We start from the raw sequence: 72089 nt of genomic DNA, 5'->3' as shown, positions 1-72089 counted from the left end.
TTTTAAAAAAAATTATAGGCAAGGACAATGTCCTGGGCTACAGACAGCTATTGCCTTTAGTTTTGAACAATGTCTGTAATCTCCAAAGAGTGTTCTAAATTCAGAGGGTGCCAAAGGTTAGTACTTTCCTTTGCAATGTGTCAATTGCCCATTTAAAAAAAAAACACTAATCAATTGATGTGAAACAGGACAGGAAACCTGGAGGGTGCAGAGAACTGCTCTTTAGCCACACTTGGTCACACCGTTAGGTATCCATGCTGTCTTTCACTTATTATCTAAAGATGATCACACATCTATTTTTTTTTTTCTTCTACTGCATGTATGTGAATGGATGGAAAGATGATACCATGAAGCAGTCTGCTCAGTCTGTGCCTTTCAGATTACGTTAGGCTATGACTCAGAGCCTTCCCAGCCACTGTGGATACTGATGTTTATAGTCCAAGACAGCTGGCAGGTAAAAGGTTGAACATGCTATTGCATAGCACAGGTGGAAGAGAAAAGATTCAAAGTCTAAGTGATATGAGCAGTGAAGAACCACCTGAAATGAATTCTTTGCCCTGCTTTCCCCCCCCTAATTTACACATTTGTACATGCAATTACTATATGCCCTTATTTCTGTTAAAAGTTAGAATTCATGACTTTACAATAAGAGGCACATCCTAATCAACCTGTTTTTTTTAAACCTCAAGATCTTTAATCAATTTCTTAGGCAACTACTCATGTATTTATTTATTTAGAAAATGTATATTGCCGCCTACTCGCACATGGTGACTCAAGGCGGCTTAAAGGACATAAAAACACTTGTCCCAAAGTTGAGCTAAAATGGATTCCTAGACAGCAAAAGTTTTCAGCACCTCGACCATCAGGTAACTGGGAAGTTTTCAACTTGGCATCTTACACAAGACTTGAAACAAATTTGGTAGCCATCTACAGGCCTCTCATGTCAGTTTTATTTATCCTTTTTCCCAGATGGTAACTATGGACTCCAGTGAGGCCAATTCAGATACAATGGTGTTGTGGAAGTACCAACATCAATATTTATCTATCAGGAGGAAATCAAAGCTTTTGTATCTTCAATTATCTACAGTTCCTCTGATACCAATGCAAGTACACTTAGTGGAAAGAAACCAGCAATCCTACAGGTAGGTTAGTTATATGAATTTGCTGCAGCATAATCACAAAGATACTAAGGGATTAAAAATTATTTGATTTGTCAATTACCTCCACTTCATCAGATGCATACAATATTCATTTGATATGGGCCTCTGATTGCAATGCTGCAATTTAGGCAACATGATTAATCAAAATATGGTTTGTTAAACACCTCTTAACATGGCTTATTAAACAAGTCCCAATGGCCTAATTCATACAAAACTCTTAACCCAAATGTCTGGTCATGTATGATACGAAGTCTAAAATAAACAAAACTACATTGCAACAGAAGAAAATCGGTATAGTGGTAAAAGAAATATGGAAGATAACGGATGACAAATTGCTAACCTGATATTCATAAGAGTTGTTCAGGGTGATGCAGAAATTCTTGCTGGAGTGCAGTCACATGATCTAGGATCTATAATCCTGGTTTAGTTTTGGTTATCTCTCAGGCATCTGATATGAGGTAGCCATCATATTACTTTTGCATGATACAGGTGATGCAAAATAAATTACTGGTGGTTTGTAGAAGGGAGAGAAGTCAATGACCCATTTGATCAGTGCTAAGCTATGGTTAGCACCAGCCACGGTGTGCTAATGATCCTGTAGTGTGGTGTTGTTTTTTTTAAGACAAAAATCTATTCCAACATGTTTTATTCCCGGCATTTAAAAAATCTGCTTTTAAAAATTAGAATTCCCATTCAGATGTTATAGTGAAATGTAGTTAGTTTATAAACAAAAGTTAATAATTGGGTTATTTTATCCTAGCACATGAATGTATCTATCTATATAAAAAAGAGAGCCATGTGGAAAAAGAATACTTGAAATCAAGGCTCATCCAGGAATGATAAAGAATTATTTCTTAAGGTCAAACATAGGTTGATCATACTTTAAATGCAAAGGGCTACATCAAAAGCAAGGGAGAAAAATTAGACAGAAAAAACAAGCTACTAAAGTAGCCCAATTATAGTTTAAATTAATCTCTGTATTGCATTACTTAATTAGAACAGGAATCCCCAAAACAGATGTGCAATTACATAATAAATCTACAACAGTTCAGATGCAGTTTAGTTTAATCTATTGCAAGGAAAGGCTGTCTTGGTTTTGTTTTTCTTCGCATGGTCCTAAAGTCACCCAAGCCACCAAAATAAGTGGCATTTAGCCAAAGTTCAGTTTGTTCAAATATGGAAGACCAAATAAAACTTGTACAAAAGCATGTCCTCCAAGTAGTTATGAGCACTGGTAAATCAGTGTTTGCCATCATTTATTGCTACATGAACATTGCCCGTAAAAGATTTGGCATCTTTTGAAGGAAAGTCATTTCCCAACAACTACGCACATTTACTCAGAGTAAATTTCCTGACTTAAAAAAAAATAGACTTTCTGGAATTTTGAACAGATAATAAGTTTTTTTTTCCATTCCAGTTTATCTTACATGAGCAAATATTGTTTCAATGACACAGCTTTGTGATACCTGACTCAGCAAAGAAGAAAATTAGTTGAGATTATCTTATGGCAAAAAGTTTCCATGTGAATTTAAACAAGATTTCCTCAAATTAGAACCTTTCATGTTATAGATTACAACTGACCAATGGTAAGTCAGACTAGCCCTGATTTGCACCGTATTTCTGCAGATACTGATACCTCTTTGAATAAACTGTCATATATCCTCTATAAATAGAAAAGAAGCCCATTGCTATTCAAAATATGATTTCTTCTTTTTTCCAAGCCAACAAGCATGCACATTTCATGGTGTAAAAGGGATCTGTCAGTCAGGGTATACAAGAAAGATACAATTTTGCACAGCTGCTCTATTTGTTATGACATCCCCACACTGTGCATGAAGTAGGCATATCGTTTTTAAGAAAAATATATCAGATTCACGTGCAGTTTCTGCTAATTTAGCTGCACCATGTACATTTCAGAAACGGGCTGAAGCCTACAAGATTAAAAATGCAGGCAGGGAAATTCTCTGTTTTGAGCCAAATGTCCTAAGAGGCACAGTTTTAGACATCCACTTGGAAAACAATAATTTGACTAGGTGGTAGTTCCTCACACTCGTTGTGCAGACGTCTTAGGAGAACCCTTCCTACACCTGTATACAGTGAATTCATGGTTCAACTTTCAGTTCCAAAGTGTAGGCCCAGCGGTCCTCAACAAAGAAACTACCACTAGTGGGAAAACCCTCAGTTTGGTCAACCTCAGCTTCTCAGCTCACGCTCTTCTCCATCTCCTTTGGAAAGAGATAATTTTAGCAGCATGTTTAGGGGTAGATCTTCACTGTGCACTCTGGAATAGAGAGAGATTCTCAGCCAAAGTCACCTCAAACCGCCCTCAGTGATTAAACCACCATTTCCAAGGCCTTTGTAAAACAAAAACAAAAAAAACCCTCCACCCTATACAAAACAACAATATTTTTTCCACCAGGACTTGGAGAGGTTTTTCATCTTGTCTGGAGTCCTGTTTTTGGATTTCTTTGGCTGTTGCTGAGTATCCGAGTAGTGAATGCCAGCCACAATGGCTGCATCAAAGACTTCTTTGAGGTTTTTCTGAGTCAGAGCGGAGCACTCGATGTAAGAGGCGGCTTTTATTTCCTCGGCACACAGCCTTGCGGCTTCCTCTGCCACAGGCTTCTCTTTGCATTTGTCAAGCTCAATGAGTACTTTGACGTCTTCTCGGAGGTCCGATTGGGTCCCGACGAGAATAATAGGGGCCTTGGGGCAGTGACATCGGATTTCAGGGACCCATTTCTCGGTCACATTCTGGAAAGATGAAGGGCTCACTACACTGAAGCACAGCAAAAAGATGTCTGTGTTGGTGTAGCACAGTGGGCGGAGCTTGTCAAATTCATCCTGTGTGAAAATAAAAGTAAGGTGAATAGTAACTTTAGAGTAAAAAAGGGGTCTTTCTATGCTCCCTAAAAGCAAAGTGCAGGATACAAAGTGGGGGTTTTCCTCACTGATATATAGCAAAATCATTCTTATCAGCTACTAAATGAGCACAAAACATGTTCTATAAAAATAACAACCATAATTGTTTTGCAAGGGAGAGCCATTCCCATCCACTGTACCAAGGTGGCATGTAGCAAGTTGTCTGAATGCTGGCTCAGAGAGAAGGAAAGAGGACATGGAAGGCAAAAATCCCTGAACAGAGAAAACTAACAACTGTAGAGGAAATTAGAACTCCATGACACAATTTTATTTTTGTTGTTTCATATGGAAAATTATTTAGTTGTGCACTGTGACACAACTACTGGGCAAAACCTCAAAGAGACTGTCCCATGTGGTTCCATAATAGAGAAGTGAGCGCACAACCAGGTACAGCATTCAGCATCACCATTAGCTGGCAACCATATTTGGAAAATAGAATTGATTCAAGGGATTGGCTTTGCTGTGATGCAACCTTTGTTCATTCATTTCAAAGAGGCAGCCTTTTAACAGAAGGCAGGAACTATTGTTGACGTTGGGAGAACAGAAATTACAGGTGGTTCTCATGATCTGTGGGGCCATATACCCATGGTGCATATGTACGGTTGTTGAGTGTACATTTCACCTATTGTGGTTGTTAGGTGTACGTTTCACCTATTGTGGGCTTTGCCTTGCTTTTTGCTACTTTATGCACATGCAAAAAGGGTGTGTGTGTGTCAGTCAGGGTTTGACATACACATAAAGTATTTATTAATGTCTTGTTATCCATGATCATGAGGTGAGAATGGAGCTCCCCTCCAAGACCGCAAGGGTAACCTCTGTACAACATGGATTGAATACCTCTATGAATTAGAGAAAATGGAAGAACTAGAGACCTTCATGAACTGAAGAATCATAAAGTATTAAAAGTATTTAAAAATATTTGAATTGAAAAGAAACACTGCCATATATAATCATATTCAATTGAAGAAGACTTGCCTAACGTATCTCAGGGATCAAAATCATAAAATGGCCATAAACTGCCAATGCAAAAGATATTTAATGCCGTGGCACAAAATTTGTGAATGGGTCATATCTATGCTACTGTTTGTTGTCTTTTTAATAGTTGCTTTGGTGAAGTTAATTATTAATGGACTATTTTAGCTTTTTACACCACTCCAGAGCCACTTTGATAAGGGATGGTGGGGACAGAGAATGAATAAATACACAGACACTAGACAAATTTTGTTTCAGCTTAAATCTGTTACCTTAAACTATATCATAACATTTATAAATTAATTAATTAATACTTATTAATACTTATTATTTTAATTTATTATTTAATCTATAGAGAATAGCATGTTATTATGATCCATGGGCATGAGATTTATCAATAGTGTCCTTTCCACCCTCCTTCCTTTAATGCTTTGGAGGTAGCAAACTGAATGTCTGCACAACCAATGCCTGCATATATAGATCAAATAAATTGAATAAATCAGAATTCTGGAATTTAAGTTGACTCAAAACATATTCCTTGAAATACAACTGCTAGGATTGCATTTCACATTGAGCCATTTTTTTTTTTTTTTTTGGACAAACCACAAGGGACTGCTTCTTTCATCCAATAAATGCTAAAATAAGCTCTGGTTTAAAACCATGGGATTTACCCACACTCTGATAAAATTATAGTTTAACCTAAATTTTGAAACCAGCCAAAATGAATTTTGTATCTGGTGAAGTATTGGCTCAAAATTAGTGCTCAAACCTTGGATGACTTTAATTGTTACTATCACAATGTGCACTTATTGCCACTGTAACTGGGTCTGTCCCTCTTGTTGCTGATCATCAACTTCTCCTTAGAGCCAGCTGACTGAGGAATTCTGGGAACTGAAGTCCATAAGTCTTAAAAGTTGCCACTGTTGGAGACCCCGGCCTTAGACCAAATGTTTCTCTACCCCCACCCCAGATCATGTGGCTCCTTAAAGAGACAGCCACAGACAAACCATGTATGCCCAAACTTAATCTGAAGCATCTTTTTGCATCCCAAGAACAACACTCTTCTACTAGTCCATATTTACTTATCTTTCACTTCTCTGCACAGGGGAAATTTGTTTGTTTGTTTGTTCATCCATCCATCCATCCATTTTTACTGAATAACAAAGAAGTTTTGCTACTGAAGACAAAGTTGCTGGAAATATTGAAACTAATTTCTCGCAAATTTGACACACCAAGGGAAGAATACAGCATCCAAAAATCATGTTGATAATACAAACACCTGCTTTAGATGAATATTTACTATTGCCTTGTATTGCAATGATCTGCACTAAAAATAACCCCTTATACTTTCCTTCCCCAACTTCCTGCTTCAATACAATGAACGTTGTCTTATGCTCCATTTTGGAACTCTTTACATAATACGCTTTTGAAAAAGCTTGGCTTTTCTTGTTAGATCTGAACTCAACTTTCTTCTTGGAAAAAGAGAGTTCTCAAAACTAAAAAGGGAACAGCCTGATAATTATACAAGTTCCAAGAGCTTAAAGTCGAGGAAAGTAAACAGAGGAAAATATTAACATGGCAACAATGGCCTCCTGAAGAGGTAGGATTTGTCTCTTGTGCTGGTATTTTAATTAAAACCCAGCAATGTTTGTCAGAGGGCCTTAAATTAACACGTGCAAAGAGCAAACAAACACGCTCTGAAATATCCCTCCTGTGCCAACATTTTGCTGCCAAGGTGGAACTTGTTTATCAATTTACAAAGGTTTTTTGGGGTGGTTTGAGGTTCATATTTGAAATTTTTTTTTTACAGATGTGCGCCCCCCTTTTCACTTGAATTAATCTGCAGGAAAATTGAGATCTAGGAGGCAAGGTTTCATTAGCTCACTTATTTGACAGATGTAACTCCAAGAAAACAAAGAATAAAACAAAGCACTCATCCCTTGGCTAAGGAATCATGCATGTGGGGGTGCCATATGGCAGCCATGTGTACCCACAAGGTTTGCCGTTTTAAATAATTGCATAATTAGAAATCATGTTATGCGTCTTGCAGTTCAGGGGAACAATTGTAAATTTACACAACCGAGGAATAAATGGAGAGGTCAGAGCAAGGTAGAAATGTGAAAGCCCCTAGATAATCAAAGGCTCTTGTCTCATCCCTTATCATCACCAAACACACTCCAGAAACAGTCTTGCTTGACAAAAAAAATGGCATTAACATCCATAGTTCCAAGAGGCTTTCTAAAATCCAGGGGGGAAAGGTTACCAGGGCCTACAGCTGATGCTTCCTCTGACTTGATTATCTGACGTCAATCAGAAATAGTAAAATAAGACATGCATTTCTTACAATGCATGTCCCACCATGCTCATCATAAAATTCCAGGTGATTTTTAGTCATTAAAAGGCAGTGAAACCTACAATCTGAATCACCCCTGAAAATTTCATAAAAACCATGCTTAAAAAAATCCAGTCTCCACTACTTAAAAATCAAGACAACGACTAGCACTAGACCCCAAACCTTACAGAATAACAGCATTGTAACTACCGTTCTTTATAACTAGGGGTGGGGGGATAGTCTCAAGGGAAGGTGTTGCCCCAGGCAGGGACAGTAACTGAGAAAACCTGCTAGTAATCCTGAAAGGGAGTTCTGGGTAAAGCACTTTGCATTAATCCAGAGGTCCCCAAACTTGGCCACTTTTAAGACTTGTGGACTTCAACTCCCAGAATCCTCCCTGGGAGTTGAAGTCCACAAGTCTTAAAAGTGGCCAAGTTTGGGGACCCCTGCACTAATCTGATCTTGGAATAAGGGTATTGAGCCCCTGATCCTGCAAACGTCTTCCATTAAAAAGCACAGGAGTATTTTGATAAGAAAATAGGAAGCACAGACGGCAGGCAAGGTTTAAGGACAAAACCCAAGGTTCTACTCTTTGAAGGACTTGAAGTCATATATGAGAGTCAGTTTGATGTAGTGGTTAGGGCACTAGGCTAGATATTGGGAGAGTGCTTTTTGGCCCTCTAGCAGGGTGACTCTGGGTCAGTCACTCTCTTTCAGCTCAAGAAAGAAAACAGTGACAACCCAATTCTGAAAACATTGCCAAGAAAACCGCAGGAACTTGTTGAGGCAGTTGCCAGGAATTAAACCTTCCTCTAAGAATGGATGGAGAAAGACAGAGAGACAGAAAGATCTCCATTACTGTTGATGGACATAAGTTTCCAAGACAGAGGAGCACAATGTAGCCCTCAAGGCTTGACTGGACCTAAGAGACCTCCAAAGTTTGTTACTGAACTCTAATATGTCATGTACCCGAAGAGGAAAATGTTTTAATGCATGACCAGAGGGATATCACAATCACTTTTAATTCTAACTGGATATAATTGAAATGACCCCAGCTTAAGGTTTCTGTCCTGTTCCTATCCACTTTTTGGGTTTGAAAGCGAATGTAGCCTTCAGCCTAGAAAATGTTATGCAATCCTGCTATAATTCCAGCACACCAATAGCCAGCAAGGAACAAAAAAGCTTTTTCTCTGGATTCTGAATGGTAAATAGTGTCAGCCCCGGATCCATCAGACAAACAGGCTGCCAGATACAAATATATATATGTGCCCACAGGTACAAGTTCATTCTCTGCACTCTTTCTCTACCGCACTAATACATCTCCACATACCGCATGCTTTCTTTCACACATGACGCTCTTGCAAACCAACGAAGCAACTCTTTTCCTCTTCCATAGGATATGTTGCCAGCATATCCCGTTCAGGGAATGTCACTGTCTGGTGACAAAGAAGCCGTTATTACTTTGGGCCCCCGGGGAAACAAAAGAGCCACTTCCCAGCCGTGGCTCAAGGAGGGAATGTGGGCTCCTGGGCTCCTCATGTCACCCTGGGAAACTGTCTGGGACACAGCGGCACTGCTCCCAGGCTATCACCACGGCAACCCAAGTGCCCAGCCAAAGGCTGCAGGTGAAGGTTCAGAAAAGCAGGCCAGGAGGTGGGCAAAAGCAAGACAGTTCCTCAATGGCAGCTGCGAGAAGGTAGCAAAGGGTCTTAGGGCAAGTCTGACCTGGGAAACCAATGTGCCCCAGGGAAGCCCCTTCCCCCAAGGTTAAGGACTTCTGAGAATCTAGGAAGGTGGGATCTTTTAAAAGGAATCCAAGATTGATTTTTTTTTTCCATCACAGATTTGCAGATGTGTGCTGATAGATCAGGCTTCTGTATTGTGTCCGTCTGTGAGTCAGACTTTTACAGTGGTTTCAGATTTGAATTTGGGGCAGCCTATTGCTGTGTCAGAATGGTTTTTCTTCATCCTGATTGGTTGGGAGTCTTGGTCTGCGTTTATTGGTCTCGGAGTTTGCTGTGTTCTGCTTGATTGGTGTCTCTAATATCTTCTGTCTGTTTTTTGGCTCTTTTGTATCTTGATTGGCTGGCAGCATTGTGTTGCTTTAATGGAGGCCTTTAGTGCAGCTTGGCTTCGGGTAAATGGAAAACATATATATATGTTTTCTTAAGTTTTCGCGGGTACTTACATGTATGGTGTTCGGCTTGGTTCGGGTATTTTCCCACGTCATTGTAGTTCTTTTAAAGTTGTAGAACGTTTCAGCAGAATCTCATCTGCCATCATCAGGCTTCTGTATTGTGTCCGTCTGTGGGTCGGACAACCACTATCAACCACTGTAAAAGTCTGACCCACAGACGGACACAATACAGAAGCCTGATGATGGCAGATGAGATTCTGCTGAAACGTGCTACAACTTTAAAAGAACTACAATGACGTGGGAAAATACTCAACAAGCCGAACACATATATATATATATATATATATATATATATATATATATATATATATATATATATATATATATATATATATATATGTGTGTGTGTGTGTGTGTGTGTGTGTGTGTGTGTGTGTGTGACACACATACTCACATACACAGCAGGAAAACCACTGTATCAACTATGTAAGCAGCTTTACTGACCTGCCCGGCTGTGTCACAGAGTTGGAGTCTCACTGGTCGGCCATCTACAGACACTACAGCTGAAATGGGAAGGAAGTGGAGAGTCAGAAAAACTTTTTACCCGTGAAGGAAGAATTACATCTGTCCTCCCTTTAATCATTTACCTTTGGACCAGTTTGAGTCCACTTTAACAGCTTGCAGAGCCCCAAGTCAGCTTCTTCTCCCCATCCTCCCCCACTATTCCCAACAATTCCTGGGTTTACACAAGCCCTTCAGGGCTTCCGGTTTTGGTTACAAAGCAGAAAATTGTGACCGAAAGACATTTGCCCCATACAAAAAGAGAGTTGTCCTAAACACAAAGGAGGATTTTGCTCTGCAAACACTCTCTAAACATGCTTGAAGATTGATTTTTTTTGGGGGGGGTGGTCAGGTTCTGTTTTAAAAGCTTACAGACTGGGGAACTCCTTCCCCAATGCTTTAAATCACAAAGGAGACAATACAAATATTTACATATTTCCCCTGTGGAGAAATCTTTTATTCTGCTGTTGTTCTTTGTGGGTTAGGTTGAAGTCTGCCCCTCTCCCCACACCCACTCCTTATTCAAGGCTAAAGCTCCTCTCTGGGCACTTAAGAAATGTGATTGATAATAAATAAATAGATGTTGCTTTTGGTTACTCTATCAATCTGCAACACTGATAGCAAAATTGTGCCCTTCAGGTATTTAGAACAGCAGTATACTATACTATAAAAATAAGGCAATAAATGTAAACTCTCAAAAACTGTACAAAATTGTACAAGTCAAATATTTCATTGGGAGTTTTTAACTGGTGAATTATAACAAACCACAACAATAGAAAAATATATACACTGGTGATTATACAATGTTTTTCAAAAAAAAAACTAAATACGGTGATTAAAATAAACACGAAAAACAATGAATACAAAAGGTAAATCTTCCATTGTACAACCACAAGTTTACAAAGCTTATTATTTGGGAGTTAATTTCGCTAAATTCAAAGGAACGTATTGTCCAGTAAACTTAAAAGTGGCTTACAGGAAACAGGGCAATTTAGAGTACAGATAACGAACTCCTATTTTATATTACCACAAAATTCCTTGTATTTTCACATCAGGTCAGTATAAGAGTGCACGTCCTCCAATGCTGGCTGGAAAAACATGTTCCTGCACTGAAAGAAATACACACGAAACTCCCACAGTTGGAGCCCTCTGTTTACTGTTCAGTGTTTGCTTTCAAGCACATAAAAGCTCTCCAAACCTTACAGAAAAGATTCAACTTAACACAGATACCGCCCTGGGGGAACTACCTTTTCAGAAGAAAAGTCAAGTAACAATGAAAGATCTTTTTCCAAAGACAAGCATGGTGAGCTGGTGTTTTCTCTCGCTTCAGAGCACCACCTTTTTTAAAATTAAATAATTAGGGAAGTTGTCAGGGGCAATGTAATTACAAAAATTCACAAAGCAGGCAGCAGAAAGCTTCCCCCACAATGGTTTTCAAGAAAAAACAAAAGGAAGTCTAAAGTAACCTGATGGGAAGAAGGGCAAGTAGGAGTTACCCTGTGTCTTAAAGGATAAGGATTATTATGAGTTAGCCCAAAGGATTTCCAAAGGAAGAAAGAAGTGCAATACTCTAGAAAATAAAGGAATAAGAAACCCAAGGCTAGAGAACAGAGTGTAACTTCCCTGACCCCGAGATAACAGAGTAACACAGTTGAAAGGTCTAATCCAACTCCCTGCTATAGAAATAGATAAATCTGAACTATGCCAACACCCCAAAATTATTCAGTTTTATATGCTGTATCACACCTGCACTCCCTCTAGCAAGGATTAACAACATTCCTAAAGATTCCGATTTTAATGCAGTTAACAAGTTACTAGTCCTCATCACCGGGACTAGTGGAAAAATACAGATTAGGAGCGCATATTCCAAAATTAACTACACAAAAAGAACACTATTTTTTTAATGTTGGGAGGCAATAAATTCCCCTAAATGGACTGAAACTTCCCAATAAATGAGGGAAACATCATGCTACCCTCATAGTTTTAACAAGTGGCATATATATATATAATGTGTGTGTGTGTGTCCATTTCTGACCTTTACTCTCGTTGATCCAGGAGTTAAGAGGCGAACAGATACGGCTGGTTTGCACACGCGATTGTGTTGCGAGTCCTTGTTACCGAATTTAACACCGGCAACAAGAAGAACTCGCAACACAATCGCGTGTGCAAAACCAGCCGCATCTGTTCGCCTCTTACCTACTGGATCAACGAGAGTAAAGGTCAGAAATGGGCTTGCCCGCCTTAAGGGAGAGAAGGAAGGCATCGTCTGCACTTCCAAAGGTTGGATAAACGACTCTCGCAGCTGCTTTGCACGCCGGCGTCTTCTCTAGGCAGAGAAATTGGGGTTGTGTGTGTGTGTTTCTTCCTTTTCCCCCCGGGCAGGGATTTACGAGGTAATGAACCCCGCCCCACTCGCAATTGGGGATCGATCCATTGCGTTGGCCTGTGCGAGCTTTTCTTCCCAGCACTCTCCCTCCCTTCTCCCCGACGTGAAAGAGCGATCAGGCCAGGCCAACCTTCACTTCCACGCGGACTTTTCCCTTCAGTCCGCGCGGGCACCGCCCCTTCCCCCGAGCTGGAAGATTCAAAATCAAACCAGAGGAGACGCCGCCGAGCAAAAGCGGGTCGAGGGATAGCCGGACCGTCGGCTCGATCCCAGGCAGAGCTGAGATCGGGAGCGAGCGGAGGATGGGTGTGTGTGTGTGTGTGTGTGTGTGTGAGCTCTCCCAGAAGAAGAACCGGAGAGCCGAGAAAACGCATGAAATGCTTTCTTGGAAAACCCCACCGGGAACCGTCCCATCCCAACCGACTGATTTACTTACCTGAGAAATTGTCGAAGGCGGTAGGGATGTATTCCGTAGGGTAGCCGTTGGTGGTGTAACTCACCACCAGGCTGGTTTTCCCCACCGCGCCGTCTCCCACCAGCACACACTTGATGCTCCGCCGGGGCTCCGCTCCGATGGCTCCGGCCCCACCGCTCGCTCCAGCCCGGCAGCGGCTCCCCAAGGCAGCCCCCAGCGCCGCCGCTCGGCTGCTGCGGACCCGACGCGGAGGCACCGGAGGCACCACTTCGCAGCCGCCCGGCAGCGGCTTGCTGATGTAGCCGCTTTCGCCTTCTTGCTGCGGCGGCATCCGCCCGGCTCCGGTGCGGGAGAGCCCCAAAGACAAGGAGATCCGCCGAGCCACAGCCGCGGAAGGCAGCGGCGAGAAGCGCCGGGAGAAGCGATCGGGTCGACGGGGTGGTGTGAGGGGCGTGGAGAGGAGACGCGCCTGCTGGAGAAGAGAGCTTTTCCCAGACTCCCAGCCGCCGAGCCTGCCTTCTTCCCGATCTCTGCAAGCTCCGGCACCTCAGACGTGCGATCTCTCGCTCCTTCAGCAGCAACAGCGAGCACAGCAGCCTTCGCTCGCGGGAAGACGACACGAGCAGCCAAAGGGATCGATCGGCCGCCAGATGACATAATCCCGAGAAAAACGAGCCAAAGAGGGCGGGCCAGGCCGGGACGGGCGGGGCTTGTCATGAAGAAAGGACTTGGCCGGAAGGCGGCGCTCCAAACCACAGCGCCGCTAGACCGCGCGGGGTTAAGTTAAAGCGCGAAGAGGAGGCGAGGTCGCGGCGTGGACGCCCTCAATCCGGGCTGCGAATCTGGCCTCTGCCCATTGGCCCATTGGCTTCTTTTCGAACGTTGACGACAAAATGGCTTATCTCTTTTGGCTGGACATTCCGCCAAGGCCACGTAAGCCACGCCGCCTGCGCTGCTGGCCTTCGCGCCATCTCTCTTCGTTCCAGGCTTTAGAAACGAGCAAAACAAACGAACTGCTCTTTCCGACGTTTCTTAAAACTTCGATTGTTCTTTCCGCAGTCGTTTCTTCGATCTCGGTTCCTTTTTTTTTTTTTTTTTTTTGGGGGGGTGTTGTTTCTTTTCCATTTTCGCCGTAGGTCTTTTTTTTTTTTTGCACGTGGCTTCTCTTTCTTCTTCCAGAACAATTATTGCATTCTTTTCGAAGAGGTAATCGATTTAAGATCGTTGCTACTCTAGGAAGTTAGCACCCACCCCTCTCCTAGAAAATCGAAATATTCTAGGAAATATTACAAAGGCAGAATATTTCCTCTAAAAAGAGTAGAAACTCAGAAGCAGAAACTCACCTCAGAAGCAGGAGCTCACCCCCACCTTTGTTAATGGTGGGCCATTAAGGCCTGGGCCAGAATACTTTACATAACAAATATCTCCAGGTAAAGCTATAGCAATTGCTAAAAAGCCCTTTCAGCCATCATGCAGCAAAGCTCAACCAAGCCTGGAATTCAGGACAGCCTACAGAGTTGCCCCTGGGAGTCTGACAACCGATCAGAATACAAGCTCCAATTCAAATTCCAACAGAGGGTATAAAACCCAGGCACTCTCAGCACCTCAGTCCTTTCTTGATCTCTTCCTTCAGCTTGAAGCATGTGATCATCCTTCCTTTTCACTCTGGAGCTCCAGGCTATGTGGTCCTAATATTAAACCTTCCAAACAGCCTCCATGTTTCCAGTGTCTTTTTCCCCACTTGGAACTGAACCCAGAAGGATATTTCTTCCAACACTACAAAAAATATATATATTAAAACTTACAACACATTAAGGTGTAACGCTTTAGAGTACAGATAACAACTCCTATTTTATATTACCACAAAATTCTTTGAAACAACACGTTAAGGTGTAATGCTTATTTACGGAATTAGGACTCAAACACCCTAAACTTTCTAACATAATAAAATGTATTTTGGAGATTTTTCGGCCTGATGCTAGTAGCTCAAGCATATTTTCTAAGAACTAATATAAATCTCATTTAGGTTACCCTTCTGGCGACAGGATTCAGAATACCTGCTATATAGTGGTGTTGAGAACTCTGATATTCCAGGATAGACACACTGTAGTAGTATAAAGAAGTGTAATATGTGTGGGTGGGTGTGTCTTAGAGCAGGGTCTCCAACCTTGGCAACTTTAAGCCTGGCGGACTTCAACTCCCAGAATTCCCCAGCTGGGGAATTCTGGGAGTTGAAGTCCGCCAGGCTTAAAGTTGCCAAGGTTGGAGACCCTTGTCTTAGAGTAATAGGTAACCCTAACTATTCTAATGTATGTTAAATAATCGAGGAGCAAATGTGTCTGAATATCAGTGCTTCTTTCTCAACTGTTTCCAGTTCTTTTAAGACTTTGCATTTTTTAAATTGATTGCAGGTCAACTTCTAGTATGCAGGTTTTTTGGCAATAATGCCAAATTCATTTGCCATTCCCTTCTTTCAGTATATTGTCCATGTTTTCAGTCTGGCCTAAATCTTTGCTGTTCTTTGCTTGTAAAAGTCTTCCATCAAAACGCTGATTTTACCATCCAAGTCCCATGCTGACTTATCCATGCTGACTTAACCAATCCTGACTTATGTCCATTCCAAAAGTTAAGCAAAGCCAATCTTGGTTAATAGTAGAAGGGAGACCATTTGGGAAATCCAGGGTGGTAGGCTAGACTGTAGAAAAGTTAGGGGGATATCTGAAAAGGCAATGGAAAACCACTTTGCTTGGGGTTTAATTTTCTGTTTCAAGAAAACTAAATGGTTGTGTACAGGTATTGACTAGAGTTCAAGTTCCCTCTCTCATCTGTGTACACACAAATGGGTGTGCAAGTATATATACTTTTTAATGAAAATGTCATAAAGACTTTCAAAAGGGCATGGATTAGTGAATTATATTAGAAATATTTATGAATAACATTTAAAGAATGTTTTCTGTTCTCTTGACATCATAGTCACAGAAAGTGCAGTAGAACAGAAGGAAAGAGTGAATTGCAGATGCAGAAGGAAATGAACTTTCAGAAGTTGAGAAATTTCCAAATAAGCATTTGATTAAACCGAAATCAATTGATTAAACCGAACTCTCACCAATCATACTATAGTTTGGTGTGTGTTTTAATTAAGCCACTAAATTTAATGGGTTTTCCACATAAAAAGCCCTTCCAAATGTATGAGACTACAATTCCCATTGTTCGTTTCCAATGTCCAAGTCTAGAATAAAGAATTAATGGAATAAGTGGGCATGATTATCTCCAGATTATCGCCAGGTAGACTATAGGAAATGGACACAAAGGTTGCAATAGAATTGTTTGCAAATGTTGGGCATTGGAGCTGCTATAGTCTACCCATTTTCTGATTAGCAGAGAAGTGTGTTTCAGATGAGGTTATATCTTCTCTGAGACTCTGGCTGATGTTTACCATTTAAGAAAACAAACAAATAGTAGTCTATCTTGCTGCTATTGCTTATCTTGGTGAGACTTTTGCTGACTGTTTCATCTACCATGAGCTCAGATGCCAGAAATGTTGGTGTTTATACTGGGAATTATGCAAATATCACGAACTACATAAAGCACATCACATTTAGTGACAAAAGACAGTTTTATAACTCCCTCATTATTCCCATTACAACATATTTGTCAATGGGGAAAAATGCACCACCCTAGAGAAAGATCATTCATATAGGAAAGGTTAACTGATCTTTTGGTCAAATAAATGATTTTGAGAATCCCATTGTGTAGAAGCAAAAATAACTGCAGAGATAAAATTACTTAACGAAATGATTGCGGACTATAGGCAAAACGTTCTGTGTTCATTTTTAAACATGTAGTCTAAGTTCAGCTTAAGAAACATGAGCATTCAACTTGTTCTTAAATGTTCAGAGTTGCTTTATTCTTCTGTGGCCAGTATTGAACTGTAATGTGTCTTTCAGAGTACAGTACACTAGTCTTTTGTTTAACAGGATGATCAACTAGCTGTTGTGCAACACCCCCACCTTTTTCCCCAGTACAGTATCAAGTTAAATCATTTTCTTGCGATGGTGAAATTAAAGAGACTTTGTTGGCGACATGACATTTCTATACTGTACAACGAAAGGCCTGTTTATGTGTAAGAATTATAGAACTCTTTCTGAAGATTTCTGAATACTGTACTTGAACCTTTGGTATGAACAATACATAGAAAGAAAGAAATGTGATTCAAATTTAGGGACAGAAGCCAGAAAACAAATGTTCAGATCAGGTAGAATCAAGGGAGTTTTTTAGATTCAGTTATAGTTATAGACTAGGATTTATATTTGATCTCACTTCTAATGTTAGATATGACTACACTGGTTATGGATTGTTCCACTGCTTATGTGGCAAGCACAGATTAGATATGAAGTGCAGTCAGAATAGAACTCATTACTCACATATTAATTTGTAATAAGATCAGAACATCCTGCCTATTGCTTTCTCTGTATTGTTACTAGTGTAAGTTTACAATACCTTTTGTAAACTTAGCATAGATCACTTCCCCATATTTTTCACTAAGATTATATCACAAAGTTTTAAGTATTTGTTAGAATCCCTGTGTCTGAGGTTTTTTTTCCTGTTCAGGACACATTGTAAGGAGAGCTTGTAGCTTTTAACATTTAAGAATTTGAATTAGGAATCTTAATATATTTCTATTGAATTACTTAATTATTAGCTATTCACTATAATGACAAACACACACAAAAAAGAATATTTCTTCTTTCAAAACTAGCAACCTCCATCAATTTATAATGAACAAAAAACCACAACAAATTTACAACAGTAGTGTGTGTTGGCTTGTCTCCATCTTTGGTGAAATCAAGTTGCAGTTTGTCCATGTAATAACATCAATACTAGATGAAAAGGTAGGTCATATATTTTGTGGACTGTGCTTCTCAAAATTAACTTCTGAATTTTATAAATGCTTTGTTGTACTGGAATTTATGGATTATATGCTGTTCAGTGTGTGGTTTATTGATTCATAATCAGACCTTTGGGGTTTATACAGTTTAGTCAAATATGCTTGCTTGAATTACAGTTTTACCATTATATTATTGACTTTTGCATCCACAAGAATTCCTAGGAACACAACACTGAGATGTATTCCCCTTCAAGTCTTGTTATATTGCCTACTTCTGAGAGGGAGGAGCAAAGAATAATGAGAGTGTACACCAAGAGTGTATACTCCCAGCAAGGTGTGAATATCACCTCAGCTGCCAAGCTGAAGCAAGCAGTCACCTATATACCAGATCGTAGCAATATAAGATAACAAAGGCAAATTAACACTGAGTGACAATGGCGAAAACAGAATTTCATGCTTGTGCAGAAGGAAGGACTGTAAACTCACAGATATTTTACCAAGAAAATTATATGAATAATGTCCTAGCTCTCTTGAAAAAAGGAAAAGTCTGCAATTCTGAGGAAAATGGAAGGAGAGAGAAGAAAATGACAATCATAGAATCACAAGGCTGCAAGGGTTCTTGTAGGTCTTCTAGTTCAACTCTCTGCCCAAGGAAGGAACACTTATACCTGTGATGGCGAACCTATGGCACTTGTGCCATAGGTGGCATGCAGAGAGCCATTTGTGCCAGCATGCGAGCCCCAGCCAAACCTACCTGCACTACACATGTGTGCACCTCCCAGCTGATTTCTGGCCCGTTTGAGGCCATTTTCGCCCTCCCGGAGGCTTGAGGGAAGCCTCGGTAGCTTTGGGAGGCTGAAAACCGGGTCTTCCAGAAATACCAGAAGTGCCCGTTTCAGCCTCCGGAGGGCCTCTGGAGCTCGTGGGAGGCTGTTTTCACCCTTCCAGAGGCTTGAGGGAAGCCTCTGCAGCCTCAGGAGGCTGAAAAATCGGCCTTCAGGAAATACTGGAAGTGCTGAAATGGGCCCATTTTCAGCCTCTCGAGCCTCAGAAGGCCAAAAAAAATGGGTCTTCCAGAAATACTGGAAGTGCTGAAATGGACCTGTTTTCAGCCTCTCAAGGCTCCAGTGGGGCGAAAATGACCTCCCCCGGGCTCCAGAGGCCCTCCGGAGGCTGAAAATGGGCACTTCCGGTATTTCCAGGCCTGTTTTTCAGCCTCCCAAGGCTGCAGAGGCTTCCCTTGAGCCTCTGGGAGGCTGAAAAAGGCCTCAAACAGGCCGAAAATCAACTGGGAGGCACGCACATGAGCAGTGCAGGTAAAGGGATAGGAGGGTGTTGCACGTGCATGCTTGAGGGGTGTTGCATACGCGTGCGCAGGAGGGGGCACATAGCATTGTGAGTGCCGGCACACACGTGTGCACACTGTCACACGCACATGCACTTTCGGCACACCACAACAAAAAGGTTCATCATTGTTTTATACCATCGTCCAATCTTTTATTGAAAACCTCCAGTGATGGAGCACCCAAGATGCCAGGAGGCAAGCAGTTCTGTTGATTAATTATTCTTACTGTCAGGAAATTTCTCCTTATTTTCAGAGGTTGACAATTACTTCTGTCATTCAACCTACAAAGATGCTCTTCTCTGCATTCTGGATTGTGTATATATTTTTTCTATTAGTAGTAGTATAACAATGAAGCAGGGTTATTCTTGCTGTAACTTTGTACCGTAAAATAAACACTCTTTGATTTTTGGTTCAATTTAAGCAATTAGCACTTTATTTATTTACATTTCAGTTTAAACAATCATCTTATGTGGAGATACTGATCACAACATAAGCTTTTGCTTTTGTTTTTCTGCTTCCTTCATGCTTCCTGCAATTAATCTGCTATTTATAGAAGTTGTAATAAAGGTTTTCAAGCGGGTAACTCTTTTTTCCCCTCCCGCTAAGATACCATGATGTTCGGCACAGACATCTTAAGCCCTATTTGTCTGGCATGGTGGCTATTTCACTGAATGTGTCATCAACGCCTTGATTATTGTTGAATTTTTTATCATCTATTTATATTAAACAAATCTTTAGTTAAAGTAACCTTCTTGAACATTTGTTTGAGGTAAAAAGAAAGTGGCAAAATGCAGGTGGGTCAATCATATTTTTGTTGTTGTCAGCATCTCACCTTTATTTTTTCACAGAAGTGAAACTGGTGTATCAAAAATTCTGAAATGTACTTTTATCTAGGCAATTCAGGATGTAATTCAATGTTACTTCTATAAATCTTATTTCTCTTCTCGAATCTGTATTTTAATCATAGGAATATTAAACCAAATTGATTAACCATGGCAGAAGCCCAAAATGTGTGTTTAGCGTAATCTTAGTAGAAGTACTACACTTCCAGCATATTGATGTTGAAACTTGACCATTTCTTGAAAATCTTCTAAGGTCGGGATCCAATTAATATGGAAAAGAAAACTTTATTCAATGAATAGCATTTATAGATTATAGAATGTGAGTTTCACATTCTTTAAACTTTTGCACCATTGATTGAATATTGGGGAAAGGAGGTCAGAATGATGAAAGCAACATCATAGCATCTTAGTGCAAACCCCACCACTTTTCTCTGTGTTATGATATCATCCCAAAGAGGTAGAGCTTGTAGACTGACCCTGCTTTTGACATTCTGATGAAAGCAATGAAATCTTCTAAGCACTTCCGGTTATTTTTATAACTATAATACTATGTACCCATGGTCTAGAACAGGGGTGTCAAACTCAAGACCTGGGGACCTCATCTGGCCCGCGGGGTGCTTAGATCTGGCCCACAGGGCCACCTTGGAAATACTTGAGGATGGACTTCGGTGCTTCTGCCAGTGAAAACGGCCCTCCCGAGCTCCATTTTCACTGGCAGGGGGTTGCAAGAGGCCGTCCCAGCTGAAAACAAAGCTCGGGAGCCCGTTTTTGCTGGCAGAGCACTTGGGCCACCACAGGTGCCCTCTCCTGACATGAGTGACATGCTGGCCACACCCATCCTGGTCCCTCAAGGTGAAACACAACCCTGATGTGGCCCTCAATGAAATCAAGTTTGACACCCTTATTCTAGAAGAACAAGACAGACAAGTTTCAGGTCAGGAAGAAAACAAGGAAAAATAATGTGCACCTAAAATAAAAGACCAGATTACAATAGCAATAGCACTTAGAGTTATATACCGCTTCACAATGCTTTACAGCCCTTTCTAAGTGGTTTACAATCAGCATACTGGGTCCTCATTTTAGCGACTTCAGAAGGATGGAAGGCTGTGTCAGCCTTGAGCCTAGTGACTTATTAGAATCAATTTGGTCAATAAGAAGACCATAGCTCTCCTATTATTTTTGGACTATGCACTTCAAGCATTTGGGAGTCTGTTTTTAAAATTATTCAATTATATTCACAGCAATGATCTTAAAAGTATACTAATTTTTGAAACATAACAAGAAGTTGCACAACATTCTCAGAGACTCTTCCCATCCTGCTTACAATCTTTATGAACTGTTGTCTTCTGGTAGAAGATACAGAACAATTAAAACTTGGACCACACGTTTTTTGAATAGTATTTGTCCCAGAGCTATAATTGCACTTAACAATGAATTTAAGGACCACCATCAGTGAGCTGTTGGACAGTATTACTTGGTCTGTTGTGTGGATGCTTGTGTGTTTTTAGGAGGCGGGGAATTTTGGCGGGTGGGGAGGTGTTTGGGGATTGTCATGTGTGTGCATGTTGAGTCTGGTCTCTGGGTGTTATGTGAATTTCGTTGAAAGTATACTGTGTACAATGACAATAAAGAATTCAATTCAAGAAGAAAGAACAATATTGAATGCACCCCAAAGCAGCCTTTCAAAATCTACATTAAACCTTATCCTGATATGTAAAAAGTTGCAAGAATTTGTTACAGCACTGACAGGGAGAAGAAGATAATAATCCTAGGCTCCTCATAGTAATTTATCTTTACACTAAATTGGGATTAAACTAAAAATGTAAAACCAGCTTATCAATTTGATAAGGCTCTGCCATAAATCAGTTCAAGCTCTTCTTTATTGTGAACAGATAATTTTGCAATTGAGTAATTAAAATATGATACAAGTGGATTTAAGAATATTGCCCCAAAGTACAGTTTTATCTCAATTAAGTAATGAATCACTATATTCAAGATTTAATCCACTGTCTCTTTCTTGGGGTCAAGTACAAAGACATCACTTGAATCCAGTGAGTGATGCTTAGGACTGACAGCTAAAATTGCCCAAATGGTTTTCGTTTTCATTCTGCCAGACAGGCAGTTTATTGGATCCCACTTAAGTGTAAAATAATGAGTCATTTTCTGGTTATTTCCAGTTACCTCCCCCGTCCCTAACATTTCCCTGCAAATGCTGGATTCACTTAAGGTTTTTTTTTAATCAATTCAATATTAATTCATTGGTTGTGACAGGAGTTGACCAACTGGTTTATTGTCTCAGCCTATATGCAGGACTGAGAGAGTGTGACTGGCCCAAAGTCACCCAACTGGCTTTTAAGCTTAAAGTGGGACTAGAATGCAGTCTCCTGGATTCCGGCCTAGTGCTTTAACTATTAGACCAAACCACTAGACCACTTATCATTTTATTCATACATAATTGTCTATAGTTGATGCTTGGGTATGTATGTGTGTGATGGCCTAGTGGGCTTGTTGACCAAAAGGTTAGCAGTTTGAGATCCGAGAACTGTGGGATAGGGTGAGTTCCTTGCCTTGCCCCAGCTCCTGCCCACCTAGCAGTTCAAAAGCTTGCAAATGCAACAGAGGTGGTATTCAGCAGGTTCTGACCATTTCTGGAGAACTGGTAGCGGAAATTTTGAGTAGTTTGGAGAACTAGCAAATACCACCTCTGACTGGAGATTTTACAGCATCCTTCCCCTGCCACGCCCACCAAGCCACGCCCACAGAACCGGTAGTAAAAAAAATTGAATCCCACCACTGAAATGCAGGTAGATAAATAGGTACCACTTTGGTGGGAAAATGAAAGCATTGTGTGTGCCTCAGCACATAGTCATGCTGACCATTGAAGTGTCTGGGCAATGCTGACTCCAGTGGCTAGGAAATGGAGATGAACACTGCCCCCTAGAGTTGAACATGATTGGACGGGGAAACCTTTACCTTTTTAGCTGAAGCTTGCTTTCCAATTGAAAACATTTGCTGAAATAATAAACAGCTGAATGACCCAAGCCCAGATTAAAAATGATTGGTGTCAGTGGCTAATGAATGTCTATTAAACCAACCAAGAACCTTCTAATCATGCTGATTGGCAGTTATTATCCAATTCCTCTAGAGCAGTGGTTGCCAACCAGTGGGCCGGGGACCACTGGTGGTCCGTGAGGTGGTCTGCAGAAAATTTTACCCCACAGCACCCCCCAAAGCAATTAATTCAGGCTGCGCGGGAATACAAGGCTGTGCTGCCCACATGGCCTGTGGGAACACAAGTCTTGCATCGCTTGCATTGCGAACAACACAAGTTAGTGAGGGGAGGGGGAAAGGGCGGGGGGAACTTGCCCCACTCACCCCACATGCCTGGTGTGGCCAATGGGTTGCTTCTTTCCGCTTCTGCTTTTGGCTGCACGCAAGAAAAGCAGCAAAAGTATTTCTTTCTCTCCCCCAAACTCCGCCAGAAATGAGTCTTTGGGACCCTGCAAGGCATCCTTCTCCAAGAGGCTGTGCCGGCACAAGTCTCACAGATTCATTTCTGGCAGAGTTTGGGGGAGAGAAAGAAAGACTTCTACTGCTTCTGCTGCTTTCCTTGCATGAAGCCAAAGTCTCTCTCTCTCTGTCCCTCTGAGAATGGAGCTGGAGACGATATCCTGTGATCCCAAATAAAGAATGATCGATCGGTAGGAAAATAGGGTGGGGAATTTTCCTGCAGACTTTTTTGGGGATTTCCCCAGGATCTCTGGTTAGTGGAATTTAAAATTATGAGTTTGGTGATCCCTGAGATCCAAAAGGTTGGCAACCCCTGCTCTAGAGGACACAATACAAGGCAAAAATGGCTTAAATTGTAATCCTAGCCATGTTTACTAAGAAGGAAATTCCTCTAGCTTCTTCTGAATAAATATATTTGTGAGATGGTGGAACTAAACTCTGCAAAATAATGGCATGTAATATTTCATATATAACTTTTTATTAGAACTTTTTTAAAAAGTAAAAAATTAGTGCAAAGTAATATAAGATAAGGAAGACAAAACACAAAGATGCACTAAGTTTTTTTGATGGGAGAAAAGATATATACAATTTGGGTGACTGGAAACCTCTTATGCACTTTTTGCATTAAAAAAAATGAACTTGTGATTTATGGCTTTGATGATTATAGAAAGAGTATCACAATGTAATTTAGAGACAGAGGTTAAAATATAATTGTACTTATAACTGCTGTGAAGAATATTGGGGAAAATTTCTTTTTTCTTTTCTATTTTCTTTAGTTTTTTTCTTTTCTTGCACTTTCGGCTTTTACTTTGCTTGCTTTCTTTTTCTTTTCTCTTTCTTACTTTACAAAAGTATATAAGATTTCAGATTACCTTTAAGGAGAGAATACTACTTCACACACACACGTTCCCTTCCGAAAGACTTTCATAAAATAGAAGCTACCACGTGAACCTGTAAAAAACTGCTCAAGAAAAGGATGGAATCATTTTATACTAATCTTCTGGTTGGGGGAGGGGGGGTCATCCTTGCTGCTTTCCCCCCAAAACAGAGTTGCTATGATGACTTCACATATACAAGAGTAAAATAAAAGTATTACATAAAATAATTGTAATCACATAAAAGGCTGGGCAGTGTTCCAAGTGCAGTCTTAACATAAACCAGGCATGCCCAGCCCGTGACCTCTGGCTGCATTCAGTCCTGGACAACTAATAATGCAGCCCCGTGTTTTAATAAACAAATATTAAAAAGGGAAGTTTGCTATTTATATACATAAATATATATATATATATATTATATGTGGCCCAAGACAATTCCTCTTCACTCAGTGCAGCCCCAGCAAGCCAAAAGGTTGAACATCCATGACACAAATATTCCAAGTATTGACAGAAAGCCTCCTTATAAACTTTCAGTGGCACAGCTTGAAAAACTGCAGAAAGTATAGAAAAGTCTTTTGGGAGTTCCCTGCCTTCCATATACCTGTGTGCCCAGCTCCTGCTTAATTCTGTGACCTTCAATACCTATCAGCGACGTAATGTTTGATGGAAGGGATGTCTGTCTTTACTGCATCTATCGGATTATTGGCCATCTACCAATTGCATTACTGTCCTTATTTACCTCAATCCTACTCAAGCTAGAAAGTGGGCAGGTTTCATCTTAAATACACAAAAAGCTGACTGAGGATCCAAAGGTTAAAAAAAAAACAAACCACAAAAACATGGAAGAATACCAGGTCACCAAGGAAGAGACCATAAAGATAGTTCAGAATGGTAAAGATGTTGTCCGGAAAGCCACATAGATACTGATCACATTATTCCCTTTCAAGGTAAACGGTGTTATGCAAAGCGCAGGAAAGAGGCATGAAGTAGTAGGCCATACCATCCCCCAAAATCATGAGGAAAAGAAATAGCTTTTTTTAAAAAAAAGGTACGGTGGGTGGGGGGAGAGAGATTGTTTAAAATAAATAAATGCTTAGCAGCCAACAGCAATGCATGCAATTCACTCTGGGCAAGTAGCAGAGATCTTATTTATTCAAATGAGGACTAGGAGTTCAATTCAAGTCCAGTGGGAAAAGCCCTGCATTTTGATATAGTGTCCCCTTGAGCATCTCATTACATGTTGGGAGGTCTGCACAATACTTGAATTCTGAATATGTCCTGAATACGGTTCAGTATCCCAATATGTAAATAACTTAAATGGTTACAATTTATTTTATTTGGAATTTTGCCTCTTCGTTTTTCTCCTTTTTCTTAAATAAGTTCCTCTTCTATATCAAGAGACTTAGCCCAATTGTTTCTAAAAGAAAGTCTTCATCAAATCTTTATCACATGCGGGTCTACATAGTTTATAGCATGGACCTTCATGTGTGTGTAAGTCCTGTGTTTCTGGGTATGAGGCCAGAGCAATCAGAAACTAATCATTCTGGCCTTTAAAAAAAAAAAAACTAGACAGAAAGAATCCATCAGCTGCAGAAGCATTAAAATGCACAGAGATTAGGCACTAGCCAGGATTCAGTGACATAAATTTTACATATCCACTGTCTGTAACTTTCAAAGTTTTGTTTATCGAAGTATTTAGTTATCAATTACATTTAATCACCTTTCTCTATCCTATTCTGTCTGGACAGTAACAGATTGAAGGTTTTGTCTTCTTAAAATTGACTTGATAAATTATCATTGCATTATAGCTATCTCTGTTACAGTAACATCGTACTGCTTCTAATATATAAAAATGATTGCTATCATGATGCCCTCTGTGTTGCAAGCTAGATTTAAATTGTTTCCACAATTTTTTGGCACATTTTACTTATTCGGCTACTTTAGAGAGAGAAGACTGCCACCTGCTGCCCAAATCCATCTATTGCCTATATTTGATTCAGCCACTGCCAATGACCGTGTTCATACATGCTAATCCATAGTTAAGAGAATAATTGTTTACTAAATGGCTTGAACTGTAACCTGTAATGCTGGTTGGATTTGCAAAACATTCTAAGCCAGAGATTAGCCAATGTTTTATCCCAGCATGATGCAGCCAATGTCTTAAACCACAGGTGACTGATTGAACAGACTGGGGATTTCCCAACAACTACTTTGGAAAGTCTAAGATGCTGGGAGAAAAGTCAGACTAGCTCAGTACATGCCACGACTCCTCACAGCTGATACTCAAGGGTGTCTGGCTAAGCATAGTTATCAGAGGTTGCTAGTTGTTGCGGCCTTACAATTCCTAGGAACTCTAATCAAGAAAGGATTGCTAGGAGTTTAATTCAGCAGCATCTGATGTGAGGCAGGCTACCTAGTTTTCTTGCATGTAGCTATTGATAATTTATTTTATTATTAATCAATATAACTATGTAGATCAATAAGTAATCTCTACTGAGCAACTGTGGAGGTCTAAGTATTCTAGATACGTGTTCTTTTAAAACAAAGATAGGTTACTTGAAGCCTTCTCTGACCATGATTGCTAAAAATTGGCAACAAGGTTTTCCGCCATTATGAGGGAAACTTAACATGCATAGAGAATATTGATTGGCCTCCAAACATTTCCACAAAATCCAGGAAAACCTGCAAAATATCTTGATGCAATTTATTATGATCTCCATGGTAACGCTAAATGTGGTCATATGCAACCAAAGGTTACTTATTCTTAAATTAACATGCTAAAAAAATTAAAATAAGCACTGCTCCCTATCTCCTGTTTTTTTTTTAAATTTGCAAATATCAAACTTTAATTACAGCAAGGTAAAATGCCTTAATTTTGATCATTTCATAATATTGCTACCATAATACACTGTTCAAAAAAATAAAGGGAACACAAAAATAAGACATCCTAGATCTGAATGAATGAAATATTCTTATTAAATACTTTGTTTATTACATAGTTGAATGTGCTGACAACAAAATCACACAAAAATTATCAATGGAAATCAAATTTAGCAACCCATGGAGGTCTGGATTTGGAGTTACACTCAAATTTAAAGTGGAAAAAAACAGTACAGGCTGATCCAACTTTGATGTAATGTCCTTAAAACAAGTCAAAATGAGGCTCAGTAGTGTGTGTGGCCTCCATGTGCCTGTATGACCTCCCTACAATGCCTGGGCATGCTCCTGATGAGGTGGTGGATGGTCTCCTGAGGGATCTCCTCCCACACTTGGACTAAAGCATCCCTCAACTCCTGGACAGTCTGTGGTTCAACGTGGTGTTGGTGGATGGAGCGAGACATGATGTCCGAGATGTGCTCAATTGGATTCAGGTCTGGGGAACGGGCGGGCCAGTCCATAGCATCAATGCCTTCGTCTTGCAGGAACTGCTGACACACTCCAGCCACATGAGGTCTAGCATTGTCGTGCATTAGGAGGAACCCAGGGCCAACCGCACCAGCATATGGTCTCTTGGTATCTAATGGCAGTCAGGCTACCTCTGGCGAGCACATGGAGGGCAGTGCAGCCCCCTAAAGAAATGCCACCCCACACCATTACTGACCCACTGCTAAACTGGTCATGTTGGAGGATATTGCAGGCAGCAGAACGTTCTCCATGGCGTCTCCAGACCCTGTCACGTGTGTCACATGTGCTCAGTGTGAATCTGCTTTCATCTGTGAAGAGCACAGGGCACCAGTGGTGAATTTGCCAATCTTGGTGTTCTCTGGCAAATGCCAAACATCCTGCATGGTGTTGGGCTGTAAGCACAACCCCCACCTGTGGACATCGGGCCCTCATACCACCCTCATGGAGTCTGTTTCTGACTGTTTGAGCAGCAACATGCACATTTGTGGCCCGTTGGAGGTCATTTTGCAGGGCTCTGGCAGTGCTTCTCCTGTCCCTCCTTGCACAAAGGCGGAGGTAGCAGTCCTGATGCTGGGTTGTTGCCCTCCTACGGCCTCCTCCACATCTCCTGATGTACTGGCCTGTCTCCTGGTAGCGCCTCCATGCTCTGGACACTATGCTGACAGACACAGCAAACCTTCTTGCCACAGCTCGCATTGATGTGCCATCCTGGATGAGCTGCACTACCTGAGCCACTTGTGTGGGTTGTAGACTCCGTCTCATGCTACCACTAGAGTGAAAGCACCGCCAGCATTCAAAAGTGACCAAAACATCAGCCAGAAAGCATAGGAACTGAGAAGTGGTCTGTGGTCACCACCTGCAGAACCACTCCTTTATTGGGGATGTCTTGCTAACTGCCTATGCTTTCCACCTATTGTCTATTCCATTTGCACAACAGCATGTGAAATTGATTGTCAATCAGTGTTGCTACCTAAGTGGACAGTTTGATTTCACAGAAGTGTGATTGACTTGGAGTTACATTGTGTTGTTTAAGTGTTCCCTTTATTTTTTTGAGCAGTGTACATAATGGTTTATCCAGTACTGTAACTATTATACAACTACAGGAATAATTAAAAACTAATCAACCACAAAAGTTATCAGATTACACATTGAAGTTTGCCATGAAGCAAATATCCTGACTTGAAATCTGTAGAAAAAGTACACTAATATGGTGGTTTTGTGCCAGCATTTCTGAATAGGATTGTATATTAGCCAACATATCCACACATTTCCCAAGGTACACTATCCTGAGCCAGATTAGAAGCAGATGATGAAACAAACAAGAACGAAACCTCCATATTATCAGAGATACCAATATGTTAGTAACAACAAAAGTGTTTTTTGTATGTTGAATATGAAAATAAAGGTTAGAGAAGAAACTATGTTTTGAAAATCAGTCTCTGAAGTAAAGTGATATTCAAATGTTTCCTTGGTTACTGACTGACCAAATACATGTCTAAAAAAAGATAAGAGCAATTATTAAAGAGATTCAAAACTATTAGAATTAAAGCTATGTCCTACAGCAAAATACTGCATATGATAAATCTGTGTCATTTTCCAGTTGTCTCCCTAAGCAGTTATGCTGATCAAATAAATAGGTAACTGGTGGACATGCAGTATAAATAATTGAACAGAGCTAATTTCATTCATCTGGAGCTTATATAGCACTATTCCTATAAGCAGTTAATGTGTCATTTCAGGCTTCAGTGCAAAACATAGATACAGTTAATAGAGCCTGACAAGCCTTATATATGCCAAGAGAAGTTTCTCAAGTGAACTTGGGTCAATCTGTCTCAGCCCAGCTTGCTTAACAGGGTTGTTACTGTGGGGGAAAATAGAAGAGGCGCCAAGTATGCCAACTTGTTGTATTAAATACAGGTGAAACTTGAAAAATTAGAATATCGTGCAAAAGTTCATTTATTTCAGTAAAAGGTGAACCTAATATGAGATAGACTCATTACATGCAAAGCAAAATAGTTCAAGCCATGATTTGTCATAATTGAGATTATGGCTTACAGCTCATGAAAACCCCAAATCCACAATCTCAGAAAATTAGAATATTGTGAAAAGATTCAATATTCTAGGCTCAAAGTGTCCCACTCTAATCAGCTAATTAAGCCATAACACCTGCAAAGGGTTCCTGAGCCTTTAAAGGGTCTCTCAGTCTGGTTCAGTAGGAATCACAATCATGGGAAAGACTGCTGACCTGACAGTTGTGCAGAAAACCATCATTGACACCCTCCGTAAGGAGGGAAAGCCTCAAAAGGTAATTGCAAACGAAGTTGGATGTTCCCAAAGTGCTGTATCAAAGCACATTAATAGAAAGTTATGTGGAAGGGAAAAGTGTGGAAGAAAAAGGTGCACAAGCAGCAGGGATGACCGCAGTCTGGAGAGGATTGTCAGGAAAAGGCCATTCAAAAGTGTTGGGGACTTTCACAAGGAGTGGACTGAGGCTGGAGTCAGTGCATCAAGAGTCACCACACACAGATGGATCCTGGACATGGGCTTCAAATGCCGTATTCCTCTTGTCAAGCCACTCCTGAACAACAAACGTCAGAAGTGTCTTATCTGGGCTAAAGAAAAACAGAATTGGTCTGTTGCTCAGTGGTCCAAAGTCCTCTTTTCTGACGAGAGCAACTTTTCCATCTCATTTGGAAACCAAGGACCCAGAGTCTGGAGGAAGAATGGAGAGACACATACTGCAAAATGCTTGAAGTCTAGTGTGAAGTTTCCACAGTCTGTGTTGATTTGGGGAGCCATGTCATCTGCTGGTGTTGATCCACTATGCTTCATTAAGTCCAGGGTAAATGCAGCCGTCTACCAGGAGATTTTGGAGCACTTCATGCTTCCTTCCGTAGATGAGCTTTATGGGGATGCTGACTTCATTTTCCAGCAGGACTTGGCACCTGCCCACACTGCCAAAAGCACCAAAACCTGGTTCAATGACCATGGGATTACTGTGCTTGATTGGCCAGCAAACTCATCTGACCTGAACCCCATAGAGAATCTATGGGGCATTGCCAAGAGAAAGATGAGAGACATGAGACCGAACAATGCAGAAGAGCTGAAGGCTGCTATTGAAGCATCCTGGTCTTCCATAACACCACAGGCTGATAGCTTCCATGCCATGCCGCATTGAGGCAGTAATTGCTACAAAAGGGGCCCAAACCAAGTACTGAGTACATATACATGCTTATACTTTTCAGAGGTCCAATATTGTTCTATGTACAATCCTTGTTTTATTGATTGCATGTAATATTCTAATTTTCTGAGATTGTGGATTTGGGGTTTTCATGAGCTGTAAGCCATAATCATCTCAATTATGACACATCATGGCTTGAACTATCTTGCTTTGCATGTAATGAGTCTATCTCATATATTAGTTTCACCTTTTAAGTCGCATTACTGAAATAAATGAACTTTTGCACGATATTCTAATTTTTTGAGTTTCACCTGTATAACCTGAACATTGGGCAGTGTTTCCCTTCATTAAGTCGGCATGGATTCTTATGGCATGACATAAATTCCTAAATTTCAGCTATTTAGTATTGTTTAGATACCCAGAATCTGCCCTATAAACTTCCCTCAAATTAAATTGTAGCTTCTTTGGTCTGCTGAGGCTGCTATAAGCACAGTCCTGAGAAACAACGTCTTCTATCTGTATAAGAGGCATGAAACTGGTATGACCCTCAGCATTGTGGCCTTTTTTGTTGTAGCAAACAAAGTGTCCTTTGAAATACAGGCTTAAATACATCCAGCGCATATTAGATTGGTTATGCTCAAAACATTTTTATACCCACATTCCTCTGGAGAAAGATACAGATATTCTGTTTTTCCATGACCATCAGCTAGAACAGAACATGTATGACAGTCCCACATTCACAGTTTGACTCAAACTTTACTGAAATACGAGATAAGAATAACTTTCCCCCTCACCTCTTTTTTTCTGCAGTATTTGTTTAAATGGCAAAGTCAATTCACCCAATCTCCATTACACAATTTTAAAGGCCACAACATAGTAGTAGCAAGTCTTTAATATTTTCAACGTAGCATTTCATGTTACATTCTACTGAACATGTTTTTTTGTAACAAATTGGAGCACTTCCCTGGAGTTATTAATTCTGGCTTAGTATTCATTAGATAATTATACTACACCAGTATATTTTTGACAGGGATTCCTTCAATAGGCATTTATTTTGTACAGCGTATTTATTCTTTAGAGAGAGAGAAACAAATTAACGCTCTACCCATATTAATAATCACTGTGGCCAAAACTATGGAAAGAGCTACTACAGTTTTACACCTTGAATATTGCCTGGGTAAATTTTCATTTTACTTTTTTAACTCAGGTAAACTTCCAATTTCTTCTTGCAGTGCCCTTAAATATTCCACCCTTCACTACTTATGTTGTGATTTTTCATATCATGGAATTTTCAGGGAATCAGATTTATTAACATTGTAAAATTGTTCATTTCTTTCTAGTTTTCACTGCTCAGTGGATCATTGATGACCACATAAAGACATAATGAACTGAATATATTATGTATCTTCTCTCAAATTAACATCACTGTTTGTAATTGAAAGGATATATGTAGATGGGTACATGAAAACTAGATCAAACACAACTTGTTCTGTAGTTAGTTCTAGCATTTTCCATTCCGAACTGAGAAGAGTTTCATTTTTTAAAGTAGATTTGGCTTTACTGAAATCAGGAAGCTGTACAAAAACTGCAGCAAAATTCCCAGATAGTGGCAGGCGTACCTTTTTGACACAACTATATTATTTGAAATTATTCATGTTTCACTTGCTGAAAATCAAAAAGAAGCAAATTTTATACTTAAAGTAGCATTTATTATTGCCAAAAATGTGTGCAATAGAAATGCTACCATTAAGAGTACTGACCCCATGCTGAATGACAGTTTTCAAATAATTTTTAAGCTGGATTGAACTGAACTATTGATGGCAGCTTTTTGTGCTCTTTCCTCATTATCTTAGAGGGATTCGTGCAGGACTGCTTTGTTTCCTACACAATTTCTTCTACTTTAGAAACAAAGGGAAATTGTCTGATACTAAAGATGTGTAAAATGTTTCACGCATGATATAGCCATCTTTAGGAGGCCAATGCCCACACTGAGGCATGTTTTGGCATGATGGATTGTGAATAGCAAACAACAGTTGTTTCGTTTCAGGTAGAAATGATCGGGGGTGGGGTGGGGGAGAGGATGGGACATGACAGGTACCCTGGCACCTGAAGGGAAGGCAAAAGGCAAACCAGTGTTACGTGCCATTCTGGAATGTCAACAATGTCAAAGGAGAGGAAGGTTCTAGGAAAATGGGAGCAAGGGCCACTGGTATATGACCCACTAGAACACTCCTTAAAGGGAAAGCACTGGGGGAAAGGGTGGCACAGATCTCCTCTCTTTCCCTTCCTCTCTTTGGCTTTTCCCGGTATGATGATATGGCCTACTGAGAAGCATTGAGGGAGAGGAAGGGAAAGAGGAGTAATACATGCCATTTAACCCTACTTGGCCCACTTGGATTTTGTTCCATCTGAAACCCAGAATAACCAAAGCATTCTGGGTTTTGGGTTCTGCTAAACTGTGGCTGATATGGAACAGGACATCGGGAATACAGCAGATGGTTTAAAACATTCTTCCTATTTCGTGTACACCCCTACCTAATATGGAGAAATCAATAGATACATCTCATAATTTACATTCCTAAAAAGGTCAATTTTTTTTCCTGTAGCACCTAATTACATATGTTTAAATAACATTATTTATTAACAAACAGATGTCATGTTTTGAAATCTAAAATCACTTTCATAACTTCAAAAAAAGATGTTACTTGAGTTTTTTTAAACTACAGTATTTGCTTTCTTTTCCTTTTTTACTTGCTGCCTCTTGTATTTGCAGAACATAATTAACTGAGAGTTTTGCCGTATTTGATAATCATCAGTTTATGTATGTAGACACATACATATCTTTACGTATGTATGTACACAAGTATATACAATCTGTGTATGAAAACTACTGAGGCATTACATTTCACACCACTGAGGTAGTACTTTCAGGATTAATACGCATTAGTCGTGAAACATTCCTCAGATCCTGCAACTGCTTAGCAGGCTTTCCAACACCTTCCTCAAATCTTTTTTCCACAACAGGAAGGACAGTTTCATAAAGGAAAGATGCATTTTGCCTGATGAATGCTTTCTTCTCAGGATCCTGTTCACACCGTAAACTGTAATCAACATGTTGGATGGCCACAAGGATTATCTCCATCAGACTTTCTAGCAGGACCATATGCAGCTCAGGGAAATACAACTTGAGAGCGTCCTCCAAGAAAGCCATGGTCTGTTTTGTGAAAGCCACAACAGTGTAGCTAAGATTCACCCAGCAGTCATCTCCAGTGTACTGATCAAAATTGGTCACACCACAGCTCCTCATTTCCTCTCTAAGCTTTCCTAAGGCTTCAGGGGTCATCAGGTTCATTCTCCTCCACATCTCTTCAGAGTTGCGATGTTTTGTGGCCTCAATTATAATGTCTTTGTAGCTCTGCAGAGCCTCTTTGATATCCTTTACTAGTAGGGCATGAATAATGAAGGTCAAATCCAGACCAATATCGCCAAGTTGCTTACAATGTTCCTTTGCCACCTTCAACAACAAATGACATTAATTAAATCTAAAGATGTTGCACAATGCAGAAATGGTAAAATAATCTTCCTATTGAAAACATTAGAGAACACTGAAACATAGCTTTAAACCAATCTCTGCATAGTATTTCAGGATCAGTAATAGATAATTGTCTAATCCAGGGATGCTAACAGCCACATTTCTTGGAAGACTTTGTTGCCAAAAGTCAATGAGGGATGTTAATATCTATTACATATATAATAGGCAGAAAGATGAAGGGAATGATTGGAAGGAAAGTTACTAATACCAAATATAATTTGAATTCAGAAAGCAGTTCTCTTCTTCCAGATTTCAAATACCTCAAAGTTTGCATAAAGCTCAAAAGAGGCTTTGTGACATTCAATAAATATGATTAGACATTGCCTGACTCCACTTCAAGATGCATTATTTCTTACAAAGTTAACCTGTGACAGGAAGAATGGAATCTATGAACAGTTTAAGGCTTTTATTGTCCCACCTAATGTTAAAAACAATACAGATCAAATCCACGTAACACTGTTTTTGTTAAAATTTAAGTAAAAATAACAAGTTTGCAGTAACCATATTAATTTAAAACATATAACTGAAACTTATTTCATACATTTAAAAGAATTGTATTCTCCAGTAATTTAAATATCCCTAATGTTAATGCTAATGCTAATATGAAATAAAACTGGATAAAAGACAAGTTTCATTTCTATTACTCCCATCATTCAGGTTAACAGAAAAGAGTAGTCTATTCCATTTCAGTCTTTTCAGAGATAAAAGATAATTAAAAACTAACCGCAGATGGTATGAGCGTGTATCTTGTTTTGGACACTAAAAAAGCAACATTAGATTATACAGAGGCTCATCCTTTGTTCTATAAAGCAAAATGTGCTTTTTCAGGTAAGACAGGATCTGTGGTTAAGATCTATAGCCGCACTGAAGAGGCAGCGCATATGACTAACCTGTATTTTTCAACTACTAAGAGGGTGAGTCTGTTTACCACTAGCAGAACTGGAAATGAAAATGTTGCTGCCTTCCAGACCTTTTACCAATTGGTCATAGGCATTTTGTTTTGTGTAACAAACAAGATGGCTGTATGTGCATTTCTGCTCTCCCGTGTTATGCCTATGTGTATATCTGCATTAGGAGGCCCCAGCAGAAACTCCATGCCGTTGTTGTGACAAGATGGGAGAAGGATTTAGAGCTGAGCAGCCACCCCATTCCAAAACACTGCCCAAATACCTCCCCCACAGGGATGCAATGGCAGACTTTTTTTAGGTTTTTACTCCATTCTCTCTTTACTTACCTTTACACATTCAGCCGCAGTAGATAAACTCTCCTTACTATCAAACACCTGTTTGCTAAATGCATCTACAAACATCCGCATGGTAGATCGGGCCCAGACCACAAAAGCCGAGTAACACCCACTGTTTCCAGCAAAGTCTGTCTCAAACTCTCTTGCGGTCTCTAACAGGCTGGTGAAGAAGACGTGACAAAGTTTGTGAATGTACAGCAAGGTGGCACCCTCAATGCGCAACTGACGGATGGCTGTGTGAACAGCAGCTTCCCTATTTTTCAAGAAAAGTTCACATGCCTTCGTTGACTGGCCCAAGCGAATGAGCTGAGAAACAGCTCTCCGGGTAGCTCTGGGTCCTCCTCGGAGAGACCTATCTGGAGACAATTCAAACACAAGGACCTCAGTGAGCTGTCGGACCCTTTCATCCACCTTAGCTCGCAACTCTCTAACCACCTGGGTCACAGGTTTGTCACTCAGATATTCCTTCAGCTTATCTAACAAATCAACTGCCCCTTCAAAGTCTCTCTGAGCAATGCAGACATCCAAGTCTTCTGGCAGTTCCTGAATCCATTCTAAAGACAGATCCACCGTTTCTTCTTCCGGCGTTGCCTTGTCTTCCTCCGCCGCCTCCTCTTCCTCCTCGTCTACGTCAAACGGATTAGTAGCCTCAGCAGGCATCGGGAGAGCCCGCGTTGGGACCTCCTGCTCCAGCCTCCGTTTCTCACTGAGAGCTCGGTTTCTTTTGGCCTCCTCCAGCACTTCCAACCACTCTTTCTTGATCTTGGCATTCTCGGCTTGGAAGATGCGACTCTCGGGGAACATCAGCAACTTGAACATATCCTTCATGGGGGGGTTGTCCTTGACATTAACCACAGCCAGCCCATCGAGCGGGTAGAGGGCATCGTAACGGTACATGCCCCGCCGGTTGGGCAGCCAGGCGGCCACCAGCAGGCAGTCGTTCATAAGGAAAGCGTGGACTTTCTGGATCTGCCCCATGTGGTCAGCATCGTACTCCACCAGGTCCCCGTTGTACACCAGGTACTTGCCAGGGCCCTCCAGCAGGTCCCGACAGCCCTCCACTTTCTCCAGGAGGGTGGTGAGAGTTCGCTGTCGGCCTTCCTCGTTGGCCAAGGCGTCCTTGTTGGCCGAGAGAGGCAGGAAAGGGTTCGTGTGAGGGTCGGTGGCGCCAGCTGCAGCTCGCCGGGCTCCCACGACAGCCGGGTCTTCTCGCTCGCCGACATTGGCCTGCAGCAACAGGGCCTGGGTGACGGTTTCCATGATGCCTTTCTGCTCGGTGAGGATGTGGCTGAGCTGGTACATCTCGCTCTCCAGGTAGCTGATCTCGCGGGCCGTCTCGATGAACTGCCGGTAGTTCTGGTAGACGTTGCGCTTGAGGCTCTGCGCCGTCTCCTCGCTCAGCGCCTGAATGCGCTGCCGGTGCTCTTGCAGGTCCCGGTCCCCATCCGACTGCTGGGACAGTAGCTTCACGTACTCTTCCGCCGCGTAACTCCCGGACTCCAGTTGCCGTCGCAGACGGCTAGCGCCACCGACTGCGGCCACCTCCCCCAGAGACACCGCCATGTCTGAGCCGGAGCAGCGGGAGACACAAACGAAAGAGCGGAAACGAAAGAGCGTCTGCGCCGGAGAAAGAGCCGCTCCCGACGAGCTTCAGGCGAGAAGAGCCTGCGGGGAAACGTAAAACGTCACGGAACGGCGACAAGTCGCTCTCCGTTCCGCGCATGAGCACAAATGTATCTTGTAGAGCAGGCTTTACCTCCGGGTGTTTGGAGAGGTGCGCAAGCGCTTTGCAGCGTCGAAGAATGGGGCTTAGCGCATGCGCCAGGTTCTTGCGAAGCCGCTTCCGGCCGGTGAACGGTGGCTGAGGGTAGTTTGGTGTTTCGCTTCTTGGAGGAACGATGGACGAGGACCTTTTGCTGGCCCTGCAGTTGCAGGAGGAGTGGGAAGCGGAGGACAAGGAGGTGCGGCTTCAGTCGATCTCCTCGGATCCTCCGCGGCCATTCTCGCTGATGGACGATGCCTGGGAGTTGCTGGACCCCAACCCCGACGTGCGAGGCCTCTTTCTGCAGTTCAACGAGACCCTCTTCTGGGGGCGCCTGGCGGCGGTGGAAGTAAAATGGAGCCCGCGCATGACCCTGTACGCCGAAGGAAGAGCCAGGGAGGGAGGGAGGAGACAGGCGTCCAGGGTTGATGGGACTACCGCTCCTAGAGTTCCCTGCTGCTTGCAGTCCTTGGAATGGTAGTGCGGAGAATATCGGGAGGAAAGGCTGCTCTGCGGGGCTCAGGTGTCAAGAAAGGTGCCTTTAGAGCTGCTCCCATTGTCCCACCCGCTTTTTTTACCTGACGACCAAGCACGGCAGGCATAATCAGACACATATACTGGTCAAGATCAATGTAAAATTTTTGTTCTTGAATCTGGGGATTTTGAGCTACCACAAACCAGTAGGATGAGGTAAAACTGTGAACTATGCTAATTCAGATTGAGATTAAATACTCTTCTATTTCTCCTTGAACAATTGTCCTCTTGCTACCATAGAAAACTAGTAGATCACAATGGATAACATTCTGCTTTGGTAGATTTTTGCTCTTGGGAAACAAAAATGGACAGCTTCTGCTTTGCCTTCTAGGTGCGCTGGAGTTTGCTGCTATGAAGGTCACGGTGGAATGTGCTCCATCCGACTAAGTGAACCACTTTTAAAATTACGGCCAAGGAAGGATCTCGTGGAGGTATTGCAAGATGGAATTCTTTCTACAAATTTCTTGCAGCCTAACGTGGTTGAATGCATATATAAACTGAGGAATATATTTTGTCAGTAACAAATCAGATCTTGAAATATGCTTAATATAAGAATAATAGTAAGAGATCTAAATGTGGCAGGTAATCATATGAATAGCCAGGTCTTTTATATGAATAGAGCACTTTGATTGATGCCTTAGTGCTCTGTGGTTGCAGAAGTTCAGTACTATATATATGTAATGAAGTACTTTTTCCTAGGAAGTAGGAAAACTCATTTGCTTTAAAGACAATGTTTTAATTCCACAAAGATAGAAGAAACAATGAGTTCTGTATTATAAAAATACCAGGGAGCTCCAATGTAGCTGTATGTACCTTATTTCTGATCTATAATATTTTACTTGGGATAAGAAATGTCATATATTCAAAATATATGGTTTACTTCTCAGACTTTTTCTTTCTCATTATAGCATAATAGTTATTTTGGCCAAGGGCTTCTCTTAGTTATTGGATTCCAAACAAGGAGATATGAAATTCTATTATTATGAGGCCAGAGATTTTCTGGTCCATGGCCAGTTAGCCAAGACATCTGTCTTGGTTTTCATGAGATCTGTTCTTTCTTCCATGATTGTTTTGGTGAGAGAGAAGCAAACTAATGTTCTTAAGTTCTTTAGCTTAGGTCATTAATGGGTCAAAAAAAGTTCAATAGATCTATTTGCTTGGTAACTACAGACAGTTTTACATAACTGTGGAATAAATGCAAAATACCAACAGTTTTACGAATTCTCATTGTAAGTCAAGTTCATTTGTATAAACCTGAATTGTAAGCACCACATTTCAAAATTCAGTTCATATTTTTCTTACCATAGGGAACATAAACTGAAATTGATGAATTTCTTTCCAAAATATGGATATGCAATTGTCTTTGTTAGAAAATGGATACTTAAGTAATCTTATCAATTTCAGACTCTCCTACATGAAATGATTCATGCCCTGTTGTTTGTTACTAATAATGACAAGGATCGTGAGTCCCACGGTCCAGAGTTCTGCAAACATATGCACCGGATAAATCGCTTAACAGGAGCCAATATTACGGTAAAGGCTTTTTGTGATATATAGACTCATTTTCATTCTTCAAGCACAGAATAAAAGACTGCATGATGAGATGGCAAGCCAGTTCACGACAGGATGGTATACTCTAGCAGAGTTGATATTTTCAGCCAATCCTCATAGTTCTATTCTTAGCACATGTAGTTTTATCTTTTGGGTTGCGGGCAACTCATCAAAGTGAAAACATTAAGCTATAATGATCAGAAAATATGCTCTGAGTTACTACAGATTAATCTGAGTGTATCTAAAAAAAATAATTGAAAAAATGAGTGAAAATGGAACTGTAGAGAAAAAAAAGCATGAAAGCTTATATAAAAAGTGTTAGAAGATCAATAAATCTCTCAGAGTGAATGGAAAAATATTTCACATATTTGTTGGGTATAATAGCAATATGTGTAAATATAAAAAGTCTGGATATAATAGTAACATGCTGAATTGAAACAAATACTATAAATTACATAAAATGAAATTTTACACTTGATTAATGCCCAAGGGAAAAAAGGTGAAAGTTTAAAAAAATGGTAACATAACATAAATAGGTGGAGTAATTGGAAAAAATATCTGAATGTAGCTTGGTTAATTGTTTGTCTATGTGAGTTGTTTCAAACAAGCGTGAAAACTGATTCTGCCTAACAATGGGAAGAATATGATTATTAATCCATATACAAAAGTTAGTTGTTGGTTGGTCATATGAAGGTAGTACCGATATATTTTTCTTGTATGAGAACTTGAATGATGTGTTACTCTTGACGAATCTATCTTTTCTTTTATGTATACTGAGAGCATTTGCACCAAGACAGATTTCTTATGTGTCCAATCACACTTGGCCAATAAAGAATTCTATCTATCAATGTTAAACAGACTGTATGTGGCAGCAAGGGGTTGGAGCTGAAAATCAAAGATAAAGACATCTTTGTTGGACAGGTGAAATAACTGAAATAATGGCTAGTTATATTGTATATAAATGCTGAAAAACTAGAGCAAGAATGTGTATGTTCATAAATGTCTGTAGAAACACATGTATTCTATAAAAAGGAATGAATGTTGAAGAAGTGAAAAATAGCTGTATTCAACAGTGTGCTTTTGTCCATGTTAGCCATGTGAAAGTAAGGAGTTGGGTATACAGGAAAAACAAAAAAAAGTAGTGAGAGTGGGAAAATTAGCCTTCTGGACAATAGATTAAGGTCAGGAATGAATGGGTGATTAATTTATATGGACCAACATTGCATCAGTAGTATAAAAGTATATTGAAATAGTTTCCTTATGTTAAAAAAATGCATGTAATTGGTTTGGGAAACAAATATATGAAGGAAGAGTGAGTACACATAGAGAAAGTGGAACATTGGATGGAGTGGTCAGACCCTCATATACCTTTAATTTGTTTGATTTACTGTTTCTCACTCCTTTTCTGCACTCTGAATATCTGAATTACTGCTTACCCTGAAAGGGAATATAGTAGCATGATAGATGTATATGTATTTATATAAAATGAAAGTTGTATTGTACACTTTTCCCTCTTTGGATTAATTTCAGATCTATCATGAATTTCATGATGAGGTGGATTTCTATCGTCAGCACTGGTGGCGGTGTAATGGGCCATGTCGAAATAGGAAGCCTTATTATGGCTATGTAAAACGTGTAATGAATAGGGCGCCATCTGCCAATGACTATTGGTGGGCAGAGCACCAAAAGAGCTGTGGGGGAACATATACCAAGGTCAGAGAGCCCGACAACAGCTCCAAGAAATGCAAGAAGAAGAACGATGATCAAGCAAAAATCCTAGATGATGGTTCACGTATGTACCTTTTGTTATTTACCAGCTAACTAAATTCTGTAAATCTAAACGAAAAGAGTAATTAGAAAGCTACTTAATTTTTTCTCAATACTGCTGATTCATATTTTCAAGTAAATAGAATTGTGTTCAGTATAAAAGCAAAAAGCACTGAATATTGATTTTCTAGATGAGGGTGATTTGAGATTAATTTGAATTAGTGATGCGGATCCTAAAAGCAGTTGGAACAGAATGAAGTTTTCCATAAGAGACTTTCTCAATTCCTCAACTCCAACTAGTAAAATGGTTTACCATCCCAGAATCCCAGAATTAAGGCTTTTGTGTGCATGCATGCCTTAAAGTCAATCTTGATCCCTGGAACTGCCTGGACAAATCCTTGTAGTTTTCTTGGCATTATTTTCAGAAATGCTTTGCCATTGTTTTCTTCTTAGATCTGAGAGAGAACTAGGCCTAAAGTCACCCAGCTGGCTTCATGCCTAAGGTGGGATTCATGGTTTTTAGTCTTGTGTTTTAACCACTATGTAAGACTGCTTCAGGGGTGGGCTGCTTGGGGTTTGCAGGGGTTCGGGAGATCCCCTAGCTAAGATTTTGCACAGTTTCGAGAATCCCCAAATCCCCTGGCTGGCCCTGCCCACCACTCCCCTCCCAGGAGTCTCCACGTGGCCTGTTTTGGATGCAGGTAAGTGCAGGGCTCCCACAGAGACTCGGGGAAGGCGAAAAACAGGCCTCCTGGAAGTTCGGGAAGGCCGGAAACAAGCCCATTTCTGGCTTCCAGAGAGCCTCCGGAGCCCGGGAAGGGCAAAAATGCCCTCCCCCTGGCCATGGTGCTGGAGGCTGACTAGGCCATGGCCATGCCCACCCAGCAACCGGGCAGAGAACCGGTTGCTAAAATGTTTTAAGCCCAGCCCTGGAATGCTTCTCTAAAATAAAAATAGAAAAAAACATCCATGTAAATTAAAATTTAGCTGCTTGTGCTCATATTCCATATTGCAGAATTCTCACTCTACAAATGCAATTTTATGACTGATACATCAAAATATTCTGGAAACATTTCAAGCTTTCTCTCCGTCCCTCCCTTCCAATAAATCCACTAGGTTCATTTTGCAATGGGCGTTCGTCAGTACATGTACATATATTGAGTAAAAAGCATTTGTAATAGCTGATGTTTAGTTCACTAAAAGAACTTCTGGTGTAATTTCAGGAAAAGCTCGTGGGAGCAGCATACAGAGCATAATACCTTTTAGTGGGAAAGGATATATCCTTGGAGGAAAAAGAAGTGAATCATCATTAGAGGGAGCTGTAAGTCCAAGCATTAAGAGCAGACAACTGCTCCAGTCACAGTATCATTCATCTGCTGATTCATCTAGGTCAAATCCTAAAAATGAAATCAAATTTGAGCAAAATGTTTCCTGCACAACTGTTTCCTCTCTGTTTTCTCAAAACAGTCCTGAAAACAGCTCTGCTTCTAGTATCACATTTCCTAGATTTTCAGTTGCTAACCGTAAGGTTTATACTAATGTTAATGGCTCACCAGTTAAAAATATTTCTTTGGGTGGAAAAAGGTCAGAATCAAATTCTACAAAGACTCTAAGAGATATACTTCACAAAGGGACTCCAGAAAACACAATTTCTAAATCAGCTACATTGACTCCAAGATCCCAGTCACCACCTCAGAGAAACAGCAACACCCAGACTGGTGGCCCAGCAAAACGAGCCAGAATGGAAGATTCAGTTACGTTTGTCAACTATTTTTTAAAGAAAGGAGGACTCAAGGAGACTAGTTCTGCTGTGAATAGTGCAGCCGAACCGGCAATCTCAGAAACATCCACTAGTGACCAAAATAGAAACGTATGTTGCCCTGTCTGTCAATCTGAAGTTTTGGAAACCAAAATCAATGAACACTTAGACCTCTGCCTCTCAAAAAACTTTTAATGTGATTTTAATCTAAAGCTGCTTTGCTCAAGATTTCTGTATCTCTATGCATTTATGCACTTTCTCTGTTTTATGGAGAAAAGTTTATATTAGATTTAGTTTTTTGTACCCTGAGTTTGAAAGCTTTTTCTCAGTACCTAGATGCTAATAACATAGTTAACACTGAATGCAACATAGCCTTGAAAAAAGTGTCTCTAAGAGACTGTCTCATCAGTTCTACAATGATTTATCTGATATTTAACAAAAGGATATGTCTAAGGTAAGAAAAATCATTTGCTATTGTTACATTTATTGTTTGGTTAGATGTTTAAATGCTAAATTGGAGAATATACTTTGAATATATGCATTTATTGTATAAGATAAGGGTCCCCAACCTGTGGTCTGCGGCCCGCAGCCTAATCGCCACTGGGCCACGTGAGGGGCCAGCCAGTGCATGTACAAATGGCCCCACTCACACAAGCCTAGTTGTGTGAGCACCCAGTTTTGCGAGCCTTGTGGGCGCTCATGGCTCCTCTTGTGTGAGCCTCATCGTAGGCTCTTGTGCCCATCACACGAGCATCAGTGCCCACAGCCCCACTTGAGCGAGCGTCACCACAAACATCACCGGTGCTATGCACACACGCACATGTGCTTGCCCCTCCCACAAAACCATTCCCTTTATCCCCTCCCCCTGCTCTGGGCCACCAATCTGAAAAGGTTGGGGAACTCTGGTTTAAGAGATAGACATGAGATTGTTATTCCCTGAACTTGAAAGCTGATGTCATATAGTAAAGAATACTGGCTACTTTTCTGTTTACACCTAAAGAGATGGCTCACCAAGTGTTTGCTTTAAAATTATGTCTGTTTTTTATCACCCAATTTATAGATTTTGGCTGGATTAACAAAGTTTTCTATTATGCTCAGAAGAGTTAGACTGATTATATCTTGTCCTATGCAATTTTTGATCAGGTAGATGTTTTTCTAAACCATAAACACATTGGGAAGGCTGTTATGCTACCATTTTATGTATAAAGTGCCTATTAGAGTGATGTATGCCTACTATTTGTTAATAACTTTTGAAATTTATTTCCTCTGAGATGGAAATATATTCTTGCACACAACACAGTTGATTGTCGGCCATTTGTACAATTAAAAAGCTTTTGTTGCTGTTGTTTATATGTACACCTTTCTCTATGACACAACCAGTCTCAAAAAAATTATTCAAAATGCACAAAGCAATCTTGAGAAGAGAATGCATTGAAATAATAGGCAATATAAATTACTTCTATTGTGGTTATGCTTCATATTTATACATGATGATGTTGACAGATTTACGTTTGATTGGGAAATGTGACTTTGATGCCATCAAGATCAACTTTAGATGTAAGATGCAAGAAGCTTGTACACAATCATATTCATCTTCAGAATTGGATGATGGAATGAGGAAGGAACTAGATAAAAGGAAATTTGGAGAATCAAGAGAACCAATTGTCCAAGATGCATAGAAATAATGTAAAACCATAAGATCAACTAAAATATACACCACAGTTGTTCAAAAGGTACATCAAATCAGTGTAGTGAAAGACTATAAAAGACATTTCCATTCAAAAATAAAAATATGGAAGACAATCAGAAAATCTGCCAAAACAAATTTGACAATTGTGTTCACACATCATGGATTATGCTCTATTAAATAAGCTACATTTTAGCTGCATTCAGATATATCAAAGCTACCATAGGTACAAAGAAACAAATCTTTAAAGCAGGGGTGTTAAACTGAAGGCCCGGGGACCAGTTCCAGAAACAGCAAAGGACTGGCCACGGTGCTTCTGCCAGCGAAAACAGGCTCCCGAGCTCCATTTTCACTGGCAGAGGGTTGCAGGAGGCCATTGGAAGCCCGTTTTCATTGGCAGAGTGCTTGGGCAACCACAGGTGCCCTCGACACAAGTGACATCGAACTGGCCACTCCCACCTTGGCCATGCCCACCCCAGCCCCGAGGTCAAATACAACCCTGATGCAGCCTTCAATAAAATTGAGTTTGACACTCCTGCTTTAGGGCATTAACAGCAGACCTATTGTAAAATGCAAACAGTACAGGGTTGCCCCCAAAACTGATTGGATTGTGGCAACAGATCAAGGAGCAAAAAAGTGTTAAAAGATTCACCAGGTGGAGAAAAAAAAGGGGTGACTTAAAACTTCACATTAGAATATAGAGTTAATAGAATATGAAGCATCTTTTAAAAGAAGAAACTGAAGATAAATCTGAAGTAAACCATGGTTCTAATCACAAGCATCCATGAAGGGCCAAAGGGCTGGTCATGTGCCATGATATGATACAAAGTCTACAACTTACATGCTTGCATTAGACTGTAATACAAATATGTAAGGATGGGGTTTGCATCAGGACATGTGAGGCAAACAATTGTTCTATTGTAATCTGTGCTGTAGATTACATTCTATGCCTTTTGGATAATACAGTTTGAACTTAATTTAGATTGAATTTATCTAATTTATTCATTTTTATTGTAACCAACTGTGTAGACGTAGTTATGAAGAATCTCGAGATCTACACCAGGGGTGTCAAACTCACAACAACACGTGACATGACTTATCAAGTTTTTCCTTCGCTAAAACGGGTGGGTATGGCCAGTGTGTGACGCATCCGGCCCATTAGTTTGACACTCCTGCATAACAATGCCACTTTATTTACATTTAAGAGGCAATTTGTTGCCAAAAAAATGATGTATATCATAACCCAAAAGGCTGCTGGATTACTGTAGTTCAGGGGTGTCAAACTCAACTTCATAGAGGGCCGCATCAGGCTGTGGTTAACCGGGGTGGGGTGGGGGTGGCTGATTGGGTAGGTGTGGCCAACTGGGTGGGCGTGGTTAGACACCACTCCCCAATCTGCTGGCACGTTTCCTCTTCGCATTTGGTAGACCAGGACAGCCCTGCGGGCTGGATTCGACCACATGGCGGGCTATATCCAGCCCACAGGCCTTGAGTTTGACACCCCTGCTGTAGTTTTTCTAATTTGCATTGTATTTTACTGTTGTTTTTATATGTGTGGTTACATACTTGTATACTTTTATAGAGGGGGTCTCCCTAAATATTAGAAATAATAAAAATACATCAAAACAAAAAACAAGGCTCTTGCATTTATGTGTTGTTGAAAGACATTTGCTTATTGTTTTGACTTGAAAAATTTTAAGTTAAAAACACAGTGTAGTAAAAAGATGGTCAGAAAATTAAATTTCTCAGAACAAGGTTTCTTCTAACATCAGTGCAAAAAATGTGAACTATTGATTTGGTGAGGAACTATTTTTATTTAAAGGTTGTTATGAACCAGCTAAAGATCTGTAATCAGTTGAAAAATCTCATCAATCAGGGTGCTTTATGTAGGTGGTTAAAAGTGAATCCTTCCCTAGGAGATGACTAGCCTTGAAATGTATCCATATAGCACTTTCCTTTTTGTGGATTAGAAGATACAAGAGTAGGCAGAAGATCATGCCCTGTTTACCTACCTAGTGATTGTGAATCTCTGAATTCAGTTTGTGTGGATATACTCAGAATACCTATCTACATCTCTCAGTCAAGAACTATGTTTACCACAAGGGAGGCACTAAGGTAGTGGAGACAAAATGTTTATAATCATAGTGTTGATTTACTAAACAGGCCACAGCACTTTTCTCCCTCCTCTGCTTATTTTCCCTCAGCAGCCTCACTTTTAAAAACAATCACAGCTAGATTAGATAATTAAAAACAGGGTTTATAAATAAAGCTAACAGACTTTTTGACTACAGTTACAGTGTCACTGCCTGCTAAAAACAGGCACACATGTGCACACACACAGTTTATCAGATTACAAATTAGTTGCTGTGGAATAGGCTTTAAAAGAGTTACATAATTACAAAATAACCACATTGTTTCAAAAACTTTTGTAATCTTTTAATTAGCTTTACAAGCAACTCGAGAGCTCTTTCAATAAGGAACACTGATTTTCAAAAGTTACGTGACTTTGTAATAAATCTGCAAATGAATCCTGAATTTCTTTGCCTGCTAGATAAAAGTCTTGTTTTACAGCTGGCTAATGTCATGAAATAAAAATAGCATCATGAAGCTTTATCTTTAACCAGGACTAAACAGAAATACAGGCCATAAGACAGTTTAAAAATAGTCTGAAACAGGTTTCTGTTTGGTGATGCCCCAGGCTGAAAATTTAACTGACGTGAACTGTTTTCAAATGGGCATCAGAGGCCCAGTTTGGTAACTTTTGTAAATAATGGAGATATCCAAGAGATTGTATATCTCCCTAGCAAGCGCAAATGTAAGATGCTGATAAAGGGACAAAAAAAAATAAAGTCATTTTAACACATTAAATGTAATACAAAAGCAGTTAAAAGTTAGATTTACTAGGCCTAAACTGTGCATTGCGCTGCAGACCAGTCAGTAAAGAATTAACACTCCTTGGCCAGGCTTCCAGAGGCACTTAAGTAAGATGTGTTTTCTTTCGATTTATCAGGATGAAGAGAAAAGTCAAACTATTACAAGTTTTGACGGCTAGTAAGTAATTTTTGGAGAAGGGACCGAAGAGAACAAAAAACCCAAACTTTTTTTTTGTAATTTCCCCAGGATGTTATAATAATGTTGAATTTTCTCCCTTCTGTCAATGGTCATTAAGCACAATCCTTGTTTTTCATGTTTTACATGAATAGTAAGGTTTTTTTTAATAAAAATTACTGAACTTTCCATAGAAAAGGACTTTTAAGAATATAAACTATACAGGTGTTAAGTTGTATACAGAGAAACATTTCTGTACACTTACTTTATTTTGATTAAGTGAGGCAAAAAGGGATTGGGGATGCTATTGGTAAGGCTGGGAGAATTTAAAAGCTTCCCCCGTCAGCTAATCATATTTCAGCAGAAAATTAAAATAAATTTCATATAGTTATTGTTCCTCACTCCCCCCCCCCCAAACATTAGACCATTGTAAAAATTTCTCCATAGTATGAAATCCTTCACATATTAAGCCTGCAGTGATGCACTTCAGTCTTAATGTATTTAATATACACTTGACATTATGTAAAAGGATCAAGGGGCAAACAGTAAAGGATGAGGGATGGTAATGCTTTGAGAGAAAACTTATCTCTAATTTTAACTTACACGAATGAGAGAAAGCTTTCAAATGAGTTAAGACAGATCTCCCATCACAGTAGTAGAAGAGGTGTTGTTTCATCTAAAAGCCTAGAAAAGCCCTTACAGTTTAGGTATTGAATGATATTTGTGGACAGAATCCACCTAGTAATTCATCTGCAGAAGTTACACAAGAGCTCAGATTTTCTTTGAAGAACTGCATTTCCCTCAAATGGGTTCACAGATGAAGTTCCCAGTGGAGTACACCCATAGCGTTCAACACTATGACAGTACAGATAGTGTCAAGTTCACTTAGTGGCCAGCCAGTCACTTAGAAAACTCAAATGAGACAGGTTAAAAAATGGTTACTTTCCAGATTCATTAAGTAAAGCCATAAGTAATTGACAGAAAGACAGGCATCTGTTTCATGTTGCTTAAGTTTCAGAGAGAACACAATACAATCAATCAAATCAGCATAAGATATGAAAAATGGGTTCTCAGGTGATGATTAAAGTGCTCCTTTTTGGATTTTAGGTAAAAAGACAATCATTTACTGGCATTTCATTTATTTAAATTAAGTTTTATGTGGTAGAATAATGGGGAAAATAGCAGATTTACAAAAATAGAGAAATGTTGCTTTGAAGAATGTTTTGTTCAATTTTGATCACCAAACCTAGTTATACAAAATTATTTAAACTCAATATTTATCGCTTTTTTAAAGAGGAAGATGAACAGCACTGGGCTGAATGACTGAATGTCAAAAGATGAATGGTAGGAAATCTCTAATGTCTGGCACTTCATGTGTAAATTGTTTAGCAGACACAGGACTGGAGTCACAATCATGGAGTACAATGCTTCAGCAGTAAAAAAGCCATTTGATGGAACATCAAAACCCATTGTTTACCGATTCAAAATCTTGATTTGGTGTTGATTTTCTTTTTCTTATTATTCACATTCAAAAATTAATAGATATCACCGTTTGATGAAGGTGAGGTGAAAAGAGCCAGGATGTAGAGGAGGGAATAGTAGACCAAAAGCTTTACAAATGTTCTTTCCCATTTGAATCCAAAGGTTTATTTAGTTCAACCCTCACACCTTTTTCACCTACAAAAAAAGGGAGGATATTATATGGAAAGATGGTACTGGTAGATGGATTTGAAATAAGTTGTAATTTTCCTTTTCTTAAAACTTTTAAAACAAAATACACATTTTTAGAACTTCACAATCAATGCCTGTTTGAAACCAAGTTAAATATTAATTGGCTATTACAATAATTATTACCTAACAAGACATACTGAACTATACAAAGCTAATGGCTGAATTTGGAAAAAAAACCAGCATCAATGCACATCTTTGCACTTGGTTTTTGAATATTAAAACTATTTTTATTATATTATTTTGTTATAATTAACACAATATCTTAGTTTCATTTTTATTTATTCACCTAATTTATATGGCTACCCATCTCACAAAAAAAGTGTCTTTATAGGCCCTACAACCATAATTGAGCCCACAATTAGTCCTTGAAGCAGGTGACACAGCAGAGAAATCTGCCTCCTGAGTCCCACCAAATGTCGTTCTCTGACAGGACCGCCTCTTCGGCTGGAACTGATAGGACAGGCAAATATAGTCAGGTAGAAATGGTCCCTCAAATAAATCTGGCCCATGTAAAAAAAAAAACATAGCTCCTTGAACTGAAATTGAAAACAATTTATAACCAGTGGTTTGTGAAACATTGTAATGTGTGTTCTAGAGAAACAGATAACTGCATGTGCCACTGCATTTTGTACCAGCTGAAGTTAACAGTTTTATAGTTTTAATTCTAATTTAACTTCTGTGGACCTCACTCCATGTTTAAAAGTCCCCTGATGTTGTCTATCATCCCTGTCACATTTTGATTTTTTTTAATTTTCTTTGTTCAAATTTGTAATTTTAAAGTTCCCAGATACTCTTCAAGGGCAATCCCACACAAGTAGAAGCAAAGTTTCAAGACACTTCAGAAAATCAAACAGATAGATCCTCATCTTTTAGAAACTATGCAATATGCCTATCCAAAAGCTATATACTTTTTCCATTTTCCTCTTACGCTGCCACAGCAAAAGTCAGCTATTAAGGAATTTCTAATACAGAGATACATAATTCTATTTTTGCCAAAGTAGTCAATCTTAGTAAACTATACTCCTAGAGCAGATAATGCTTGACATTTTAATACAGTGACAGTGGCTCAATTTCTATGCTCTAGATTATAGTGTAATTTTTATTAAACACAATCTTTAAACATAAATTAGAATAGTCCTACTACACTAAATTAAAGTAAAAAATTTGTAAAATACTCAGTAAGAAAATATAGCAACTTACTTACCTGTTAAGTATTTTACTTTTGCACGGGCTCTTTCATCTGCATCAAAATACCACACTGTTATTGCGTACCTTTAAAAGAATAAAAAAAGTGTACAAACATTAAAATAATGCTTGTTAAAATTACTTGAGATTATTTCTATTATACTTGAAAAGTACAATTCCAATACAATTTGTCAGTTTTATAAAACTATTTCCCCCCTTATGTGGTGCCCATGAGTATAATGATTTTTGTAATTTATATAATTATTAGGGAACTAGGTATTTTTTAAAGTGAAGCTCAAGATAATTACTATCTTAATTTCTCTAGAACTGAGACCTCTGTAATTTATGGAAATTCATTTTAAATCAATATGAAAATAAAAAAATATTGAATTATATTGTATCTTTGCTAATTAAAGTGCTTTAAAATAATTTTACCAGTCTATTAATTCTTTAACAAAACATTTGAAAGCTATTCCTTACTTACATCATGTAATGATTCCTTAATTTTTCAATTTATAATTGAAACATTTACTTTTTGCATTAAAATTGTGATGTCCTGATCTTCTAGGAAAAGTTATTATCTCTGAATTATCTAAATATAATTTCTGTAAGTGCAACATTCCCTGATATATGGATTTCAACTCTCAGTATTCCTCAGCCAGCATGACTATTGCTGAGAATACTGGGAACTGAAATTTATACATCTGGAGAGTATCAAGATAATAGGAGGCTATTTTAGCCTTTAAATAAATAACACCATAATAGATTAAATTTATTTACCTTTTTTTGCAATCTCTGAACAAGGATATGTACAGGCCCAGCCCAAGAGCAACATAGAACAATCCAGTCAAAGTTAATTTATTTCTTACATTCAATAGACTAGACTTTTCACTAAAGCCAACTCCAATAAAACAAGATCCATTATAAAAGTTCATTATTGCAAAATAATAGTCCAAAATTCTAACTTTTTATTTATTATATATTCTACAAACTGATGGACTTTGACTCTGATGGCCCACAAATAGTAGCAGCAGGGTAGACCCCCCCAAATTGCAATAAGCATTTAAAGAGGGTTTTGTTCATCTGTAACTTTTTAGAAAGCAATTAATGTGTAAGCTAAAGCAGCAAGTTTTTAACATTTCACACCCTACCATGGTTCTTTAAAATCTGTATGTATGATTGATTCATCTCACCTTGTAGCAAATGCAGGCTGCACTTCATGAGGGTTGCGGCGATCAGACCAGAAGAACAGCAGTCTATCAAATTTAGGTTCAATATCAGCAAACTGGGCTTTGCCTTCTGGGAATATTCGAAGAATACCTCCATTTATCTTGAAAAAAATCCAACAGGAATTTACATTTTTAGTCATCAGTTATTGTAAGATATTATTGTCTACTACAATAGTTAACAGCAATAATGGCAATTCCAAATTTTTTCAGGGTGATTACAAAGAGCCATCATACTAAGATGATACAAATTAGGTTCTGGCTGTCTTCTACAAACTTTCCAAAAGATAATTCTTCTTCCTCCTTCCCTCTTTCAACATATACATTGAGCACCACAATTAAAGATATAACATATTTGGTACTTTATTATAAATAAGTTTATTACATTTGCATTTGAATCAGGTATTTGAATTTGAAGAGACATCAGGTAAAACAAAGGGTGGAGGATTATGTTTATATATCAACAACAACTGGTCTCAGGATATAACTATAATATATAAGTTTTGTGATGAAAACTTAAGAGTCTTTACACATCAACTGCAAGCCATTTTACTCTCCACGTGAGTTCTCCTCATTTCTCCTAAAAGCTGTGGATGTTCCTCCACAAGCCTGTGTAAACAAGGCATTACAAACTCTTGCTGATCAAATTATGGAGGCTGAAGCCAAACACCCAGGTTCCCTTCCCATTTTAGGAGATTTCAATCAAGCAAATTTAAGGAAAGAGGTCCCAAAATATTTCCAGCATGTAAATTGTCCCACCAGAGGCAAAAATACTTTAGACCACTGCTACACAACAGTCAAAGATGCTTATAGGTCTTTCCCACGAGCAGCTGTGGGACACTCTGACCACTGCATGATTCACCTTGTACCTGCCTACAGACAAAGACTTAAAACCATTAAACCAACAATTAAATCAGTGAAGACTTGGTCGGATGAGCCAAAGCTGAAACTCCAGGCCTGCCTTGATGTTTTTGAAGATGCCTCTGCAGACCTAGATGAGCTCACAGGTACTGTAACATCATGTCAGCTTCTGCGAAGACTTATGTGTACCAACAAGAAACCTGCAAATATAGTAACAATAAACCTTGGTTCACAGCTAAACTTAAGCAGCTACGTCATTCCAAAGAGGAAGCCTACAGAAAAGGTGACAAAATGCTATACAACCAGGCCAGAAACATATTAACAAGAGAGATCAGAGCAGCAAAAAGAAGCTACTCTGAAAAGTTAAAGAATCAATTCTCAACAAATGAACCAGAAAACCTGTGGAAAACTCTTAAAAACATCACTGGCTTCAGCAAACCTCCTTCCCAGGCAGAAGGAAATCAAGAACTAGCAGATGACCTGAATGTGTTTTACTGCAGGTTTGAAAAGAAACTACAGCCACCTATCTCCACATCTGTAGTTATGAAAAATCTTTGAAAGGCTTGTGCTGTCCCACCTGAAAACCATCACGGATCCACTGTTAGATCCCATGCAATTTGCATACCGAGCAAATAGATCAACAGATGATGCTGTTAACATGGATCTGCATTACATCCTACACCTTGAATCTCCAAATACCTACGCAAGGGTCCTCTTTGTAGACTTCAGTTCAGCATTCAATACCATCATTCCAGACACTCTTCTAAGTAAATTAAACCAACTAGCAATACCTGAACACATTTGTAAGTGGATCATAAGCTTCCTAACAGAAAGGAAGCAGCAGGTGAAGCTAGGTGGAATCACATCCGATATCTGTACAATCAGCACAGGCCCCCCACAAGGCTGTGTGCTATCTCCACTTCTCTTTTCCCTATATACCAATGACTGCATCTCAAACGATCCATCTGTTAAAATACTGAAGTTTGCTGATGACACAAGTGATTGGGTCTCATTCGAGACAACGATGAATCTGCATACAGACAGGAGGTTATACAACTTGCCTCGTGGTGTAACTGGAACAATCTGGAACTGAACACACTCAAAACCGTAGAAATGGTGGTAGACTTTAGAATAAACCCTCCTATACTACCACCTCTTACAATACTGGACAACACAGTATCAACAGTAGAGACCTTCAAATTTCTAGGTTCTACTATATCACATGACCTAAAATGGACACCTAACATCAAAAACATCATCAAAAAGCACAACAAAGAATGTTCTTTCTGCACCAACTCAGAAAGCTCAAACTGCCTAAGGAGCTGCTGATACAGTTCTACAGAGGAATTATTGAGTCTATCATCTGCACCTCTATAACTGTCTGGTTTGGTTCTGAAACCCAACAGGACAGACACAGACTTCAGAAGATAATTAGGACTGCAGAAAAAACAATTACTACCCACCTGCCTTCAATTGAGGACCTGTATACTGCACGAGTCAAAAAGAGGGCTGTGAAAATATTTACAGACCCCTCACATCCCGGACATAAACTGTTTCAACTCCTTCCCTCAAAACGACGCTATAGAGCACTGCACACCAGAACAACTAGACACAAGAACAGTTTTCCCCCGAAAGCCATCACTCTGCTAAACAAATAATTCCCTCAACACTGTTCAACTATTTACAAAGTGTACACTACTATTACTGTTAATCTTCTCACTATTCCTTATCAACCATCCCCTCCCACTTGACTGGTTCCTAGTATGATTTGATTGTTGATTGTACCCTATGACTATCATTAAGTGTTGTACGTTATGATTCTTGATTCTTAATGAATGTACCTTATCTTTATGTATACTGAGGGTATTTACACCAAGACAAATTCCTTGTGTGTCCAATCACACTTGGCCAATAAACTATTCTATTCTATTCTATTCTATTCTTCTATTCTATTCTATTCTATTCTATTCTATTCTATTCTATTCTATTCTACTCTACTCTACTCTACTCTACTCTACCACTTTACCAACAACTACAAATCATAATGTTGATTATCATAAAAATGTAAGCTAAGGGTAGGAGAATTACTTGAGGCTGAAGATCTCAGTTTACATAACAGAATTTTCAATATATTTTTCAAAAGTAGAACCAGATAACATTTTAGATCCTAGACAGAATATATTTGCCCTGGAGACCTAGGCTTGGTTGCAATCTTAAGAATGAGTTTGTCAGCTATTCAAGGGAGTTAGTTAAAAACTCATGGAAAAACTAGCTTAACTATTTTTAGACTTATTCAAACAACTTAGCATAACACTCAACCACTTACTACAATTAATATAACATTTCTCAATATATGTATTGTAAAACCTTCTCCAAAACTAGGAAGTACCTTGGCATCCCAGTCTTTATTAAGGTAATATATACATGTAACACATCTTCCATCTCCATTTGGATTATCCACATGTCGCACATATCCTGTTCCATTGCCTGGGTAACAAGCTACCATTGCCTGTAATTAACAAGAAAGCACAAAATATGAACATAAAGGGACTTCTTTATCTCAAGAAACAGATTTATGAATTTCAGCATTTTGACATTTAATATTGTGAAAATATTTAATATGTAAGTGAATATGAGTAACATCTCTGAAACTTATTTTTAAGAGCATATTAATTCAGACAGTTGTCTAACACAGTGATCCCCAACCTTTTTGACGCCTTGTGCCCAGTACCTGGAGAAATTAAAAACAAAAAAAACAAAATAACACCACAGGTCAATGCTCAATAGAGTTTATCATCTTATATTTCAAGATTAAAACAGGAAGAAATCAACATTATTTTGCAAGACCTTTTTTCTGGTCCCAGGGATATGAAGGGTCCCATTTCTTGGTTGTGATAATGATTTTCTTTGTGTTTTAATTTTTCTAATTGTAATTGTTTTATTTTATTGTTCACAGCTATATAAACTAACCAACTAAACTAGCTACCTAAATAAATAAATAAAGCAATACACCTATATTCAATAATTTCCAAGTGTACTTCTGCTCCTACAATTACATTTTTTGTTTTTTTCCTCTGGATCCCACTCTGCTCCAGGGTTCCTTACCTCCCCTAAACAAATGTCATACAGGTAGTCCTTGACTTATGACCACAATTGAGCCCAGAATTTGTTGTGTCTGAATTTTAATCACATGACCATGGGATGGTCATATCATTTTGGTCTAACACATTAGAGTAATGATAGCCTTATACATATTGACAATTTGTAAGCTCTAATCATCTGATATAATTATTGTGCCAGCAGTAACATGGAGAAATTAAAAAACAAAAAACAAAATAACACCACAGGTTAATGCTCAAAAGAGTTTATCATCTTATATTTCAAGATTAAAACAGGAAGAAACCAACATTATTTTGCAAGACCTTTTTCTGGTCCCAGGGATATGAAGGGTCCCATTTCTTGGTTGTGATAATGATTTTCTTTGTGTTTTAATTTTTCTAATTGTTTGTTTTATTTTATTGTTCACAGCTATATAAACTAACCAACTAAACTAGCTACCTAAATAAATAAATAAATAAATAAAGCAATACACCTATATTCAATAATTTCCAAGTGTACTTCTGCTCCTACAATTACATTTTTTGTTTTTTCCTCTGGATCCCACTCTTGCTCCAGGGTTCCTTACCTCCCTAAACAAATGTCATACAGGTAGTCCTTGACTTATGACCACAATTGAGCCCAGAATTTGTTGTGTCTGAATTTTAATCACATGACCATGGGATGCTGCAACAGTCGTAAGTGTGAAAAATGGTCATATCATTTTTTTCCAGGGTTGTTGTAACTTCAAACAGTCACTAAATGAACTGCTGTAAGTTGAGGATTACCTGTAAATCTTTTCTATCAGTAAACATGATTCACATTGTTTTATTATAAAGAACATTATAATTTGGAGAAGAATACAGAGGCCTTTCCATTAAATTTTAGCCTGCTGTTTATAAATTCTATTGTTATTAATAATGTAAGAGAAAGAAGATTAGTGGTTTTGCTGCCTAAAGACAGTTATTAATACATTTATATGTAGTTACCTGCAAACAAACAATGACTTTTAAAATAGATTAACAAAGCACAACTGCTATATTTGGATAACATGCTATGTTAAAACAAATTCAATACACTAGAGTTAAACAAGACTGCCTATTTCATATAATGTTAGGACGGTGATATAAATCTCAACAATACACTGAATTACAAATATCCAACAGCATTTTTAACCTAGTATAGTGTGAGCTGCAACTCTGGGTGGCTATAACAACAGTAAAACCAGTAACTATAAAACAACCATAAAACAATAAACCAATCAAACAAAACCTTATGCCATAAACATCCCCTTAGGATGTTCTACAGCAAACTCTAATTACCCTTAGAATGGTCAGTTGAAATATAACCGTAATCTTTTAAAGTTATCTTTTTCTCCATTTATCTGCAGTAATAAGTGATTTTGTTGTAAGTACCTTTAGATTCTTCTCTAAAAACTTCCCAGAAGAAAAGAATAGCTACCAAGAAAACTACATAGACCCCTTAAGGAATTGAATACTAAAGGAATATTTATTTTTTTACCAGAAGCAATATAATAATATATAGTTTTAATTTTTGTAGCCATATAGCCATTTGTTCTTTGACGAGGACTTCCCTAGACTTCAAAAATTAAAGGAATAGGGGCTACAAATGAGTTAACAGGCACAACGTAAGTTTTTTTTTTTAATTACTCCTACATTAAACTATTTTAGTTAAGTCAGTAATACCATGGTTAAGATTGGATCAAAGAGAATACACAACTTGCTAAATAATATCATTTAACTATAGTCTATGTGTGTAGTCACATATATAAAAGTCATCACAGTGGATTGCTTCACATATCATAAAATAAGCATAATTGGTTTGGACATAGACCACACCAAGCTGGTTATTCCAAGTATGAAACTTAGCACATTCTTACTGTGAAAGAATTTAAGTGTTCCTGAGCTTAGTGTAAGAGTTTTAAGTATAGTAGTCATTATTTCATAAGCAATCAATCAAACATGCATCATAATTTCAACTCTATATTAGCAGTTAGGGTTTCAATAGGAAGTTGTTCATTAAAACTAGTGGAAAGTTTTGGCTTCACATTTGACAGGTGCAGCATGATGTGTCTATTTTTGCTTCAGGCTTCTTTGTAACCAATCATGTTTTTACATGTCTGCAGTTCCTTGATGCTTGATAATAAATAAACCCAGGGTTTTTTGTTTCAGGATCTTGCTCTTGAATATTACTCTTGAATATTACTGTGTGTGTCTGACCAGGCTGTTCAAACCCCTTTCAATAAAGATGGGAAATCAAACAATCGCATTGAGTCCTGAAAGTAGAGATGACTCCTTTTTTAAAAAAAAAATAGTTATCTTTTCCCCCATCTTTGCCATTTTATTAGTTTGCAATGTAAAATACCAAAATACAAAAGCAAATAATAGGAAAAATAGGGGAGCAAAAAAGGAAAAGAAGAGAAGGGAAAAAGGAAGAGAAGGCATTGACTTCCATCCCCCCTTAGTGCAGTAGAACAAGAAGTAATATAGAACCTCAACTTTTACTTTTACATAATAGTATAAACTAGCCATTTCTATACCAACAGATCTACAGATGAGTCCCGAGAGTAGGGAAAATGAATTTCATTGCATTTCATACAATTGGGGGGGGGGGGGAGGGGGGGAAGTATCACGGTTTCTTACAGATTTTCCTCCCATAGCACTTGCTAAGGGCTGAAGTGGTATTTGATTCTCCCTATCAAAAGAGTTGCTTCACAAATCTTTAGCATCAGGAAATGAGCAGCAAAACTGTCACTGCTTAAAAAGGGTCAGAGGAAGGGACTCAGGATTTAAGTCTTAGGAATACATATGGCAAGATTCTGGATTCTGTTAGATACAGATTTTTTTTTTTTTTAATGCTTGAATTTCTAATTGTTTACAACAAAACTACTTATCTTTGTGTCTGCTTGGGAATACAAACTGAGAGTGTTCAACTGATGTATCAGGTAGAAAGTATTGATATCACAAGATGTAATGATTTTATTGATACTTATCATTATCATGGCACATGGTTATTTGGGGGATCACTTCTTTCCAGTTACATCTATCTGTCCTATAGGTCTGACAGAAGAGGCATGTTACAGGCTACCCAGATAGGGAAGAGGAAAGCCTTTTCTGCCATGGTGCTTGCCCTGTGGAACATCCTCCCCACACCCCAAGGTGAGGCTAGCTCCAACCTTACTGGTCCTTCAGGTGATATTCAAAACATGGTTATGTCAACTGGCTTGGATCCCATAATAGACCAAAGCCTGCCAGATGGTTACATGATGGCCAACTGAATGCATTCTCTATAATGGCTTCTCCCCCCACTATTTTTAAAAATCTTTTTAATTTTATCTTTGTTGCCTCATTGGCTTTTTTTTATATCTAATTGGATTACCTTATACCCTGCCCAGAGTCACTACATGTAATATAAATGTGATTGATAGGTGGATGGTTGGATGATTGAATGGATGGCTACCCCATATTAAAAGCATTCTTAACAGGTATATGAAAAAATATTGCATAATAATATTTTGTTTTTTTCATGAACATTTAAAATTAGACTTTGTTTCTAAGATAAGTTTCAGATTCTATGTTCCCATTCAACTGGCACTATTAATATAACATACTATGATTAAGATACCTTCAAATGTGTTATAAACACATTTTCAGTTTAATTTTCTTAAATATTTTTCTCTCCTTGCTTTAAAATTTTTACTAGAAACCCATCCCCCTTTGAGTCACTGTTTCAGAGGTATTTCCCAACCAGATTTGTCAATGCCTTCAACAATGGCAAAGTTTCTAATATGAGTGGAAAATAAAAGTTCTTCAAAAATCTGGGACATAATCAGAAATATATATTTGCCTTGAAATTAGCCCGTATTGAAATGGCACAATCATGAATTGACCATAGAAAATGTTTATGACATTTTGTATAAAATATTTATAAAATTTGCCAAATTTCAATTCTATGGATGTAATGGGTCCCGGATTTCAGATGCATCCTGAAAGTACTTCATTTGAGGTACTTTGGTTGAAAACGTTTTTCGCTATATTTAACAATATTTAGTCTATTAAAAATTAGAATTGATGCATCTGCTGCCACTGTCTTTTCTGATTCATGGGATTTTTTAATATGGTATTATTTTCAACACAGGTTGGCAAATTATTTTGATTATAAGGTCCCCAATAGGGTCTTGGGGGGACGCTAGGAAACTTAAAATTATACTTTAAGAAACTGTTTTAAATTATATCTAATTTATATTATACGAAATGAAGCAAATATATTTGTTGATTCTGCTTTTTACTAATTGCAATCACCTGTCAGACTTCGTTCAGAGAAGGTTTTCACACAAAGACATCATTAGATTTATAAACTAGCACATCTATATCTCATTTACTTTAAAAATATGTGCTTAATGCACAAACATCAAAATTGCAAGCCACCATTAAATTATATTAATGCTTTTAACACAATAAATTTTATCCTACATGATTACATTTATAGCATGGTTGTCAACCGGGTTTTGAAAAAAGATCACACAAAATTAGAGGTGTGAAGACCCATTGAATAGGAATAGAAAAGTTTAGGAAAAATCAGGAGAGGAGTTTTTCATGTAAAAATGATTTATAAACTATAGCATATTTTCTTATTAAATGATATGTATAATTGTTAGCTGATAAAGTGGCCTATATTAGAAAATACATGAAGTAAAAGAAATAAACTATTATAGGACAGAGAATAATGAAAACGATTAACCATCAACAACAAACACAGTTGATAACATTTGAAATTCAAAAAATGAAAGTGTTTAGAAAATGTTTCACATAATGTGTGGATTCTCAGGCCTGATCATTGCTTCCTTTTTGTACCCTTTTCCCCCTAAAAAGTAAATATTTTCTGAATTATTTTCTGTAGCAGAAGATAATATTGAACTACATAATCTCAAGGTTCCTTTCTACTATATGATTCTATGACAGGCCTGTTCAATTTTTACTTTGCAGTGTTCATGCTTTCCCTAAATAAGAACAAATATAAGATATCTATTTAGTGTTCAGCAGCTTACAGCTGCATTCGCAACTAAAATCAAAAGTGTTTATATATTTGTGTGATTGTAATTTCCCCTTCAACTTTTGAATAATGACATGACTTTGTTTTCTCTCTGTCTGTTGAATATTTGTCAATGTTTGCTAGTTTTTGTCCCCTTATATTGGCAAAATAAATAGCAACAGCTATTCTCCACCATTTATTTTGATACTTAATGTTTTGACTGAAAGTAGAAATATATTTAATGTCAGGTTGACTGCTGGTCACCAGAAGAGGACTAGACTTTATTATGATTCATCTAACAAGCATATTTTCTCTTTTCTTCCTATTCAAACTATCTCAAATCTACTCTAGAATCCTCCAGAAGATTTAAGAAACATACAGAGAATAGATGGGAATTCTTTTCTCTGCTGTGTTCCTCTGTTAGCAGATGAGCTTCATCAAATACAATACAAATGTGATATAATACCTGTAGGCATCACATTCCCGAACAAAGTCTAGTTCAGAAGCTATATTGGAACCCACAAAGTTACAATACTTTTAACATTAAACATATTAGCAATTCTTCTTAAACAAATTCAATTTTCTACAGGAAAAAGCAGAAGAGAGAGAAGAAAACTAAAATGCCTAAAGTAAAAATCTGTATGCCACAAACTGAGCCCAATAAATCCCAATAAGCTAATTGTGTATTTTTTTCTCAACAACACCAACACTGCAAGTGAGAAAATGATTCTTTTCCTACTAAAGTGTCAATTCCTAAGTCAAAAAAAAGCCAACCTGGAACATAACTAATTTTCTATTAAATAAGCTCAGTCAACCTTCACAGTTCTTTACATAACTTAAAAAGAAAACAGAAAAATCAACTTTATAAACTTTAAGATGCAGAAATGTATTCATCCTACCAGGGGTGGGATTCAACCGGTGTTACTACTGGTTTGGTGATTATGTTTTGCGCGCGCATGCACGTTTCGTGCGCATGTAAAAAAACCTTAAGCTGTGTCACCCGGACAACTGAAAAGCGGTGCACAGCATTTGAAAAGCCTCTTTTTTCCTGCTTTTTCAACCTCAGCTGTGCTGCGCAAAGCAGCTGCGGTTGAAAAAGCAGAAAATAAAGGACAGGTAAGAGCCCGGGCAGGTAGGTGGGCCAAACAGCAGTAAACACAGAACTGGTTTGGTATCTGCTGCTCTTCAGAACTACCAGTTCTTTAGAACTGGACAGAACCGGTAGCATCCCACCCCTGCATCCTACTTTGAAATAAAGCTAGAAATTCTGAGATATTTTTTTTACTTCATCTTCTGGAACATTTTAATAGGAACAGCAAAGAAGAAGAACTCAAGCTAGTACACCATGAGGACTTATTGAGTACTGGAGAGACCAAACTGGCCTGTAAGACAGACCAAATGAAGAATAGAAAAGAGACAAAGCAAAATATTACATGCTCAGTATATTAAAAAAAAAAAAGTAAGCAAAACAGATAACAAAACCTGGCAATGGCTAAAAGCAAGCACACTGGAAAAAAAGACAGGCTAATTTTGGCTATACAAGAGCAAACCTTAAGAACAAATGTATACAAAGTCAGAACTGAGAAGACTGCAACAAGGAACAAATGAAGCTTCTGCAAAAGAAACAGACACTTGCTTAACTGCTGCAAGAAGACGGCAGAGACTGACTACAAACAACAGCATGACAAAATAGCAACAATGGTGCCTTGGAAGACCTGCAAGAAATATCATTTGCAAGCAAGCAAGAACTGGTGAGTGCACAAAATAGACAAGTAGAAAAGGAAGAAGCTAAAGTGCTCTGGGATTTTAGAATTCCAACGGACAAGTACTTGCCACATAACACTCCAGACATAACAATTGTTGATAAGAAGGACAAAAAATCTGGATAGTGGATTAGGTTGTACCCAGAGATAGCAGAAGAGAAGAGAAAGAACTGGAGAAAATCACAATATGCAAAGACCTGCAAACAGTACAGTGATTATTTGATTGCAGGAAATACGACTTCAGCAATAGAGTGGTCAATGTCTGGAATACTCTACCTGACTCTATAGTTTCTTCCCCAAACCCCAAAAACTTTAACCTTAGACTGTCTACTATTGACATCACCCCTTTCCTAAGAGGTCTGTAGGGGGCGTGCATAAGCGCACCAACGTGCCTACCGTCCCTGTCCTATTGTTTCTCTTATTCTTTTATTTTTCATATATGTACCCATTTCATGTATTCACAACTATGTATACTCTTATTATCTTGTAAACAATTGGCAAATCAAATAAATAAATAAATAAATAAATTATGGCAAAAGAAAACAATGATAGTAACAGGCGCCTTAGGTGCAATCCCAAAACAACTGGAGCACAGTTTTACACCAACAGCTTAGATAAAATGACCATCAGCCAATTGCAAAACCTTTAACACCATCAAACAACACCTGACTAACCTAGGTCCTTGGGAATGACTCAATGGATGGATAAAAATGTCAAATCCAGTCTAAATAGCTGGCTTATAGTGCAATCAACTTTATGAAATTTATATGTCACCTGATTCCTATCCATTATACTGGATAGTTTAGAAAATTGTAAGAAATATTTAAAACCCAAAAAAACACCAAAAAGCAAAAAGAACAAAGATGGCATATGTAACAAACTGAGATAGGAATAAAGAAAAAGAGGAAAGAAGGTCTGCAATCACATTTGCCATTATGCAAAGAGCAAGGTCTTCAGAGCCACTTAAATCTCAAGGGAAACGTCATTCCAGAGGGCAGCACTGCTACAGAGAAGGGGCACTTCCAGGATCCTGACATGAGACATTGTTTAACTAAAAGAACTTGGAGGGTGCCAAGTCTGTTCTACTCCTAATAGCTTTAAACCAGGAGTGCCAAACTCAAGGCCCGCGGGCCAGATCCAGCCCATGGGGTGCTTAGATCTGGCCCACGGGGCCAATCTGGAAATAGCAAAGGACGGTCTACAGGGCGTCTGCTAGCAAAAATGGGGCATGCCCCCCCCCACAACCTCTTTTGCCCTCCGGAGTCCTCCAGGAGTCCTTTCAGGCCCAAAACAGAGCCTCCAGAGTGGTCCAGGAGGCTGTCCTTGACACAGGTTATAAAAGGAGGAAAGTAAACTATTTTACCTTTCAGGCTTCCAGGATTCTGCTACTGTAGTCTATGTCAATAATTTTGTAGTTCTAGTCTTTCTATGGAGTCAGTTTCTTGATCTGGTCTCTTTCTCTCTCATAAGATAATCAAGTCGATTAAGTATTAAAAAACAAACAAAATCACAGAAATGTACACCTCCCTACTTTTATAAGTTTATAAAACCATGCGGTCCTGTGTCATGCCCACTATGGCCACACCCACCATGGTCACACCACCAGCCCAAGATCAAGCCCAATCATGTGATCCTCAATGAAATTGAGTTTGACACCCCTTCTTTAAACTATGGTGAACACTAAGACTTTACAGATATCAATCATCTTCAGTATTTCTTAGATTCCCTGATAAAATATATTTATAATTATTTTAATAATAAAAAATGGGAAGCTGATCAGTTGCAAAGCAATGACCTTATAATATCAATTTTATTTATATCAATGCCTCTGAGTTCTGGTTTTAGAAAGTAAAAAGGATTAATGGCTATAAGCTAATATTTGGTATGAAATTCTATGAGCCTACAATTTTTTAAAAAAGTGAATGACAGATAAGTTGGGGGAGAAGAACACAAAACGTAGCAGGAAAAAGCACCAAGCACCTTCTGAAGCTATGACTGACCTGGCTAGCTAGAGAACTGAAATGGTCACATGGCATCTCACTTAATCATCACTTCCTTCAACCGCTAAGATTCTGGGCCCAATCATGTTCATAAGTGGCAGACTACCTGTATATACTTCAAACAGTTATATGACTCCAATCAATTTTGCTGGTATATAAAAACCAACAACATGGAATAAAAACAACTTTATAGAAAGTTTTATGGTAAATACTTACTGGCCTTTAAAATAAGTGAATTAATAGGACAAACTGGCATTTAATGCTAAATTGACCAACACATTTATGATATGAAAATCAGAATTGCATAATTGATTCAAAACAAACTAAAGTTTTGAGTTATCTTACAGGATTAAACTAGAACAGATAGAAAGGGATACTAGATGAGTGGCCAACTCTCAAAAGTGACTTGCAAGCCTGCCCCTTTAAGCCATATTCATTTTTAATGATACAAGATAGTTTTCGTTCATTTCAAATAAGCAAAATTCTTTTAGAGTATACTTGAATCTAAGGGCAGCAATATTCTAAGAATGAAATATGTGTGATAGTGCGATATATATGGTTTTGCAAATAATTGTTTTCTATGAAGAAAACTATGTTAAACAAAGTTCTCTATATCATTCTTTATGTTAAAGGTTTTTATATTGCCTTTTTAACAATCCTGGAGTTTTTAAATAGTTGTTTACCTCAAAACAAAAGATTTTATTAAAGTTAAGCTTATGAGACTTTCTCAAAGGTATATGATAACAATTATGGTTAATATTAACAGATTCAAAGGCAATTTTCTAAAACTGTGCTAAATTCTATGCAGCACACAAATGTATCATGGTCTCTTCATAAACAGTTCTAAGTTATATTAAATTGGCAAAGTTACAGTACAGAATGAAATTTGGAAAAAAATGAAATTAAAAAGTAACAAGACCAGATAAAACAAGTTAATTTAAGAAATACAGGTAGTCCTGAACCTATGACTATTGAGCCCAAAATATATGTTGCTAAGCAAGACAGTTGTTAAGTGAGTTTCCCCCATTTTACGATTTTTCTTCCTGCAGTTGTTAAGTGAATCACTGCTGTTGTTAAGTAACATGGCTGTTAAGTGAATCTGGCTTCCCCATTGACTTTGCTTGTCAGAAGGTCACAAAAGGTGATGACATGAACCCAGGATACTGCAACCATCATCAATATGAGCCAGTTGCCAAGCATCCAAAATTTGTTCACCTGACTATGGGGATGCTGCAATGGTTGTAAATGTGAATAATGGTCACAAGTCACTTATTTCAGTGCTTTTGTAACTTCAAAGGGTCACTAAACAAAAGGATGTATGTTGAGGACTAACTGTAATCAGAGGGGGAGAAAAACAGAAGAGTTTTGAAAGCAGAAATAGTAGTTTGACACATTGAAGTCACTGTGTTACACATACAGGTAGCATGTTATGGAATAAAACATTCAGGTTTGACAGTTGAATATAAGAAAAATGCTATAAGGAAAATTGGATTTTTCTCAAGCATTATAGTTACATAATCTGTAACTTCTATATTTCACTTTACTTTGACTTCACAGTTCAATCTGCTTTCTTCCATAAATTGTTTTATGTTTATTAGATGTTTTGATTTGTGGGAACAAGATAGTCCAGATCACAGGGGGAAATGTAGCACCTTCTAAAGCAGCCTGACTTCTTCTTGGGGTTGTGTTTAGAAGGTTTGCCCTCTGAAACTGCTGCATAATTCTGGGAGAAAATATGGGTTTGTGTCTTCAAATCTAAACTGCTACATGGCACACTCGTATTTCAGGAAAATATTCCCTGCAAGTCTTAAATGGTTTTTTTTCCAATTGCCCATAAAAACTATAGAGGGGCTTTCACATCATCTCTTTCTTAGCATTATCAAATGCACTGTTCCCATGAGGTTCAAAAGCTAGCAAATATCATATTTGTTTAATTGAAACTGATTTAAGGAATTCTTAATTCAGATTATGTATCATTTTGTCCTATTTTATAAACCACAATGAACATTTTTTCTTAATATATGTGCAACACAAAGCAGTGTAGATGACTCTTCTCCTGACTCTTTACATTAACTGCATGCTTCAAAAGTATATTCTTAAGTGGGCAAAAAATAAATAAAATAAAAACAGACCTGCATCCCCAGCACGAAGATTTATAGAAAAATGGTGATAGAAGCCTTCTCTCTAAAACTACACTAAAACTATACCATGAAACATTTTAAACAATGCTGCTACCCAATTATATTTTAACTGATGGCAAGCAAAGATATCACGTTTCTAGCATATTGGACTCAAGCAGCATATTATTAATTCTATCATTGATAATTATTATATTTTTGTATAATTATAATTATAAACATAACCCAACACTTTTTCTAATGAGTGAATACTTCCACATTTTAAACCTGTTAATTTCTTCCCACTCAGTTCTTTCCAACAAATGTTCAAGTGTTAATACTCATCCAAGTTTGCTTTATTCTCTTGGTTACAGACTGAGAAGACAGCATATAATTCCAGGCAATTTCTTCATTTTCAACTCGCTGAATGAAATGTTTATGTTTAAAAAGAGCTATGGCCCATCCAACATTTGTTTACCTCTAATCATGTGCAAAGAAACAAAACCACAATAAAGATTTATACTACTTTCTAATCATAATACAGTTCTGCTATGTAATCTTGGTAACACTATGAAACTTTGGTCCTATTTATCAATATTGTTCAATAATGCATTAGTTCCTAAATAAAGAAAATTAAAAATTAATTTTATGCCTACCATAATATCCAAGAATGCCCTTTTAGCTTACTAGAATAAATAATCACTAAATCTCAGTAAATTGTGCAATATTGGTATTAAGAGTCTTGTGCTATATGTAACAAGATGTGCATTTAGCATTACAAAATAATCAAGACTGAATAGAATGTCAAGCAATAAATTCAAATTTCCCAGGATTACACCATGATAAATACTGTAGTTCTAGCTAATTTAAGTTTGCATCTATATACTATTATAAGTATATGGGTAAAATGATAGAAGATACACAGCACCCATATTGATACAACTATGCTCTTATTTTACTGTTTGTTCCACATATTTGCTCAATTACAAAGCAGAACCTCACAAATGTCTCATTTAAATCACCCCAACACATAACTCTGTAATACAACTGTGTCATCAGTTGGTTATATGAAAAAGTTATATAACTGTGTCATCAATTGGTTACAGGGGAAAACTTACTTTTTTCAATGTTTTGTCTACATTTCTCCTCCTTATAAATCTTAAAATGTCTGAATTAGGAAGAAAACCCAGTCTTATCATATGGTCATTAGATAAAGGTTTTGGATGGTTTAACCAAGTGCTTATTTAATTATTTATTAATGAAAATATTAATTAAAATAATTAAGCCATTATTCAATCAGAAGCCTTTAAGTTCTACTAAATTCAGCTGAGATTAACCCCAAGCATACATATATTAAGAAACCCCCAGCCATCCCTTACAGCAGGGGTCTCTAACCTTGGCAACTTTAAGCCTGGCAGACTTCAACTCCCAGAATTCCCCAGCCAGCTGGCTGGGGAATTCTGGGAGTTGAAGTCTGCCAGGCTTAAAGTTGCCAAGGTTGGAGACCCCTGCCTTACAGAATCCCTCTCATAATATTTCTCTGACCCTTACCGCTCTCATCCACAATTTGAGGCCTTCAATTAATCTATTAAACCGTCCTAAAAATAAATGTGCCTACACCAACGAAGAAGAAGGCCTCCGTCAACAGCTAGAAGGCTGCTTAAGTACCACTAGAGGATGGCAAGAAAGAGGAGGGTACCACTCACTTTCGTCCTGCCGTTGATTTTGTAGTTACCCAGTTTGCCATTGCAGTGGCGTATAAGATCGTCCATACTGTTCATAAGCTTTCCGATGGTTTTGCAGCCAGGCTCTTTGCCTTCCACCCAGGTGATTTTATCGCCACGAATGTCCCTGGAGGAATCGCTCTTCTGGCTGACCAGCTGGCCGTCGGTGAAGCGTCCGGTGTGGTGCAAAGCCCGAACCTCCTGCTCGATCTGCCCGCCCAGCTCCTTGCCCAGAAAGTCATCCACCACGCAGATGCCATGCTTGTTCATGCAGGGCACGATGTACTCCAAAGCCAGGCGCTGAGGCACCAGCGATTTCATCTGCCCATTGGGGCGCAGGGACGCTTCGCCAGTCAAATTGGATTTATCCCGGTAGAAGTGCCCCGCCTCCACGGCCGGACCCGCCGCGGCAACCGCCGCTTCCTTATCCTCCTCTTCCTGTGTTCGGGCTCCTGGCGCCACTTTGGCAACGTGGTTGTTCGTGACCACCGCGTTCTCCTCCGAGTTGGTGTCCCGCTGAGGCTTGGCGGGGAGCGCTGTTGCTTTTTTGGATGCCGCCGCCGCCGCCGCCGCCGCCCTCTCCTCGCCGTCCCGTCCTGCAGCATGCGGGCGGCCGTGGCGAGCGCTCTGGTGCTGGTCGCCGCCGCCGCCGCCGCCGGGCTTTCGAGGCTCAGCAGCGCCCCCTTCTGCCGCCAGGGAGCAGCCGCCGCCGTCGCTTCCCCGACAGATGAGCTTGTGCTTCTTCCAGTCCTGACGCTGATGCTCTTTGCTACAGTAGAAAGAGCTGCGGCAGCGGCCGCAACGGAGCAGGTTCTTCATCTTCCCGCACAGCTCGCAGTACTGCCGGTCCCGCTCTTGGCTGGCGCTGCTGCTGCTGCCGCCGCCGCCGTCGCATTCCCCGCCTTGGCCGGCCCCTCCGCCACCGCCACCGCCGCTGCTGCCACTCCCACCGCTGTCATTGGCCATGTTCTCGCGTCCCTCTCCTTGGTCGCCCCTGGTTTTTTGTTTTTGTTTTCCCCCCTTTTCCGCGACCTCCGGGAAGGCGGCGAGTGGCTCACTTCATCATGGCCGCCCCCTGGCCCGTCAGAGCCGCGCCGCGGCTCTGCTGCTCCGTCCGACTCCTTCTCTCGTCCTCTGATGGGCGGAGGACCGCCAACCAAACCCCGCCGCCTTCTCGCCTGCCGCTTCAGAGGCGCCCTCCTACCGACGCCTCATAGCAGCCTCTGGAAAATGGGGCAAAGAGGCATCCCTCTACCTCCGCGCCTCTTTTTTTCTCCGCCTCCTCCGCCTCCTCTTCTGGCAGCGGGAGAAGCGAGAGACCCGTCCGCGGCCGGCGCGAGCTCTTCTTCCTCCACCCCTCCACCCACCTCGCCCTATCTCCTCCTCCTCCTCCCTTCTCACCGTTGCCCGGGCCTTGGGGGGGAGGGGCTTGCGCCGCCACTCTCCGGCTCTGCTTTGCACGTACGCCACTTCCAGTCAGTTTACTCCAGAAGAAGAAGGGAAGGGCGAAGGGGTGGAGCGCGTGCGGGCGCGCTCCCGAACCACCCCGGAGGTTCAAGTAGAGAGGCGGAACCCGGGTGGCCACGCGCGTTTAGGGGCTTTCCTTTCCTTTCTCTTGCTCGAGTGTCTGGGCCGCGTGGCTGCGGGGGCGGAAGACATCCGAGGCCGGCGGCTCCTCCACCCCGCTGAACTCCATGGTAGCTTAAGTTGGGAGGATTGAAAGGGGGAACTTCGATTCGCGTATAGCGAAACCTCCTTTCTCAGCGGTGCCCGCGGCTCATTTTCTAGTTTTGTTTCTCCGAAGCTATAACGCAACCGGCCGGCCGACCTCCTGCAACTCGGCGTGTGTGTCGTTTGTTTGCTCGGCCGGCCTAACCCAGAAAATCTGGTCGAATAAAACAAAAAGGGGGTTATCCGTTTGAACCTGACCAGGAAATTTACAATGCCGAGAAACGTTGTAGTTGGCTAATGTGAAAACACCGGAAGCATTTCTAGGTTTAAAACCCAATATTCCCTCCACCAAAAGGAAGCATCAAGCAGTGGTTTTCAAATTCGTTAACTTTTAAGTTGTGTGGATTTTTTGATCAATTATTTTAAATAATTATTTTTATAAATGTGTAATTTTGGTCTGTAAATTGCTGGATTCTGGGAGTTGAACTTCACACATCTTAAAAGTTGCCAAGTTTGAAAAACTGCTTGGGTAACGACTCTGTTCGTTCCAACAACCAAGCTGTATCCAGCTATGTGCGACCCTCCAAGTAGAAGTTATGTAGGTAGGGACCTTTGTAAAATTTAGAAAGTTTACATTAAAAAAGATGGACATTATTACTTAAGAGTAGAGTCTGCTGCCTTGTTTGGTCTCCTTGGAATTCTATTCAAGCCAGAGGAAAAATAAGCTTATTTGGTCACGGCCAACTTGCTATTCACTGGTGTATCAGGTTTTATTTTTATGTATTTATTTATCAAATGTACAAGATAACAGGTTGATTGGTTTTGATTGATTATGGCTATCAAGCTTATGTCAGGTCTTAATGATCACATATTTCCAATTATCAATGGGCTAGCTTTTGAATAGTTTATGTCATGGGTACATAAGGATGAAGAAAAATTTGTATAGCTCCTTCCTTGACCTTGTTCACGATAGCTATGTATGTAGTATGTGTTGCTGAAAAAGAATACATTAATATTTAAAACATGCACAAAGATAGATGGAAATTTTAGAAATAATAAATGGGGAGTTACAGCTGTGTGAAAAAGCCCTGCACGATTTCAGTTTTAAGCTGTATTTATATGTTTAATCAATTTTTCACCCAGAAACCATGCAAAATTAGTACTTTGATGAAAATTTCTGTAGTCTGATTGAGATGCATAATTTTTATTAATATAACCAAAGTTTTTTAAAGGTTTTGAGTGAGTTTATGTGCTAAAACAAACACAACTTGCATTTTCGAAAAAGTTAGGATCAAAAATAGCCAATCAGCAGCAAGCTTTGGCTGACCAATCAAAATGCACAGAGGCTAAATCTATGAGCCAATCAATGTTGTCATACTCTCTGACTATAAATAGGCATGAAAAGCATTGAGAAATTTAATTTAGCTCTGGCTGCGGGCAAGGATGAAGGCCTTTGCTTTCACCAGTACTGAGCAGCGGCATCGCATCATTGTGCTTCATGAAGAGGGTTGTACAGAAGTAGCCTGTACAGAAGTAGCCAAGAGAGTGAAATGCCATTGTACCACAGTGATCAGAGTGGTTGAAAAATACTAAATAACTGTTGATGACAGGCTCCGCTCGGGAAGACCAAGAAAGTCGACAAAACGGCAAGATCGGGCTCTGCAACGCATTTCGATGGCTGACAGAAAGCTCACCTCACCTCAGATTACAAGAATTTGGGGTGAAACATGATGTAAAAGTGTGCACAAGCACAGTGTGTCGCAGACTGCTTGGCAGAGGGCTCAAAGGC

At 39.3% G+C, this 72089-nt stretch overlaps 4 protein-coding genes across 4 annotated transcripts; 1 reads left to right on the top strand and 3 right to left on the bottom strand.

Annotated features, from left to right (window-relative positions):
* Nucleotides 1-571: 571 nt before the first annotated feature.
* Nucleotides 572-13513, bottom strand: RHOU (ras homolog family member U). Its single transcript, XM_026669454.2, has 3 exons — nucleotides 12907-13513; nucleotides 10028-10086; nucleotides 572-4004 (listed from the first exon to the last, which is right to left on the bottom strand). Exons 1-3 carry the CDS (start codon nucleotides 13214-13216, stop codon nucleotides 3549-3551), a joined length of 825 nt encoding a protein of 274 aa, XP_026525239.1. The 5' UTR covers nucleotides 13217-13513; the 3' UTR covers nucleotides 572-3548.
* An 18295-nt stretch (nucleotides 13514-31808) lies between these two features.
* Nucleotides 31809-37891, bottom strand: EXOC8 (exocyst complex component 8). The gene is made up of 2 exons (XM_026669452.2): nucleotides 35758-37891; nucleotides 31809-34445 (listed from the first exon to the last, which is right to left on the bottom strand). The coding sequence occupies exons 1-2, from the start codon at nucleotides 37327-37329 to the stop codon at nucleotides 33837-33839; spliced, it is 2181 nt and encodes a 726-aa protein (XP_026525237.1). The 5' UTR covers nucleotides 37330-37891; the 3' UTR covers nucleotides 31809-33836.
* On the top strand, nucleotides 37665-44930 carry SPRTN (SprT-like N-terminal domain). Its single transcript, XM_026669453.2, has 5 exons — nucleotides 37665-37903; nucleotides 38394-38493; nucleotides 39467-39595; nucleotides 41144-41405; nucleotides 42604-44930. Exons 1-5 carry the CDS (start codon nucleotides 37665-37667, stop codon nucleotides 43332-43334), a joined length of 1461 nt encoding a protein of 486 aa, XP_026525238.2. The 3' UTR covers nucleotides 43335-44930.
* Nucleotides 44931-47240: 2310 nt separating this feature from the next.
* On the bottom strand, nucleotides 47241-70156 carry EGLN1 (egl-9 family hypoxia inducible factor 1). The gene is made up of 5 exons (XM_026669451.2): nucleotides 68612-70156; nucleotides 55267-55386; nucleotides 51984-52120; nucleotides 50810-50877; nucleotides 47241-49551 (listed from the first exon to the last, which is right to left on the bottom strand). The coding sequence occupies exons 1-5, from the start codon at nucleotides 69593-69595 to the stop codon at nucleotides 49487-49489; spliced, it is 1374 nt and encodes a 457-aa protein (XP_026525236.1). The 5' UTR covers nucleotides 69596-70156; the 3' UTR covers nucleotides 47241-49486.
* Nucleotides 70157-72089: the final 1933 nt, after the last annotated feature.

This window comes from Notechis scutatus, chromosome 1, assembly GCF_049901735.1.
Source record: "Notechis scutatus isolate UNSWTSFEM ecotype Mainland chromosome 1, rNotScu1.2, whole genome shotgun sequence".
Taxonomy (NCBI): Eukaryota; Metazoa; Chordata; class Lepidosauria; order Squamata; family Elapidae; genus Notechis; species Notechis scutatus.
The sequence above is the reverse complement of the archived record's forward strand: the minus strand, read 5'-3'. Positions and strand labels throughout refer to the sequence as shown.

Excerpts from the sequence above, each read along its gene's own strand:
- SPRTN (XM_026669453.2), top strand. The coding sequence starts at position 37,665 with ATGGACGAGGACCTTTTGCTGGCCCTGCAGTTGCAGGAGGAGTGGGAA. Across the intron at positions 38,494-39,466 it reads CAAGGAAGGATCTCGTGGAG|ACTCTCCTACATGAAATGAT; the intron begins GTATTGCAAGAT and ends TATCAATTTCAG. Across the intron at positions 39,596-41,143 it reads TAACAGGAGCCAATATTACG|ATCTATCATGAATTTCATGA; the intron begins GTAAAGGCTTTT and ends GATTAATTTCAG.
- EGLN1 (XM_026669451.2), bottom strand. The coding sequence starts at position 69,595 with ATGGCCAATGACAGCGGTGGGAGTGGCAGCAGCGGCGGTGGCGGTGGC. Across the intron at positions 52,121-55,266 it reads ATAAAGACTGGGATGCCAAG|ATAAATGGAGGTATTCTTCG; the intron begins GTACTTCCTAGT and ends ATTTTTTTCAAG. Across the intron at positions 49,552-50,809 it reads AAAAGTAAAATACTTAACAG|GTGAAAAAGGTGTGAGGGTT; the intron begins GTAAGTAAGTTG and ends CTTTTTTTGTAG.
- EXOC8 (XM_026669452.2), bottom strand. The coding sequence starts at position 37,329 with ATGGCGGTGTCTCTGGGGGAGGTGGCCGCAGTCGGTGGCGCTAGCCGT. Across the intron at positions 34,446-35,757 it reads CTGCGGCTGAATGTGTAAAG|GTGGCAAAGGAACATTGTAA; the intron begins GTAAGTAAAGAG and ends TTGTTGTTGAAG.
- RHOU (XM_026669454.2), bottom strand. The coding sequence starts at position 13,216 with ATGCCGCCGCAGCAAGAAGGCGAAAGCGGCTACATCAGCAAGCCGCTG. Across the intron at positions 10,087-12,906 it reads CGCCTTCGACAATTTCTCAG|CTGTAGTGTCTGTAGATGGC; the intron begins GTAAGTAAATCA and ends TTCCCATTTCAG. Across the intron at positions 4,005-10,027 it reads TCTGTGACACAGCCGGGCAG|GATGAATTTGACAAGCTCCG; the intron begins GTCAGTAAAGCT and ends ATTTTCACACAG.